Source organism: Crinia signifera, chromosome 5 (genome assembly GCF_055691185.1).
Source record: "Crinia signifera chromosome 5, ASM5569118v1, whole genome shotgun sequence".
In the NCBI taxonomy this organism is placed as follows: Eukaryota; Metazoa; Chordata; class Amphibia; order Anura; family Myobatrachidae; genus Crinia; species Crinia signifera.
The window spans coordinates 95,517,269-95,589,357 of record NC_139221.1 but is presented as its reverse complement, the minus strand read 5'-3'; the positions used below and the strand labels follow the sequence as shown (position 1 = coordinate 95,589,357).

Genomic DNA, 72,089 nt, shown 5'->3' with positions numbered 1-72,089 from the left:
ACCTTACTTAGGTCTAATGTTCTGTAATGACTTATACAGTATGTCCTACACTATGACACTATGCCCTTGCAAGTGAAAAGGTAATTTTCTCCTAAATGAATTCCCAGACGATTTGTGGAACACTACTTATACTCTGACTCCCAAAGAAGGACCAAAAGACCACTCCATCTCCCTTACAACAATCCAATATACATCACATGGGGATGACCTAGCCAAAGGGTACCTTATACCCCAGTAAACAGATGAAACATTCCACACCCAAGAAGAATCCTCCCCAAAAACTTTAATGAATGTCATCTAAACAATAGTAACAATTGAACACCTTAGCAAGGAAAAGGGGAAAGAGATGTTTGGGCAACCCAGGTGGAGGTGAATAACACCATCTAGCTAGCTGATCTGTCTGCCTCGCATATACGGGGCAATTCTAGCCAGTATCACCAGGGATATGGTCACTGAGTGACCATATCCCGGTGCATACAATGCAACTGATGCTGGGAGCATGGTCCCGCGACCAGCCCTTCAATGGTCCCTGGTCACATGCGCATGCTCCTGCAACCAGCGGCTTCACCTGGCAGAGTGTCTCATTTTCATCAGCGACCATCGCTGGTCACTGATGAAAAAGGGATACTCAGCAATTTGGTCGATATATCGCTCAGCGACCAATCACTCCGTATGTACAGAGCTTTAGATATTTGTATTTTGGCCAAAATCAAATTGGTTTTACAATCATGTCATGTAACAAAAGCCACATGTCAACAGACTTTATAACTAGCTTCTGATAGTTCTCCAATGCAAAAGCTAAGCTAAACAAAACAAGGCAAAACCATGTGCACTGCAGGTGGGGCAAATTCAATGAGCAGAAAGAGTTAGATTTAGGTAGAATGTGTTCAAATGGAAATCAAAATTGCAGTGTAAAAATAAAGCAGCCAGTATTTGCCCCAACTGCAGTGCACATAGGGAGTCTGATTGACTCGGTAAGCTGCGAAGTTTGCAGCTTCCTGAGTCCCTGTGATGCTGCCCTGCCGAATACCCCCTGCATATGTTAGAAAGACACATCGCATATGTTAGAAAGACACATCCCTTTGCATGTGCTTGCAGCAGGAGAAATCATGTGATGGTCGCTGACCATTGAATGATTTCCCCTGCCTTTGCAAATATAAGTCAGTTGAGACTGACGTATATTTGTGGCTGCTGGGGCAAAGACAGGGCAATTGGGTGACATCATGTGACGTCAGCCACCCGCCTCCAGCAGGCATCGGGCCCTTAAGAACACTCAGCATTTTCATGGGGATGCCCATAAAACAATGGGCGTTCCCATGGCCCAGCGCCGCCCCCACTCCCAACCACCCCTCACCGCTGCAAATGGCTATGGCGACTGTATAATTCACTGTCGGGGTTTGCACATTTGCAGAAATGCACATGCACAAACCCCCACCATCATGGGCCGAATTTGGTTCATTTTGAGAAAATTGGCCTGCGATTAGTTCTGAATCAGGCCCATGGATCAGCTTGACCTCTGAATCCATTGCAGTAAAACCTGCAGTGGAACACTGAGGTCATTATCCAGATCATGTATCACAAACTGGAAAGAGGAAGCTGGGCTTTATTTACTAACATGGAAGTTCTATTTAAGATGGGATGCTGCCCATTGCAACCAATCAGAATCTTCTTATTTATTAAGCATCTACTAGATAGATAGAGTCTGATATGTTGCCTATAGTAACATCCCATCTTCAATAGAAATAACATCTTAAATAAATCCTGCTGTCTCCTCATCCAGCCTTTATAAAAGGCAAAAAGCCCACCGTCACAGAAGAACTAACTGGCTACTAACTTTGATTGACTAAACCAACTAAAACCAAGCAATCCTTGACAATCAACAAAATAAAAGCTCAATCCAGTACTGCTACAAATAAAAAAAACAAAAAAAAACAAGGTGCTTATATTCTTTTAATCTAATGCAAGATCTCAAGTTTATTTACTTGAGCAATAAAGTCTCAAAAAGAATGAGGCATCCAGTAAAAATAGAACACCTGTGTGTGTCAAAGTATAAAGCAACATAATAACATTTTTTATAGCCTTTTACAGTCAGACAACAAGACTGAAAAGCCATATAAAAGGCAGCACATATTACTAGAACAAAACATTGCAAATGCCGGGTCGCACCCGAGATTTGGACACTAGTATGTCCCGAGAGTGACCTGGAATTTGCGATGACCAAGTAAACCCACAGTGACCAAGTAATAAGCCGGGTTGCGGAAATCAGAAAGAGGGCGGTGCAGAGCGGTGGCGCGTCATCACGGTGTGGGGGAGTAGGCAGCGCTTGGAGATGACACTGCCTACTCCCTATAGTGTGAACGCGACTTGGGTCGCTCGACCCTGGTTACCCTTTAACGCTGCCCAGCAACTCGGGCCTGACCTGGAATTAACCATTCCCCTGAGCCACAATGCCGGGTTGCTGGACCCGGGCTTTTTCAAAGGGTAAAAAATTAAAAAAGCTGCAACTTGCAATGATAATACATTTGTGTGGGGCCAACAAAAAATATAATTGAATAGACCCCTACACCTTATTTATTTATAACCAGTTATTTATATAGCAAACACATATTCTGCAGCACTTTACAGAGATTATTTAAACGTTTACATCAGTCTCTGCCCCAGTGGAGCTTACAATCTATATTCCCTACCACATGTACACACACAAACACACACACACACACACACAGTGGCATAACTACTAATTGTGCGCCCCCCCCGCTCCTGCCCCTCCCCCAAGTAAGGCTAACCTCCCCCCAACCCTACCTTACCCCTCCATGTGTGGCATCCCCCACCTGTCTTATCTGTGGTCCCGGCGCTGCTCATACTCCTCTCCTACTGGCTCCTGCTGCTATTGAAAACTGACCCTCACAAAATGGCTGCCCCTAATAGCAGACCATTTTTAAGGATGCTAGAGGAGACCGCCACTTCCTCTAACATCCTCAGAAACTGTCTGCTGTATGGAGGCAGACATTTTTTGAAGGTCAGTTTTCAATAGCAGCGGGAGCCAGGAGGAGAGCCGGAACCGCAGACAAGTAAATCTGCGGTCCCGGCCAGAGAGGCGGAAAGTCCCAGCAGCGGCGTAACAACAGCCCACAGACCTCTGGCGCCCACACTTTTTCTGTGCCTCAGCGGGGTCTGCTGTGCTATATTTACGCCACTGCACACACACAGTACCTGGAGGAAACCCATCTCATAGATAGATGCATTCTGGATGTATGCAACATACTGTAGGTCCAAAGTCATGCATTTTAAATAGTATTAATTATATGAAAGGATGGCAGGGAAATTATATGTTCCAATTACTGTTTTGAACCAGTTGTATTGCAGCTGTCTCTGTTTATATGATACATACATAAAAAAATGTCTTACATGTAAGCACATGGAAAATGCAGAGAAAGGTCAGGGACAAAACAATGGGTGAGGCTGTAATGAGGCGTGAAGGTGGCTGCTGTTTACAAAACGAGGAGTTCTATACAGATGTAGAATATGTAAAGATGTTATGAGTGAAGAAAAAGAACTCTTCCGGTAGTTAATAATTTATATACATGGTGCAAAATTGAACGGTAAAAGCTAAATTGTTTATATAAAAATAAACTAAATATAGAAAATAGAGAATAAAAACTCAGTGATATGCTAGTTCTGTAATTACAGCAGTGCGTAATTACTAGTGCACAGTACTGTATGTGGCTATAATTGTACAACAATTTAAGTGAATTCATCTGATTAAATGGTGGCCTCAGATTCTTAAAGATCCAACTAAAGCACATCATCCAATCGATATTCTATTAACAAACATTCAATGGTAGAATATTATAGACGCTAGTTCTAAATCCTTATGTACTTTCAACTGCTGTATGGAATTAAAGACCAGTGTACTGTGTAATGTCCAATAACATGAAAACAAATACCATTAGAAAGTAAAATATCACGGAACAGTATACAGGCTGTAGAATTTAGGTGTAGATCAGTGGCTCCTAATCGTTTTTGAATCACTGTACCCTATCAACATTGTATTCCCGGCACTACAAATACGTTTTTTTTATTCAGAGTTTTTTGGTAAATATTAAATTATGTAAATTGGCCCTACCTGTCATCCTTGTGTACAGTTATGTGTGGTGATACACAGTTCTAAAAAAACAGAAGGGTATACTTGAGATTATGTAACTCAGAGTATGCAGAGGGTGCTGTGTCAAGCTGCTCCAACTTAAAGGGGGTCACCCCTTGTGGTAGGTATAACAAAACAGAAAAATAATGTGGAGCGCTAGGTGGATCAATTGAATATTACAAAATGGATTTATTAAATTATTAAAAGGAAAAATAAAAAAAAACATCAATGACAATATTGAGGTTAAAATTGTAGCATGTGTATGAATATAGGATTTATACAATCTATGATATGGACAATGAAGGATTATACTGTAAATATCTGGAGAACTGATTAATTATCTTAATCCCGTAGAGATAATCTGCTCCTTGATCCAATGGGTTTGTGCCACTTAGTGCTGTGGGAAAGTCACATACCATGCCAGATTGGAAAATTGCGCTGGAGGATGATCTTATTCCCAAATATTTGCAAGGAGCAGATTATCTCCACGGGAGTAAGATAATTAATGGCTTATTATATGAAGAGGCAGGTAGGAACAGCAGCATCACCTCCGGCTGGTGTATAACATTATTCTATCTATAATCTTGTAGATACGCCCCTTCTTCAAGAGAACTCTTATCTTAGTAAATAAGTGAGCAAGCCTCTGCAGCCCATATGAAAGAACGAGGAAAGGCATGGGGAAACAAATGTGGAGTGACTGTACTCTGATGCCTGAACAGTGCAAAAAACACTAAATTCATTTATCTTATATTTTGACTAAAAAGTTATGTCCTAATGTTATACACTGTACAAATATATAATTTTAAGGGGCACATTCAATTAACCATGATTCCCTGTACTTTTAGTTTCAGGGTTAAGTTTCCAGAGCTACTTAAGTATGTCCAGCAGTAAGCCCTATGTCTTGTAGTAAGCCCATGGCTAATGCACGATAAGGCATAGATTCCAGGTTAAGCTCCTGGGCTTACTGCTGTGTATGCGCTGGGGCTGTACTTAATATGGATTTTGTACACACCCTCCTGGGAAGCGAGCAGAAATCACCATTAAGTGCACACTTGAGGCTTACCGTGGGCAGTAATTGATTAGCTCTGCGCACTTATCCAGGGAGCTGTAAGTTTAGCGGCTAATTGAATTGGCCCTTTGAGGAAAATAAATGCTATTCTAAACAATATATTACCTACTCCAAAAGTACCAATCCACCTTTATTAAAAACACTCAAATGAATCAGCTTTCTAAAATGCCTTACACCGTATAACAATACCTCAGATTTGACTATATATCCGCCAGGGTTTAGATTTTACATTAACTATGTATGTGATGGGAAAGATATATAACTTCATAATAGTAAACATTAATTGTCAGAACAGCTAGCAAATGTACATGTTAAAGGAGTTCTGTATGCCATACATTTTTGCTATTCCTTTATTAAATATTTATGATACATCTCAAGTTCATGAATATATATAGAATAATGTACTCATTTCTGTCAGTTACAAGGCCATTACAAGGCACTGAATCATTCCACCTGAATGATATAGTGCACAAAACTAAAAGTGACCAGACATTCTTATCATTATTTACAGTAAAACAAAGGGGATACAAATATGCATACAGTACTTGCAATGTACTGAACTACAATGGAAGAAATAGGTCAGAAGATTTGAATAGAAAGTCAACAGTCAACTAAGTAGTGTTGAAAGGACAAACAAACATTTGACAAAATATACCGGTAATTCTCCACAATACCAAAATAAAGACCAACAGTATGGAAAGTACCTTGCAGAAATTTATATATATCCAGTTTCAGATCCTGGGGATGGGGGGTGGTGGATAAGGGCGACATCCCCCAACCCCACCCTGTAACACTTCTATGCTGGCCACTATCAGAGCACACTGCCTATAGACTTCCTAGCCCCTCCTCAACCCACCACACAGCAGCAGTGTTTTATCTCTTCATGCCCTATGAGCTGGCAACAATACTGCCCCACAGCTGGTACCATGTACAATATGAATAAAACAAAGTGCAGGTATATTTATTGCAGTAGGTATGAGGATGCTGAGGCTGATATAAGCGATAATGGACCAGCACATCAGAAATTACACTCAGCCACACAGAGCACAGGGAGAAGACAAAGGATCCAGCAGTGAAGAAGAATAAAAGAATGTGAAAATAAAGAGAGAAATTAGGGCAGCAAAGGTGGTTTGTTTGTGTATTTATTAACAGTTTCTTACATAGCGCACACATATTCCGCAGCGCTTTACAGAGAATATTTGAACATTCACATCAGTCCCTGCCCCAGTGGTGCTTACAATCTATATTCCCTACCACATGTACAGGCACACACAGATATTATAGGGTTAATTACCCTACCAGTATAATTTTTGGATTGTGGAAGGAAACCAGAGTACCTGGAGGAAACACAAGCAAGCACGGGGAGAATATACAAACTCCGCACAGTTAGGGCCATGGTGGGAATCAAACCCATGACCTCAGTGCTGTGAGGCAGTAATGCTTACCATTACACCATCCGTGTGAAATGGCCACTAGTACTGCCTCACAGAATTGATGATTTAGGATTGATTCCCACCACAGCCCTAACTGTTTGGTTTGCATATTCTCCCCATGTTTGTCTGGAATTCCTCAGGATTCTCTCTTTCCTCCCACACTCCAAAAATATACTGCTAGGTTAATTGGCTAAAAAAAAAATGAACCCTAATATGTGTGTTTGTAAATGTGATAGGGAACATAGGGCCTGAAAGAATTGATCTGCAAAGTTGCAGGTGACTGCGAGTAGATAGCAGCCGCCTAGACAGAATGAAAACCCATCCTGTGTAAATTTACAAGAGGATTGCAAATGGAATTCATGAACCAATGGTCTGTGCAAATTTGAGTAGCTCTGACCCTTCCACAACTCTGCAACAAAGACTGGCTGATCAAGGCCAGCACTGACATAACAGAACCTCCCTTAAAATGCCTGAACATGGCTGCATCTGATGCTCCTAGAAAACGGACAGTTTCTACCCCCACATGCCGGCTTCCTATCAGTCAGCCTCTGGCTACATTGCATTTACAATCCATATGCAAGTGCATATGCATGTGCATGCATGTGCAGTCATGCGATAATCTCTCAATTATTTGCGATTTCGCTGATCAGCGATAAACTCTGAATTAGGCCCATAGATTGTAAACTCTACTGAGAGAGGAATTGATGCAAATGGCTGAAATGTCCTTTGTAAACCATTGCAGAATATAGGCGCTCGGGTGGATGTCAAATGAAAGTCCTTTTCTTATAGATAAAAACCCGCAAACACTTTATTCATCCATATACAGCAATTTCCATAAAATCGATTTTCAGCAATATTCAGTAAAAAATAAAAAGAGGATTATACTCCCAACGTCAGTCAATATGCCCGAACAGACACTTCACACTAAGAGAGCGGGGCAGGGATAAGTGAATTTTATGAAATACCTCTACTCCCGTCTCTGAATCCTCAGCTTAGGTGCTACATACAATCTGTCATAGCTGTACCACGTGGGGGTAGTCTCCTTGTCGCTGCAGCCGTGGATACGGCTTCCAGTGCACAAATAAACGTCCACCTCACAAGGTTCCTTTGGCGTGGGGATAGTGGGTAAGCATATGTTGTGGCGTGGGTATCCTTAGGGCTGCTCCGTATTGTGAAAAAAAAACAAAGTTGGTGACCACGTCCACCTGCTGGCCACCAACACGTTTCGATCTACTTGAGATCTTTATCAAGGCTCCTTGGGAGTATAATCCTCTTTTTATTTTTTTTACTGAATATTGCTGCAAATCGATTTTATGGAAATTGCTGTATATGGATGAATAAAGTATTTGCGCATTTTTATCTATAAGAAAAGGACTTTCATATGACATCCACCCGAGCGCCAATTATTCTAGACTCCTTATTCTTTTCTGTATCACATAGGGCCTTATTTTGGTTCATTCTTTCTGACAAAATCCTTCTTAGATGGACAAAACCATGTGCACTGCAGGGGGGGGGCAGATGTAAAATGTGCAGAGAGAATTAGATTTGGGTGAGTTATTTTGTTTCTGTGCAGGGTAAATACTGACTGCTTTATTTTTACACTGCAATATAGATCTCACTTTGAAGTAAAACCCCACCCAAATCTAATTCTCTCTGCACATGTTACATCTGCCCCACCTGCAGTGCACATGGTTTTGCCCATCTAAGAAGGATTTTGTCAGAAAGAATGAACCAAAATAAGGCCCTATGTTTTTGACTGGCTGATTGAACCAGTAAGGCAGTTCTGGAGCCTGGCTGCTGGGAGGGGAGCTTTTGAAAAAAATCACACACCATTCCTTTTAACCCTACATTGCAGAATATGTGTGCGCTATATAAATATTTTTCATAAATAAAATACTTTATGTATAATTAAACATAGGGGTAAAGGAAACATCAATAATTATCAAATGGTGACTGAGAATAACACTTTCCCGGAACACAATGTCCCCTAAACGTTACACAAATAGAGCTTTGTGGGAAGCTCTAGTAGATAGACACATACTGTGACTATGAATGTACACCAGCCGGCCTGCTGATCAGCACATACATAAAAGACACAGAGGGTGAAATGTAATAGGATGAGAGATTCAGAAAGTGAGAGATTTGGTAAGAAATCTCCAGTTTTTTTAAAGTGGCAATCATTCACACAGCAAAACCAGTGTGATTTTGCTGTGTCAATGGTTGCCACTTTAAAAAAACTGGAGATTTCTTACCAAATCTCTCACTTTCTGAATCTCTCATCCTATTACATTTCACCCAGAGAGACTTGGTTACAGAATCACCATTACTGCCAGTGTCAGATTATCAAAGGAGGGATTAACATACTGTACAGTTATCTCTAAGAAAAGGAGAGGAGAGAGAGGATTATTATATTAATAAGGTTCCGATACACAGTGCCATGTGTTGTAGGTGCGATTTGAACTTTACAATGAGAACTGTACATTCAGTGGCGTAACTATATATTTTGCGCCCCCCCGCCAAACTTTTTCGGCGCCCCCCTCTCTCTCTCCCTCCCCATACCCATACCTGACAGAGCCGCATCTGCGGTCACTGTCCCGTCCAGTCTCCCGGCGCCGGCTCCTGCTGATAATGAAAAGTGACTCTTAGAAAATGGCTGCCAAAACTGTCTGCAATACGGGGGCAGCCATTTTCTAAGTGTCAGTTTTCATTATCAGCAGGAGCCGGCGCCGGGAGCAAGTGACGGGACAGTGACCGCAGATGCGGCCGGGCAGCAGCGCAGCGGGTAACTATAGCACCGCAGCCCCCCCGGCGCCCATAGTTACTCTGCACCTCCCCGCCACAGCGGGGGCTGCGGAGGCATAGTTACGCCACTGTGTACATTTTTAATATCAGTGCTATGCAATGCTATGCAATGCCATTTGACCTACATACAATTTGGACTAAACTGCATTCTGTAATTAGTTCATGTCATATACAATGTACTACAACAGTGATGCGATGCGATGTAGTAGAAAAAGTATTGCCTGCACATACATTTTGTACTATGCAATATAAAGTATGCCGGCGTGCGCATTACATCGCAAGCCCCACATAAACACAGTGCAATTTGAACTAACTTAAAAGTTCAAAACGCATACAATGATCTCACCGTGTATGGGCCCCAACAGCTTGAAAGATGAGAAAAAGAAGGAGGATTTCTAAAGAGAACCCAGAGCAGGTGGAAAAATGTAAAGGGGCAAAACTGTGGAAGTGAGCGGTATGAGTGTCAGGGGCGAATTTGTGTGTCAGGCCATCCCTAGGCACAACATTTTTGGCTGCCCCCCCCCCCCCCCCATATGTATGTATACATGTATGTATATGTGCACCCACGTTGTATGTATGAATGTATATATATATACAGTGGTCGAAGTGGAAATTTTGAAGTGGGGGTATGGAAATTTTGAAGTGGGGGTATGGAAAAGTAAAGAGTGAATATAGTGCGCACCTTCGGACACCCCCCTGTCCATCAACGTCCCCTGCCAGACTGCCCCATTGTACAGGGCTATTACAAAAGCACAATATGTGCTGCTGAGTGATCAGAGAGCATCCTGAGGGGGAAAAAAAACTTTGGTACTTATGAGTTATCCGGGCGCCCGATTTCTAAATCGGGTCGGATCGGGCACATCGCATCGCATCGCATGCGACCATCGGATGCGATGCGATGCGATGACCCGATTTTTCCATAGGAATCAATGTTAAAATGGACAGTCCAGTTTAACATGGAATTCAATGGGAAAAAGGGGTCCTTTTCATACCCCTACTATCCAAGTGGGCATGGAGTTGGATATAAACCTGTGGCGAGCGTAGCGAGCCACCGAGCCCGAAGCGTGGCGAGCGTAGCGAGCCCCGCGAGGGGACATAGAATACCGTCCCCTCGCGGGGCTCGCTTCGCTCGCCACGCTTCGGGCTCGGTGGCTCGCTACGCTCGCCACAGGTTTATATCCAACTCCATGCCCACTTGGATAGTAGGGGTATGAAGAGGACCCCTTTTTCCCATTGAATTCCATGTTAAAATGGACTCTGTCCATTTTAACATTGATTCCTATGGAAAAATCGGGTCATCGCATCCGATGGTCGCATGCGATGCGATGCGATATCGCATCGCATCGCATCTGATTGTATGCCTTAACTTAAGGCATACAATCAAAAAATCGGGCGCCCAGATAACTCATAAGTACCAAAACTTTTTTTTTTTTATCTTCAGATTAAAGTGGGGGTATGCCATACCCCCGTATACCGCCCCACTTCGACCACTGTATATATATATATATATATATATACACACATACACATATACATACACACACACACAGCATAATAGAAAAAAAAATCACTTAGTCACCAACAACATACGTTGGAAACACACAATAAATAGCTCTGGTACACCCCTAAAGCACACACTTTTTGTAACATTCTAATTTATTAGCACTTTTTAATTGAAGGTATGCAAACGAACACAGATAAAGTTCTCCAGACACATTCTGTGCAGCATGAAGAGAGGAGGGAGGGCTCTTAACCTGAGTGCTCAGTTCAGGGAGACAGAGTTTCAGCTTGTCAGCGTGTGAGCAGGGAAGGCATACGGCCTGCCCTGTATGCACTGCTCATAAGGAGGGACGGGTCACAGTAACTTCACGCTGCAGTGCCGATGCTGCTGCCCAAAGTGGGACAGTTACAGCGGCAGCAGCAGCAGAACAGGCATAGCTGTGGGGAATGGGATGCAGAGAGGCTAGAGAATTCCTCCTTGCACTGCGGAGCGGCGGCAAGCGGCCGCTCTGTAAAAGGGTGACAGCAGGTGCCTGCCAGCTGCCGCCCATAACAGGTGCCGCCCCTAGGCCCGTGCCTCACGGGCCTAGTGACAAATCCAGCCCTGATGAGTGTCCTTATATTGAGGAGTAGCAGAGGAGTAGTGTGCAGTCAGGAATTGGTTCCCTCTGTGTCTGGCCTCTGGCTGTGTACTGTCTCTGAGGTTCCCTCTAACGCCTGAAGGATTAATGCTGCTGTTTCCTACACACTGTGTAAGTGCAGGGCAGGTGATCACTGATGTCTGTGGGCAGCGCAGCTAGCTCCCAGTGAATTCCTGGTCAGGCGAAAGGGAGATGCTGATGACGCTGCAGATGGAACCGGACGTGATGCAAAATTGTTTGCTCCCATGGCAATCGGAGATTTCTTACACCATCAGGAGACTTATTTTTCTTCTTCTGCCATTACCAATATTATTTTCGAGTACCCCCAACTGATCTGCAAAGTACCCCCATGGGTACTAGTAGCCCAGGTTGGGAACCACTGCTATAGATCTCTAAAATGTTTACAAAGCTCTCTGTTATTAATACCCCTTTCACACTCGCAGAGCCGGGTCATACCCGGGAATGTGTTCCCGGATGCTTCCCGGGACTCTACCCGGGAATGTACCCTTTCACACTGCACTCAGACCTGGGATCGACCCGGGACAGCCCCATTCACACTGATCTCGGGAAATCCCTGCAAATACATATGCATGTCATTAGAAATGGACTCCAGGGTTCTGAAAGTTGACATCAGCATTTGTGAGCCCAAGAAAGCTCCAATCAGCAGCTTTTTTAAAGTCCCGTGTACCCAATCCTGGGTACGGGACCATTTACACTGACCGCATCCCGGGTCGATTCCGGAATCTACCTATCACACTGAGCTAAATCCCGGGTTGATGCGCATTCATGTGTATCAACCCGGGATATGTGTTTGCAAGAGTGAAAGGGATATAACAGTTTCTTATATAGCGCATACATATTCCGCAGCGCTTTACAGAGAATAGCTGTTGAGGCGTATACACTATCTGTTCTGCTGTAATGATATCTGTCATTCTGTAATGATTATGAAATGATAGCCAAAGAAGTTTACTTCATTCTCTTTTGACATCATGTGATCTCATTGTGACATGGCAAAAGTACTTCAGAGCTATTACATATTTTCCTGTGGGGTTAAGAAATAAATTATAAAGTTGGCACACACACACGAGACAGAGAGAAGGAAAGAGAGAGAGAGAGCGAGAGAGAGAAGGAGAGAGCGAGAGAAAGAGAGAGAATGAGAGAGCGAGAGAGAGAGAATATACAGTAGGAGCACAGACAGTGCATGTCCGCTAGCACATAATAGCCTCTATAATAAATGTAAGTGAAAAGTAAGATTGGTTGAGACTTTCTTTAACAAAATGTAAATACGAAGGAGTGCAATTAAATATATTGCAAAGCTGAGCAACTGTATACAATAATATCAGGAACAGGAGTTAAGTAGGCCATGCCAAAAACCACAAAAAAACTGCATTTGCAATTAAAATAACACTTTCACCAGGCTGTCTGATTGCTTTTTGTTTATAAGTATTATATAGTGCCTTGTTCTGTATCCCCATTTTCCCAAGAGACAACATGTAATATAGCATCTACTCAAGCTGACAAGTTGAGATGAGACAAGCTGGCATATTGCGGTATTCTCTCCCAGGCCACCTTCTACTATACTGAAGCTCTCCTGCGGTGAGTTATCCAGGAAGTCAGCCAAGAAGGTTATGCATAGCGAGCATACAGTATTAAAAGCTCTCCTCTGGGTGAAAGGCAAAGGCAATATCTCATACCCTCCAAATGCACCGATTTAGCCGGTACAGTACCGTTTTGTAATGGTCTGTACAGGCTAACTGTACCGAATGTACCACTTTGTTGAGGGGGCTCCTGCGATTCAGGGAGTTATTTACCATATTTGCCGGTGTATAAGACGACTGGGCGTATAAGACGACCCTCCAACATTTCCACTCAAAATATAGAGTTAGTTATATAAGTGCACCCGGCGCATAAGACGACCCTCCCACTTGGAGGCATGTTTTTCAGGGGAAAGAAGTCTTATACGCCAGCAAATACAGTATTTATTAACAGTTTCTTATATAGCGCATACATATTCCGCAGCGCTTTACAGAGAGGGAGTTGTAGTTTCCTGGCTGGCGAGTGTGAGGGGAAGTGGCTGGCCAATACTACATCTCCCATAGTGCCCTGCGGGTGGAGACAGTGGGCCCGCCTCCCCCTGCTCATTGATTCCTCCCTGGCGTGGCAGAAGAACAGCTCTCCCGAGTCCCCTGTCACAGACACAGTGACACAGCCAGCAGCAGCATATCTATATGTATAACTGCAGGGGGTCACACAACGCAGCGCACTTTGGTACTTTTGGGAGGGTGGGGGGAGGAGGGAGGAGAGAGCAGCAGCCTCTCCTTGTTCTTTTCCATTTCTATTGAGTCTTCCATGTAGGCAGATCCTTCCCCCAGCACGAACCTACTGCACCTAATTACAGAAAAAGTGCAGCACAGCTCCAGGGCACAACGCATCACCCATAGCCTGCCCTGTAACTACTGCTGCATGGGGTGAAGGGCACCTTTGCTGGATGGAGACAGGATCCAGAGAGTGAAGTTGAGCAGGAGGACAGTGGTGGTGCAGTATAACTGTGTGTGTGAGCAGCAAGGTACTGCAAGCAGAAGTAGCTACTGATATATATATATATATATATATATATATATATATATATTTGTATATACACAGCTAGGGGCAGGTCCCTTTAAAAAAAAATGGGTACTTGTTTACTAGCACGGCGCCAGCAATTTTAATTGTATCCATCGGGTCCTAAAAAAATCGCGTCGATCGCATCACATGCAACCTAATCGCATGCGATGCGCTCGACGCAATTTTTACATTGGAACCAATGTAAAATGGTCCCTGAGACCCGATTTTACATTGGGCCCAATGTTAAATGCCCCCCAGACCCCAATTTTCATTGTATACCCATCCTGATGGGTGAAATGCCCCCCCCCCCCATTGTTAACGCCACCCCACGATGAACAGCAACCCAAAGCGTGGTGAGCGCATCGAGCCCGCGAGGGGCGGCGGTACGCGTCCTCCGACCTTTTTATACCCCCACTGTCTACGTCGGCGTGGAGTTGATTTTATATAGTGTGGCGAGCGCAGCGAGTCACCTAGCCTGAAGCGTGGCGAGCGCAGCGAGCCCCGTGAGGGGCTGCGTATAACTTCACAGGTATTACGCGCTCGCCACGCTTCGGGCTCGGTGGCTCACTGCGCTCGCCACACTATATAAAGTCAACTCCACGCCGACGTGGATAGTGGGGGTATGAAAAGGTCAGAGGACACGCTCGCCACGCTTCCGGTTCGCGTTCATCGTGGGGTGGCATTAACAATGGGGAGGGGGGGGCATTTGACATACAAATTACCCATCAGGGTGGGTATACAATAAAAAATCGGCTACATTGGCCCATTTAACATTGTTCCCTATGTAAAATCGGGTCCATCGCATTGGTCGCATTGTATGCCATTATAATGGCATACAATGGACCCGATTTTACATAGGAATTTAACATTCAGTACTTTTACCATATAGGCAATTGGCTTGCATAGAAATATAGATATTGTTTTATACCATCATTAATGTAATCTGATTTTAACCATGGTATATACCATAGTATATATTATGTATGTGTATATAAAAATAGGAATAGCTTAATAATTGGAATATCACAGTTTAATGTTTAGACATTGTAGTATAGCTTGTTTTTTAGTAAATAATATGAAGGACCACTTTGTAACATATCAAATGCAACTGAATTCATTTGGAGACAAAATGTCTAAGGCATGCTAATTAGCAGATAGAGATATGTTGATTCCCCCTGTTCCATACATCCTTATCAACCAAGTATAAACAAAGTAATGTACTTCACCCCCCAGGATGCAAATAACTGAACAATAAGACAAAAGGGTATTTAAGCATATACTATTTAGCACAGACTGTATATGTTTAGCAAATGCAAACTAGCTATTGTCCAGTTATTCTGCGGGGCAGAATACAACTGTTTAAACTGGTGTACTTCAAAAGGAATAAATCAAGGAAGGCCAGATTTTATGACACCTTGACCTCTGAGAACCAATATTTCCATGGGAACTAGGAAGCCTCAGTTAGGAAAAGTTTAGAATAAAAGAACTGCAGATATCAGCTACACACACTCTGATACACACACACAGACACTCACCCTATCCAGAGAGAGATCCAGAGGCAATGAGAGAAGACATCAGAAGCGAGAGGAACCAAGCAATGGGCTGAGTGAGAGGCTGACAGTAAACATGGTAGCTATGAATGTTCGTTTATGGGTATAGGTATAATTTATGTCAGTATCGTAGCAGTCTAATACCCCTTTTACACCAAAAACCCTGGTCGGACCCTGGTCTTTGAATGCTGGAGTATCCAGGATCTGACCCTGCTTTATACCCCATTTACACAGCACTTTGACCTGGGTCGGACCTGGGTCTGCACCATTTACACTGAACCTGGGTCAGCCCTGCCTTAAATAATATATATATATATATAAATATATATATATATATATATAATATAAATATATATATATATATTATATATAATATATATATATTATATTTATATATATATATATATATATATAATATTTAAGGCAGGGCTGACCCAGGTTCAGTGTTTTTTAGGGGGTAGATGAGGAGTGCTGTCCCCGGGTGCTGGGAGGAGGGGGGTCCCTGCGGCTGCTGAGGGGAGGGGGGTAACTGTCAGCCTGAGGTCGGAGCTCACTCAGCGGAGGAGATGATGTGCGCCGCTGCTGTACCACTCCCCGCAGCCGCGAAGTTCCTGCGGCGAATGTACAGTCAGTGGCGGGGGTCCCTCTGGCGCATGGGAACTAGTACTAGTTCCTATGCGCTGGAGGGACCGCCGACACTGACTGTCCATTCGCCGCAGGGACCGGCTGCCGGGATGGTACAGCAGCGGCGCGCATCATCCCCTCTGCTGAGCTCCGACCGCAGGCTGACAGGACAGGTACCCCCCCTCCCCTCAGCAGCCGCAGGGACCCCCCTCCTCCCACAGCAGCTGGGCACATCTTCCCCAGCGCTGCACGCTGTGGACCCGCTGCCGGTGCCTGCACCCGCAGCGGGAACATTTGCACCGCCATTTACACGGGTCCTATCCGGGTTCTACCCAGGTCAGGACCTGGGTAGAGGACCCGTGTAAATGGACACGGATATACCCCATTTACACCGCCGATGATCCGGGTCTGACCCGCAGCTGACCCGGATTTTTCGGCGGTGTAAAAGGGGTATTAGTCTGTGAATTGTTTAATGTTGGTTTATGTAATATAAGCAAGGAGGCGTATATAAATATCTATATATATATATATATATATTTATATAATAGCATATACATCAATTACTGTGTTAATGTATTCTATAATGGTTTGTTTTGCCTGTAAATAAATATCAGACTTTCTGAGCTAAAATTACAAGTCTTGAACTCTTCTATTTTGGGAATTATATTATGACTAGTACTCTGCATATTGTATTGTAAAGTCTATTAGAATATAATTGCAGATGTCAAATATATATGTTATATCAATACAAGATATAATAAATATATTTTATATAATATTTCAATCTCAATAACTATTATTGGGATAAGAGAAATATATGATTCCTAAAACTCAACAGTAAAATGCATTCAATGTTAAATCGCATCGGTCGCGTCGGTCGCATCGCATGCTATTATAATGGCATGCGATGGACGCGATTTTCTAATTGTCGGGAAAAGGCTAAAAATAGCCCAAAATCGCATCTGTCGGGTCCATCGCATACCTTAACTTAAGGTATGCGATGACCCACGATGGGCGCGTGCTAGGAAACAAGTACCCTCAAATGCTCAGCACACATTCGGAAAGTGGAAAGGGTGTGTGGCCATGCCTACTTTAGCTTTGGCCACGCCTACTTCCCGAATGTGTACCGATTTCTGCCCTCCAGATGTTTGAGGGTATGATATATGATAGGCAAAATCTGAAACAAAATACAGAGCCTGCAGACTGACTCTCTTTAATGCAAAAACTATACTACTATTTGCGAATGTAACAATCGGGGATTTGATTTGCATTCCCCCAAAGGAGTAAAAGAAATGCCGGGCCTCATTTACAATGCTACAAGGCTGAAGTGTAGCAATAAATCTGCTTTGTTTGTGCTGTATACCTCAATTTGGGCCAGATGTAGCTTGAAAGGTGAAAAAATGGAGAGCGATAAACCAGCAGCCAATCAGCTTGTAAATGCCATGTCACAGGCTGTGTTTGAAAAATGACAGATGGGAGCTGATTGGTTGGTGGTTTATCACTCTCCATTTTTATCAGTTTTCAAAGCTTAGTACATCTCGCCCAAAGAGTGCAGGTGCACCTAGATTTTCTCTAAATTCCTTGGGGTACATTTACTAAAGCATCTAAAAATGAAAAAAAGTTAATGTTGCCCATAGCAACCAATTAGATTCAGTCTATAATTTTCTAGCATGCAATAGGGAAATGATAGACATACTCTGATTGGTTGCTATGGGCACTATCCCTTATGTGAATTTTTAAAAAGCTTTAAGAAATTTACCCCCTTGAGTGTGTGGAGCAGCATTGGGAGAGAAATAGAACTTTGGAAAAAGGCACGCCGTGTTGTTCATCCCTCCAGTGTGCCAGAGCCCCATTTGCGGCAAAGGGATGTGTGAGTGACTCACATGTTCGCACGTTCTATTCTCAGTGAACAGCGCGCCGAGACAGAAAGCTATGGTGTGCCGGAGGGCTAAAAACCTGGTTCCATCTGTACAAGGAGGAGGTGGGGCTAAAATGACTCAATTTGCATTATTTCAGCTCTGCACCCTTCCTGAAGAACCAAGAATCATGGTAAATGAACGGCAGAGCAGGGGAGATGCGGGGGCATGCGGGAGGCTAGCCCAACTTTCCAGGGAGGGTAGACAAGTATGATGCAAGGTGCAGTTACAGATGGAGCCAGCCTGCGGAATCGCCAGATCCCATGAGCTGGCGCAGGCTGGCAGTCAGGTGCTCCATCTGGCGCTGACGCGCGAGCTCCTCACATGCATGCATGTACCTGTTAGCACGGCGGTGGGGAGCGGATTCCCTGCCCGTCTCTGCTTCAGTGAGCTGCTCCATCTGTATACATTGATAAAGACCATTGTAGCATACTTACTTTGCACAATGTAAAATAAAGCTTACCATATAAATGTACCAAATGTAATGAAGACTGTCACCTCATTCTAATGATTAGTTTAAGCCATCAATTAGGATAAACAGCTATACAGTAATTGTCGAAGAATTTCCTGCTAATCAAATTGAGCAGAGGAACAGGACATTATACAGAGCTGCAAAGTTCTGCTTTTGTTTCTTTCAAATGGATATTCTAACCCAGATTTGTAAATTCCCATTTTGCAGAAGTTATAGTCTAAAAATACAGCTGGGACCAAAACTGTCAATTTATTCTGTGCCGCTCAGTGGTGTTGTCAGGTAGGATTAGGACTGGAGCAGCAAAGCATTGCAAGGGTAATAAAATAATTTCAATTTAATGCAATTGATCTTGATTACCGTACCAGAAGAATAACTACTGGTTATTTATATTCATCCACTGGGTAGTGGCGAGCACATCTAATAATTACAGTGACAATTATGCTGTCTTATTTAAAGTCTACAGATAGTGGAGTGTGTGCTGATTCATCACAAGTAAATAAGGATCTGAATATTGAAATCAAGTTTGTAATAAAGATGCTGACTAATCTGCAATTAACATCTTAGATTGCCATGCATCTCATTAGATGGATTTAGAAGAAAAGTTTTGAAAGGTTATTTAGAAGGATATATTGTTTTTAGTCAAGCATCAAAATCATTCCTTACTAATGAAGTCCATTTTTTGGGATCCTCCTGTCACTCAGGCCCTTATTCTAGTTCACTCTTAAGGCCCCCATACACTAGCCGATTTTGGTCAGATTTCAGCCAGATCAGTCGGATCTGGCCGAAATCGGACCAAAATCGGCTAGTTTTGATGTCCCCTCAGATCCGATGCGCGGTCCCGTGCGCATCGGATCTGCGTCGGGTGGTCGGACCTGCTGCACGTCCGACCACCCGACTTGGGACCTAGTGGGGCGGCGCAACGGTGGAGGGAGCAGGGGGGGGATGGGGACGCTGCGGGGGACACAGGCGGCATAGAGCCGGGCAGGGGGAGCCGGCCGGGAGCTGTCAGTAATGAATAAAAAAAAAAAGCCCATACAATGAATGGGCGGCCTGTGATTGGCTGAGCGCTCTCTCAGCCAGTCAGCAATTGGCTGAGAGAGCGCTCAGCAGCCAATCACAGGCTGCCCATTCATTGTATGGGCTTTTTTTTTTTATTCATTACTGACAGCTCCCGGCCGGCTCCCCCTGCCCGGCTCTATGCCGCCTGTGTCCCCCGCAGCGTCCCCAGCCCCCCTGCTCCCTCTACCGCACAGACGCTGTCCCCCGCAGCGGGGGACACAGACGTGTCCCCCGCAGCGTCCCCAGCCCCCCCTGCTCCCTCTACCGCCTCGCAGCACAGACGCTGTCCCCCGCAGCGTCCCCAGCAGCGGGGGACACAGACGTGTCCCCCGCAGCGTCCCCAGCCCCCCCTGCTCCCTCTACCGCCTCGCAGCACAGACGTGTCCCCCGCAGCGTCCCCAGCCCCCCTGCTCCCACCTCTGTAGCCCCCCCCTGCTCCCCGGGTTTTTTACATGTGATAAATCGAGACGATTTATCACATGTAAAAAATGGCACATCAAGTGCCAATCTAATCAAGCTCCCCCGGGGAGCAGCCGGGGAAGCTCAGGGGGAAGTCAGGGGGAAGTCGCCCTAGTGTATGGGGGCCTATAGAGGCAAATTCCTTCTCAAATGGACAAAACCACATGCACTGCAGGTGGGGCAGATGTAACATGTGCAGAGAAAATAGATTTGGGTGGGGTTTTTCTTGAAAGGGAGATCTATATTGCAGTGTAAAAATAAAGCAGCCAGTATTTTCCCTGCACAGAAACAAAATAACTAACCCAAATCTAATTCTATCTGCACCTGTTACATCTGCCCCCCTGCAGTGCACATGGTTTTGTCCATCTGAGAAGGAATTTGCCTCTAAGAGTGAACTAGAATAAGGCCCTCAGAGCAGTGTTGAATAGATGCTGTGCGCATGGGAGACAGAGGAACTGGAAGCATATCAGCAGCTCCCAGAGAGCTGGACATGTCCCCACTATAACTAAAAGCGGAGGAGTGGCCCACAATCCTGACTTTCATGGGAAGCCATGCCCCCTTTTACCAAGGTCCCACCCCCTTTTCCAGGTCAGTCGCAGCCTACTCCCTTATATACAATGTTGGGAGGTATGCAATGGGGGCAATTCAGTTGTTTTGCCTGGAGCTCTGTGTAATGAGTGCATATTCAGTTGTTGCATCCACCATTAATGACATTTCTGCTGACAAACTTCTGATGTAAAAATATGCTGCATTGCGGGCAGTACTTTGATTGGGTTTATCCACTATACGTGGCTAATAATACCGGTGTATATGAATGTAAAAAGTGCAATAAATAATGGGCATCAGCTACAACGAAGTTGCTTTGGCGGGTGCCCATGAATTATTGCGGTTTTAAAGTCTTTGAATTCACTCTATATAATGGGTGGTAGAACGTTTACTGTACTACAAAGTACAGTATATAATGCAAAGAACAGGCAAAAAATAATGATAAACTGCAAATCGATCAGAATAGGACTACCTAAATAAACACTGTAGCATAAATGCAACTTACAGTGTATAGATGTAATAAAAGGTTACAAAGAGAACATGTAGGATATAGGAGACAAGGATGCAGATGTACTAAGTCTTATTGCAATTTTTCAAACACAGCCTGAAACATGGAGGTGACCAAACATTAGAGGTGGGATGGAGGGATTTTGGGAAGAACACATACATTACAATGTATGTGTTTACGCAGTTCGGCTGTGCCGCACTGTGTAACACCTGAAATGCAGTCGGCAGTAGCCAGATCCCATTTTGCAGGATCCAGCCACACTGCTTGGCTGCAATATGTGGCCGCTATATCAGACCCTCCAACTGTACCGAATTTGCCGGTACAGTACCGTTTTATAATAGTCTGTACCGGCAAATAACAATTGTACCGAATGTATCGGTTTAAAAAAAAAATGTTAGACAGCCTCTCCAGCCTGTGTCACTGTACTCAGTACTCATTCCCAAGAGTGCATTGCACGGGTCCCAGGCCAGCGTGCGGTGCGGGGCATCATGACGTCATTGCGGACCCGGCGCACTCAGCCAGGGCTGACCCAGCCACTTCCTCCCTTACTGTGTCAGTCACATTACCGGCTCAGTCCTGCCCCCAACCACCTCTTCTACACTTGTGTACTAACCCCGGAGTCTCACATTGCGGAGCTGGAACACTGCCCTGCGCTACCTGCCGTATGAGTCATTAAGCAGTAATGTAATTGCACGCCAAGGTGCAGATTACACAGCCCTAAGTAAGCACACTGCAGGGTGACAGGGTCAGGGGTGTGTGCATAATGCAGGGTGAGATGACAGAATGTGCAGCAGTAGGCAGGGTGACAGTGTGCAGCATTAATGCAGGGATTACACAGCGCTAGTGGGCAAACTGTAGAGGGTGACAGGGTCAGAATTTAGTATCTTGTGATACTCATCAGGATAGTATGGGTCTGGGTGCTGATTGTATACACCTGCCACATACTGTACATAATACTTACTGTAGATTATTAGTGCTCAAGGGGGAGGGCGGCAGTTAGGAGCAGGTCCCCACCCTCGATGGAGGTGAGCGGCAACTACCCACCTACCCGTGGAGCGACTCGGCCGCCGCCGCATCACCATCCCCCCGTGGAGTGACTCGTCAGCCCTCGTGGCATCACCCGCCACCCCCGCCCACTCCCCCCCCATTGAGCGACCCCCCCCCCGCCTGGGGTGCTGAGTGAGGAATTTGAAGTGAACATTGTAGGGAAAAAGAAGCTACGTATTGATTGGACATTGAAGAAGAACAATGAGACACAAAAACAATCTGGCAACAGCATTGAAGTTGGTTTCATGTGGGAAGAGTTTGATGAGATTTAAGATAGACAAGAACATGTGAGAGTCCTAGTGATATAGTAGGTTCAATATATAAAGTGTCTATGCTTTCTAGGTTTTCTTACACGCATGTAAGAAATTGTACTAATCTCAGCACAACAATTTGAATAATTATATAACAATAGTGAAGTATAACATTACTTTACTACAGTACATGGGGGGAAAATTACTAAGATGGGAGTTGTATTTCACATGGGATGTTGCTATGGGCAACCAATCAGAATATACTTCTTTTTTATTTAGTACCTTCTAGAAGATAATAGATGGTGTCTGATTGGTTGCCCACAGCAACATGCCATTTGAAATACAACTCTCATCTTAGTATATTTCCCCCATTGTGTGAAGGTTAGGTTGAACTTTCTTCACATTGAGAAGTATGATATTTAGCTGCTCAAACAGTGAGGCACTTTATAGGTCAAATCCTCAGACAAGAGCAAATAATCCCACTGCACACATGAAATAGGTTCTCTTTTCTCTTCTTGGATACAAGTAAATCTATTTTAAAAACAATAAATTTTTTCTAATTTGGATTTTACCAGGGCCGGCGCCACCACTAGGCAGCTCTAGGCATTTGCCTAGGGCGCCGGCACCTGGAGGGCGGCAGTTCGCCCCCCACCCCCAGCGAACTGTGTAAAAAAATTGCTGCCCCAGCGTCCCTGCAGTGCTGGGGCGGTCAGGGGTGTCCGTGCCGTAGGGGTACCTGCGGCGCCGTCATGTGTATAAAGCTGGCTGCGGCCGGCGGGGTCCCTGTAGTGAATAGCAAATAACTAGCGCTATGCGCGCGGCGGCGCGGGAAGCGCTAGTTATTTGCTATTCACTACAGGGACCCGCCGGCTGCAGCCAGCTTTATACACATGACGGCGCCGCAGGTACCCCTACGGCACGGACACCACCGACCGCCCCAGCACTGCAGGGATGCCGGGGCAGCAATTTTTTTACACAGGTACCACCCCCCCCTCCCTCCCCCCGGCACCGGGGCGCCCCCACCCCGACTCGCCTGGGGCGCTCCGGTGCCTTGCACCGGCCCTGGATTTTACATATCTTGTATAATGGTTTTAGAGTACATTAGATTACAGTTGTTTTGGGGGAGAAAACCTTTATCTGCTCTGTTTAGGTGCAATGTTTGCCCAGATAATGTAGGGCAGGCTCATAGTATACAAAATTGTAATATAATTAAAAAAAATGTATGAAATATTTAAAAATACTGTAAAATTATACATTTTATGCTGCAGCTTAACTGGGCAATGTCCAAATCATTGCACCACTCGTTATCCCCTAGGCCAGTAATGGCTAACTTTGACACTCCAGCTGTTGTTGAACTACAAATCCCAGCATGCCCTGCATCAGTCTTAAGCCGCCCATACACGGTCCGTTCGCCGGCGGTCCGTTTTGTACTTTGAGATGCGCGCTCCCACTCATCTCATCATACAGTACAAAAAGTATGTGCTGCACATACTTTTTGTACTTGCTTTACATCGCATCGCATTGCATGCACAATGCATGCACAAGGCATGCAATGCAATGTGATGTGTATCCGATAAACGGACCGTGTATGGGGACCTTTAGCATGACCAAATAGCAAAACTGTAGCAGGGCATACTGGGATGTGTAGTTCAACAACATCTGGAGTGTCAAGGTTAGCCATCACTGCCCTAGGCCCGTCACTCACTACATTTGCCCCAAACCATGTTCCATTCTACTATAGGAACTAAAGAGAGAAAATAGACTTTATTGAACCCAGAGGTAGAACTTGTGCGTAGTGTGCCCAGCCCCCCCCCCTCCCATTATATGATTATTGGATATTCATAAATGCGCTATGCATCCCAGTGACTGCAAAATGTAACAGAAAGAAACCATGCAAACAGGGTTGTAAGCTGAAATCTCAGTGCCTTTTACACTTGTGTTTTTAGGCCACCCTCCTAGCAGATGCAAGGTGGCTTTCCATTGGGTAGAAGTGTAACTACAGTTGATGATGTCCAGTATAAAAAAAGTAAATAATGTCTAAAATACTTATATTGGTACACATACTGTTCTCATGAAAAGCCACACTATACAGAACATAAAAAAAACATGCATACTGCCATGAAACACAGAAAATGCAATAAAAAAGTTAAAGTTTACAAACTCATTTGGGTAAATACAATTATGCCCCTTTCCCACTGCAGCCTTAAAACGGTATTTTGCCGATTTTTGAGGGCAAAATACCGTTTAAGGCTGCAGTGGGAAAGCGCCAGAGTTGAAATACCGTTTAAAGTTAAACGGTATTTCAACCCGTTTTCAGAGCAGGGTTTTGCACGGTAATCTACCGTTTAAGATGCAATGGGAATGCATCTTTAAACGGTAGAGATGATTGCTGATTTTTTTCAGCAATCATCTCCGTGTGTGTACGCTGCCGGGCTGAAAGATTAACCACTTTCAGCCCGGCGGTACACCCCGCTGCCACCCCCCGCCCCCCCCTCCCCTCTCCCCTCTCCTGTCATACTCACTTGTCCACGGCGCGCTGCCCCGCTGTGTCCGGCTGGCTGCTGCTGCGGCTGGATGCCGTTAGCGACGCTGGCCGGGTCCAGCCACATGCCCCGCCTCCCTCCGTCCTGCTCCACACGGAGCAGCACTGGCCACCAATGTCTGATGTTGTAAGCCAGTAATATATAGATTGCTGGCACATGCCAGCAATCTATATATTTCTGGATCCACTGGGCACCAATGAAAATCCTAAGCCAGTAATATATAGATTGCTGGCACATGCCAGCAATCTATATATTTCTGGATCCACTGGGCACCAATGAAAATCCTAAGCCAGTAATATATAGATTGCTGGCACATGCCAGCAATCTATATATTTCTGGATTCACTGGGCACCAATGAAAATCCTAAGCCAGTAATATATAGATTGCTGGCACATGCCAGCAATCTATATATTTCTGGATCCACTGGGCACCAATGAAAATCCTAAGCCAGTAATATATAGATTGCTGGCACATGCCAGCAATCTATATATTTCTGGATCCACTGGGCACCAATGAAAATCCTAAGCCAGTAATATATAGATTGCTGGCACATGCCAGCAATCTATATATTTCTGGAACCACTGGGCACCAATGAGAATCATAAGCCAGAAATATATAGATTGCTGGCACATGCCAGCAATCTATTTAGCACCACTGGGCACCAATGATGCTATGGGAATGCATCCTTACTGTTAACAGGCAACAATTCCACTGATTGGTTGTTGCCTGTGTAGTGTCATTTGTGCTGTAAAAACGTTTTGAAGAGCTAAAACGTTTTACCTGCAATGGGAATGGTACTTAAATGGCATTTGAAACTGTAATCTGCTGCAGTGGGAATGCTAAATACCATTTAAGATTACCTGTAAACTTAAACGGGTCTGCAGTGGGAAAGCAGCATTAGCTGCAAGGTAACCAGGAAAGAAACCTCATTCATTTTTACTCACACCCTATAGTCAGAAGTCAGAAAAAGAGCAAGATTTCCTCCATTATTTACCCGAAATGTGAGTGGCTACAGATATATAAACATACAGACATATAAGCATTATTCTCTGTAAAGTGCTGCATAATATGTATGCGCTATAGAAGAAACTGCTAATAAATAAATTAATAAATAATAAGCATGATCCGTTTTATAATACAATATTTACAGCTTGTTACCCCTGAACACCCATTTTCGGGAGCTAGCTGCACATATATACCTGATGCAATCCTTCCATTATTGCAGACAGCCACATCCCCATAGGTTTCTATGGGGCATACGATGATGCCAGATATCTATGGGCTACACATCGCAAACATCGCCAGTGGAGCGTTCATCCAGAAACATTGATGGAAAGGGCCACCGTGCATGTGTGGTCAGCGAGACCACTCATATGCCATACTCCCATTTCTACACTGAGCCCCTGTCCCTGCGGGGGCTCCACCATACATCTAGTCAATGGATTCAGAATGTGCAAAGAGATCTAAAGGTGCCCATACACTAGACCGAGGTATTGCATGCTAGCATCGGATGGGATACCCAGGAAAGTGGCCAGGGCAGGCGACAGGGGGGGTCAAAGGGAACACTTGTACCGGGCCACAAGCTTGTGAGGGGCCCCAAGGCTCTGAGGGGCTCAGGGGATGTAAGCATGGCTGTGGCAGTGCAGCCCTTGCAATAGTTTATAAAGGTGCTGCCTGCCCACCTGGCTTCCTGGAAGGAATCTTACATGGACCCCAATCCAGTTACCCCCGTGAGTCTGGTCACCTGTCCGGCTACCAGTGACATCACACAACACAGCTAACCATAGGATGAACCAATGCTGCGCCCTCCCATCTGCCCTGCACAATTATATTGCATAGTGAATATTAATTATCATTTTTTTCTAATAATAAAAACACATTCAATGTAATTAAAATCTGGGTGCGTCCTTGGGGTGGCCCCAGAGATATAAGTGTACCGGGCCCCAAGATTTCTGTTGCCGACCCTGAAAGTGGCATGGCATCTCCCCTGCACCTGGATCACATGCGATATATCATGTGTGTTACTTTTGCAAACGATATATATATCGCATTCCAGCCGAGGGTGGCAGATCTGAGAATCTTTACTGCAGTACTTTAGATCTCAGCACCGATCCAATGCACACGGGACTGTGCATTAGATCAGAATCGGAAACAAAACACATATAATTTTACCAGGTTTCTTAGTCTGTGTCACAAACCGCAGATCTTACCATCGGAAACATCGCTCATTACCATCTCGATGGTCGGTACTGCGTGAGAGGCCTGTCATCCGCATGACTTCTGATGTGTGGCGCGATGTCCCCTGTGTCCCCGCGGTCGGTTGCCATAGTTCCCTGCCAAGCGCACGCCGTTCCCGGGCAGCATGGGTGCCGCCATGACACTCTCTAGTCAGCTGATTCCCCAGACCAATCCCCGCTGTCCATCCACGTCACCTCTGACCCACACACCTGTACCTGGATCAAGGTGTGTGCTCCTTTCCCAGCATTGATTGGTGCTACAGCTGGCAGCCAATCACAGACAAGCAAGGGGGATAAAGCCGGCCTGCGGCCTTCCTTCCTTGTCTTGAACAATTGCTTACCTGCTCTCAGTATTCTCCTGTGACAGAGAAGTTCCAAGACTCCGAGATCTCCAGGCTCCCCTGTGATTCTCTCCAGCGTTACCTGCATCCGCTATATTTACCTGGGTTGTCCATCTCCAGAAGACTCCTGCTATTTCCACCTCTGCAGTCGAGTACAGGTGCCTCGCCATTACCACCATTGGCTCCCAAGCCTTTCAGAGACATTCTCCATCTTGTCCTGAACTAGCGACTGGCTCCGTCGACACCAGCGTCGACATTCAGCTGCTGTACTCTATAGAGACATTACCATCTACGTCCTATTGCTCCAGCATAGACCTGAGTCATTCACCAGCCGTCGGCACCATTGTCGGCACCACAGTCTACCTCAGTTGTCGACATCCTGTGCAATCCTCCGCAGTCTCCAGATTGCCTTCCCTTCTCCATTACTACCTCCAGTATCATCTCCCTTGCCTGCGTCCAGAGGACCAGGGCAGGGGGCCGCGACCTGCCTGTCAGACGCAGCTAAGTCCAAAGTTCCTTGCGGGGCTCCCTGGTGAATACCGCTGGCAGGTTAGACTCCGCGCCCCTGTTCCTGGTCTCCGTCAACTCTCTGGTTCGCTGTGCCCTGATCTCCCCGTGTATGTCCTACATCAAACCCTCTGCCTTTGGCTCTCCAGCGCCCTCCACTGGTCCACCACGGTCACAGCCGGGAACACAAAACCCGCCTGCGCTGACAGTTTGTTCAAGACCGATGGACTCGGCTCAAGACCCCAGTGTGGGACCAGCGGTCATTCAAAATGTTACCGCCCGAATAGAGACTCAAGAAGCCACACAGCAGCGAGTGATAAAATTCCTCCATGAGGTATCCAATCGATTGGACACATTGCAACAATCATTGCCGACTCCTGTGTCAACTGCCCAGGGGAATCTGTCTCCACCCGCTGCTCTACCTTCTCGTCTCCTGCTACCTGTCCCCAGCAAATATGACGGCGATCCAAAACTCTGCCGGGGGTTTATCAACCAGTGTCAGATCCAGTTTGAACTTCTTCCACACAATTTCCCTACCGCCAGAATTAAAATAGCCTACATGGTTTCTTTGCTAACTGGCTCCGCCCTCAATTGGGTATCACCGTTATGGGAGAGATCTGATCCCCTGTTGTCAGACTATGGCAAATTCTTACAGACTTTCCGCCGTATATTTGATGTACCTGGACGCTCTACTTCAGCATCCACAGATTTACTACGGGTCAAACAAGGGTCCCGATCCATGGGACAATATGTGATCCAGTTCCAGACTTTGGCCTCTGAGTTACAATGGAATAACGAAGCCCTGACAGCCGCATTCTGGCTAGGGGTATCAGACCGCATTAAAGACGAACTGGCCACCCGCGATCTTCCTGATTCCTTGGAAGACTTAATCTCCTTGTGTGTAAAGATTGATCTCCGCCTCAGAGAAAGAGGTCTAGAGAAACAAAAGAAGTTAATTCCCAAGTTTACTCCTCGAGTACACTCAGAGTCCCCTGCGAGTGAAGAACCAATGCAAATAGGTAGATCACGCCTGACTCCTGAGGAGCGTTCCCGTCGACAGCGCAACAAACTCTGCATTTACTGTGCTGCTCCCAGTCACTTCATCAATGATTGTCCCGAGCGGTCGGGAAACTCCAGGGCCTAACCTGTAACGGAGGAGTTAGGTTAGGTCATGTCTCAAAGTCTCCTCCCTGTACTGACTTTATCCTCCCAGTGTCCTTAGAGACCCCTGCTGGACTCAGATCAAGCTCCGCTTTGGTCGACTCCGGGTCGGCAGGAAATTTCATTTCTCAACATCTTGTTACCAAGTTACAAATTCCCGTGATGCCTCTACATCCTCATCTCATTGTCACAGCAGTGGATGGCAGTAAAATTCCGGGCAGTGAGGTACGTGCCTGTACCAAGCCGGTTCTGCTGAAAGTGGGCACATTACATCAAGAGCACATTACATTTTTTGTCATTCCTAAGGCATCTTATGATGTTGTATTGGGCCTTCCCTGGCTCAGGCTCCACAACCCCACCATCAACTGGTCGCTTTTACAATTAGAGCAATGGAGTCATCATTGTCATCAGCATTGCATCAATCCTGTGATACCTGTGCGCTCTGCTGTGGCCACCTCTGTACCTGGCCTCCCCGAAGTTTACAAAGACTTTGCTGACGTGTTCTGTGAACAATCAGCCGACACACTGCCGCCCCACCGTCAGTGGGATTGTCCAATTGACCTCCTTCCTGGAAAGACTCCTCCCAAGGGACGTACATACCCCCTGTCGGTCCCTGAGACTCAAGCCATGTCTACATATATTCGTGAGAACTTACAGAAAGGCTTCATCAGACCCTCAAAGTCCCCAGCGGGCGCAGGATTCTTTTTTGTAAAAAAAAAAGATGGTGGTCTGCGACCTTGTATTGATTACAGAGGGTTAAATAACATCACAGTCAAAAACAGCTATCCACTCCCCTTGATTACAGAATTATTCGATCGAGTGAAAGGTGCCACCGTCTTCACCAAGCTGGACCTCCGTGGGGCATACAACTTGATACGTATCCGCAAGGGTGATGAGTGGAAGACTGCATTCAATACGAGGGATGGTCACTACGAGTATTTAGTGATGCCCTTCGGCCTCTGCAATGCCCCAGCTGTCTTTCAACAATTTGTTAACGAGGTCTTTCGAGACATGCTGTACGTCTGTCTTGTGGTCTATTTGGACGACATTCTAATATTCTCCAGAGATCTACATTCACACCGTTCCCAAGTCAAAGAGGTCCTCCTCCGTCTCAGAAAAAATCGACTCTACGGCAAGATCTCCAAATGCACATTTGAGGTACCCTCAGTTCCATTTCTAGGATACCTAATTTCCGGGTCACAATTGAGCATGGACCCCGAGAAATTGGAAGCCATCACTGGGTGGTCTCAACCCACTACATTGAAAGCCGTACAACGCTTTATTGGCTTCGCCAACTATTACCGAAAATTCATCCGGGGTTTCTCCACTCTGATTGCTCCTATTACAGCTCTCACCCGCAAGGGTAGCAACCCGTCTGTCTGGTCCCCAGAGGCCTTGTCGGCATTCCAGTTGCTGAAACAGTCATTCATCTCTGCACCCATTCTGTCCCAGCCTGATATGGAACGACCTTTTTCCCTAGAAGTCGATGCCTCCAACAAAGGGGTAGGTGCAGTACTGTCTCAGACATCCGAGGATGGGAAACAGCATCCCTGTGGTTTTTTCTCACGCAAATTCTTACCAGCAGAGAGAAATTATTCCATAGGCGACCAGGAGTTACTGGCTATTAAATTAGCACTCGAGGAATGGAGGTATCTCCTGGAAGGCGCCAAATTTCCAGTCATCATATACACTGATCATAAAAATCTCCTGTACCTGCAGTCGGCTCAGTGTATGAATCCTCGTCAGGCCCGGTGGTCTTTATTCTTTTCCAGATTTTCTTTCAAGATCTTGTACCGTCCTGGTTCTCAAAATGTAAAGGCCGATGCCTTATCTCGCTCCATGGAAGAGGATCCTCTAGTACCCGAGAATCATCCCATCATTGACCCCATCGCATTTGCTCCCACGCAACTTTCTCCGGTACCTCCTCCTGGCAAAACTCTGGTACCCCCTGAGCTCCGCCAAAGACTGCTGTCCTGGGCTCACAAGTCCTTATTCTCCGGACACCCTGGCGTTCAGGGCACTTTTGAAATCCTCCAACGTTCTTACTGGTGGCCCCAGATGAGAAAAGACGTCAAAGACTTTGTGGCATCGTGTACTGTCTGTACCCAGCATAAAACCCCTCGTCAAATTCCTGCTGGAAAACTTTGCCCCTTATCTATTCCAACGCGTCCATGGACGCACATTTCAATGGACTTCATCACAGAGTTACCCAAGTCCCAAGAATACAACACCGTCTGGGTGGTAGTTGACCGTTTTTCGAAGATGGCCCGATTCATACCTCTCTCCGGGTTACCCTCCGCTCCTACTTTGGCCCAGTTATTCGTGCAGCACATCTTCAAAAGCCATGGCCTGCCTACAGAAATCGTCTCTGACCGAGGAGTGCAATTTGTGGCACGCTTTTGGAGAGCCCTGTCTTCTGCCCTTCAAATTAAATTGAAGTTTTCATCTGCTTATCATCCGCAGTCCAATGGCCAGACAGAAAGGGTCAATCAGGACCTCGAGACATTCCTACGGCTGTACATCTCATCTTCCCAGGATGATTGGTCCAAGCTACTCCATTGGGCTGAGTTTGCCCATAATTACAGGTACCATTCATCCACAGGTCACTCCCCCTTCTTCATTGTTTATGGCCAACATCCCAGGCCACCCACCTTCGAGGCATTAGCAACCATCGAAGTGCCAGCAGCTACCGCAGCCCTGAGACACTTTTCACAAATCTGGAAGAAAGTGCACTTCAATCTAAAGAAAGCTTCTGTTCGTTACAAGTTCTTTGCGGATCGTAAGAGACGTGCAGTACCAGAATTCCGTCCTGGTGACAAAGTATGGCTGTCTACCCGAAACATACGACTGAGGGTCCCCTCAATGAAATTTGCGCCTCGATTCATAGGTCCATATATTGTCGAACAGAAGATCAACCCGGTAGCATACAAAATAAAATTACCCAAGTCTTTACGCATTCCCAACTCCTTTCATGTCTCCTTGCTACGACCTCTAATTCTTAATCGCTTCCAGTCTTCATCCCCGGTATCACCGCAAGTCAGAACTGAGCGAGGAGTGGAGTTTGAGATAAAAAAGATCGTGGATTCTCGCCATCGTTATGGACGCCTTCAGTATCTCATTGACTGGAAGGGATATGGTCCTGAGGAGAGAAGTTGGACCAATGCTGAAGACGTTCATGCTCCTCGTCTAAGAGAAAAGTTCCATCAGGAACATCCTTCCAAGCCCAAAGGGTGTTCGGTGCCCACCCTAAAAGGAGGGGGTACTGTCACAAACCGCAGATCTTACCATCGGAAACATCGCTCATTACCATCTCGATGGTCGGTACTGCGTGAGAGGCCTGTCATCCGCATGACTTCTGATGTGTGGCGCGATGTCCCCTGTGTCCCCGCGGTCGGTTGCCATAGTTCCCTGCCAAGCGCACGCCGTTCCCGGGCAGCATGGGTGCCGCCATGACACTCTCTAGTCAGCTGATTCCCCAGACCAATCCCCGCTGTCCATCCACGTCACCTCTGACCCACACACCTGTACCTGGATCAAGGTGTGTGCTCCTTTCCCAGCATTGATTGGTGCTACAGCTGGCAGCCAATCACAGACAAGCAAGGGGGATAAAGCCGGCCTGCGGCCTTCCTTCCTTGTCTTGAACAATTGCTTACCTGCTCTCAGTATTCTCCTGTGACAGAGAAGTTCCAAGACTCCGAGATCTCCAGGCTCCCCTGTGATTCTCTCCAGCGTTACCTGCATCCGCTATATTTACCTGGGTTGTCCATCTCCAGAAGACTCCTGCTATTTCCACCTCTGCAGTCGAGTACAGGTGCCTCGCCATTACCACCATTGGCTCCCAAGCCTTTCAGAGACATTCTCCATCTTGTCCTGAACTAGCGACTGGCTCCGTCGACACCAGCGTCGACATTCAGCTGCTGTACTCTATAGAGACATTACCATCTACGTCCTATTGCTCCAGCATAGACCTGAGTCATTCACCAGCCGTCGGCACCATTGTCGGCACCACAGTCTACCTCAGTTGTCGACATCCTGTGCAATCCTCCGCAGTCTCCAGATTGCCTTCCCTTCTCCATTACTACCTCCAGTATCATCTCCCTTGCCTGCGTCCAGAGGACCAGGGCAGGGGGCCGCGACCTGCCTGTCAGACGCAGCTAAGTCCAAAGTTCCTTGCGGGGCTCCCTGGTGAATACCGCTGGCAGGTTAGACTCCGCGCCCCTGTTCCTGGTCTCCGTCAACTCTCTGGTTCGCTGTGCCCTGATCTCCCCGTGTATGTCCTACATCAAACCCTCTGCCTTTGGCTCTCCAGCGCCCTCCACTGGTCCACCACGGTCACAGCCGGGAACACAAAACCCGCCTGCGCTGACAGTCTGATCTGTCGATATCAGGTCAAAAGGGCCCAAATTCATTTCTAAAGTGCCCCAGTGCTCCACAGCACTGATCAATGTGTAAATTAAGTATGGCTAACTATAAATATTAATGTTTTTAGACACTCTGAATGTATGTCATGGGACCTAGGACTGTTGATTTGCGCTATTAAAAATGGGTGACAGACAGTGATAATAAACTCTGTGCTTATTGCTGTAACTTATTTTTGCTCATTTTGCGTGTATGATACCCCTTTCACATTGCACCTACTGTTATAACAGGGTTCATGACAGTTTCTTTTCGGTTCGACTCAGTAACCATGTGTGCCATGTGAAAGGGGTTACCGGGTCCCACAAACCGGAAGCAACACGGCAATACAAACCGGTAAAAAAGAAGGGTTCATACCGGTTCATTGCCATGTTGCTTTGCAGTGTGAACGGGTTAATCAGGTTTGATGCGACCCGTTTCCCATTCACACCAATGGAGGAGGCAGTACTTGGAGCAGAGCCAGCTCTAAGCGCTGCCTCCTCCCCCCCCCCATGAGACTCCGCCGCGCCCCTGGTTTGATATTAGCAAACTGGAAATATTGCCTGCCGGTTTGCTGAGTAGGCCTGAACAGACCCAAAATGCAGGGTCACACCGGGACTGAACCGTTTCAATGTCCTGGTGCGACCCTGCATTTTGCAGTCTGAAAGGGGTATTACTGTTATAATTGTCCAGTCTGCATGTGATATGACGTGTATTACTCATAGCGACATTTCTAAATTAATAAATCATCACAAGATTTTCTCAAAAACTCGTTTATTATAAAAACTAGTCAGTGTGAAGCATGTAATATTTTAAGTCTGGGTTTTTTATTTTTGCATGTGTTTTTGCTTACTTTTGTTATTTTATTGTTACCTTATACTAGAAATATAAACAAATGCATGTATTCATTTCTATCCCAACATCACAGCTCATCAATCCCATTCCATGCCTCACAACCATAATAACTGCAATGCATTGTGTACCTCCCCACAACTCCAGCCCCTGGCAAAGTGATAACAACACGATTTCTTGATTTCCTTTTCACTGAGCTGCAATATTATTATTGTAATTCCTGGATTTCGAGCATTTACCTCCAATACAGTACATAGATCAAGCAAAGAAAGCACTAGGATCCAGGGGAACTATAGTAAGTGAGCTGTCTCACAGGCTCCACCTACATTCCCATCACGGTGAAAGCTCTCACCCTTTGCTGCACTCCAGAATCATCCCCCTTTCCCCTTCCTTCCCCTGGTATTCGCCTCCCCTGTATGTCCCTGCGCCTGCTGAGCGCTGATCACTGCCTGAGAGATGGAGCATGCAGGAGGACAGAAGGCAGCCTCATCCTCCTAGCTGTACCCAGTCTGCCTGCCCGTGCTAGTACTGCAGCAGCAGCAGCAGCAGCAGCAGGAGAGGAGAGATTTCTGCATCCATCACTTACACTACAGACTGGAATCCTAATTCTTACTTCCTCTCCAGACTTCTGGCAGCAGCCTCCTCCTCTTGCACGGCTATGGCTTGCAGCTGTAAATTAGCAATAGCTAAGCTTCCCGCAAGCCTGGCACATTAGACCGATCAGTCACCAGAATACAAAGGTAAACTTTTGTAATTGTCTGAACCTATTCTGCTTACGTGCGAGAGAATAAAATGCTGGAAACATAATAAAACGATCGCTTTCTGTTCATCAACTGTGCGGATGTTTCCGCATGCAATGCTTTGGTATGGTGCTAGGCTTCCTGTCTATCTATGTTATTACTTATCCAGGTTACAGTGCATGTAATAATGGGAAAAAACACATAGTCGACTAATTACTTTTTCATGTGTTCGATTATTTGCACGTTTAAATATTTTTGTTTTATTCTGTATGTTGGTTGGCAGAAAATAATTACGATTAGACTCCATCTAGTGGTTCTTATTGTCTGAGTATTTGTTATTGACATTTCTAATGTGTAGTGTAGTGTGATTGTGTGATTTTTTTTTTTAAGTTAGCAATATTTTATTTTTACCTTTTATTTAGTCACTGGCACAGTTGTATTTAGTGAACATGTCACTGGCACAGTTGTATTTAGTGAACATGTTACTGGTACAGTTGTATTTAGTGAACATGTTACTGGTACAGTTGTATTTAGTGAACATGTCACTGGCACAGTTGTATTTAGTGAACATGTCACTGGAACAGTTGTATTTAGTAAACATGTCACTGGCACAGTTGTATTTAGTAAACATGTCACTGGCACAGTTGTATTTAGTGAACATGTCACTGGCACAGTTGTATTTAGTAAACATGTCACTGGCACAGTTGTATTTAGTAAACATGTCACTGGCACAGTTGTATTTAGTGAACATGTCACTGGCACAGTTGTATTTAGTGAACATGTCACTGGCACAGTTGTATTTAGTGAACATGTCTCTGGCACAGTTGTATTTAGTGAACATGTCTCTGGCACAGTTGTATTTAGTGAACATGTCACTGGCACAGTTGTATTTAGTGAACATGTCTCTGGCACAGTTGTATTTAGTGAACATGTCTCTGGCACAGTTGTATTTAGTGAACATGTCTCTGGCACAGTTGTATTTAGTGAACATGTCTCTGGCACAGTTGTATTTAGTGAACATGTCTCTGGCACAGTTGTATTTAGTGAACATGTCTCTGGCACAGTTGTATTTAGTGAACATGTCTCTGGCACAGTTGTTTTTAGTGAACATGTCTCTGGCACAGTTGTATTTAGTGAACATGTCACTGGCACAGTTGTATTTAGTGAACATGTCACTGGCACAGTTGTATTTAGTGAACATGTCTCTGGCACAGTTGTATTTAGTGAACATGTCTCTGGCACAGTTGTATTTAGTGAACATGTCTCTGGCACAGTTGTATTTAGTGAACATGTCTCTGGCACAGTTGTATTTAGTGAACATGTCACTGGCACAGTTGTATTTAGTGAACATGTCACTGGCACAGTTGTATTTAGTGAACATGTCACTGGCACAGTTGTATTTAGTAAACATGTCACTGGCACAGTAAAGAAATATTTGCCAAGTAGGTTTTTCTTAATAGGTTAAGTAAAGGAGGAATGAAAATATAGTGTATGCATTTGTAATACATCCCATTGGAAAGAAGTGCAAACACTGTAAAGCTGGGTGCACACTGGGCGATATATCGTTAACGGTATCGGTCAGTGTGTATGCACTGTGCAATTCTTCTGTGCACTGCCGATATAGTTATCAATATCGGCTGTGACGGGAATCACCCAGTGTGTACCCAGGCTAGTGTGAAACTTATCTGCCACAGTTCTGAATTTGATTTACATGTTGTAACATGATACAATTTGCCTTACTATGATGTTGCTATCTTTAGTTCACTTTACAACTTCCTATGTGTGGGTATTATAGTTAATTTAATTTTAAGATGCATTCTCAAACAATCAAACTTTGAACTATAAACTCCTATGGCCCTTGTTTTTATTGTTCATATTTAAGTCCATCATTTTGTATTTTGGAGAATATATCTCTTTATTGCTCCCAAAAAGTCAGTTTTGTTACTATAATTTTTCAATTACAGGTATAAACATTTACACTCTACATATTGTATTCTATTAATATGCATTTAAAGAGTAACATAATGGGAATACCAACCCACAATTCATTAGAATGCACCACACAAGTACTGTAATACTTCTTGCTCTACAGTATGTTTTGAACAGTTCAACAGCAAAGTCTCTTACCTGTACAGTGATGGAATGAGACATTGTCCTGCCCAATCAGTGCCTGTGTTATAAACTGACACAGCATTTTTGGAATGTGAACTGGTACTTGCTGTCTTTTTTAAGATATAGAGCACATCTGATCCTAGAGTGCATTGTGTGTGTATGAACTGGTATGTAAGTTAAGGGGCATACACACGTAGAGATCTGTAATTAAGCAATTTTGCTAAGCAATTTTGCTGGTGTCAAGATCTCCTATGCAGAGCACATACACACGCAGAGATTTGTGCTAAACAATTTTGCTAAGCAATTTTTCTTAGCAATTTTGCTTAAGCAAAAAAAGGCCAGGTAGTTGTTCAGAATGAGAGATTGCAATCAGTATCTCTCATTCTGTACACACACAGAGAGATTTGCAGTCATTTGCTAAGCAATCTAACTAGATTGGGACTGCATGCACTGATTTAGTTAGCAAGAGATATTTAATCTCTCGGAGCATACACACAGAGAGACCTGTGCTTACTTTCTAAGCAATCTAGTCAGATTGCTTAGAAAATAGCATAAATTTTCTCCGTGTGTACACCCCTTTACTGTATGACTATAGGTGTGTAAGGTAAATATCTTTACATTAAACATAATAACATTAACGTCACTTGGATTAGTTCCTTCTAAAGGTGCCCACAGACGCTACAATTATCGAATGCGTTTTGTACTTTTTAAGCACAAATTGCATCTTATGTACAATTATTGGATGGTGTTTATGTTCCCAGGAGTCCGATATTGTATGTCTAAAAAAGTACGTGCTGCACGTACTTTTTAGACTACATCTGAAATTTAACATTACAAACATGGGTTCATCACATGCATCCAAGTGCACATCTCATAGCAAGCTGGAAGAAAAATTGTATAGAACCATTGTACAGTCAAAAACGCATAGCACAGTACAATTGTAGCGTCTGTGGGCACCTTTAGCCTTTAAGCTGCCCATACACGCTGCTTTGTGGGCGTGCTGTACTAGCACGGATCAAATTGCATTGCATTGCATGTGCATCCGTTGTGCATGCAATGAGATGCAATGTGATGAAAACTAAGTACAAAAAGTATGTGCTTGCACATACTTTTTGTACTTAGGTTTCATCAAATTGCATCAAATTGCATGCACAACGGATGCACATGCAATGCAATGCAATTTGATCTGTGCTAGTACAGCACGGAAAGCACGCCCTCATAGCAGCGTGTATGGGCTGCTTTAGAATTATGTATCTATCCAATCTAGATATTAATTTATTTCATTTTATATAAACTGGGGTTTTGCTAATTATAAACAGATACAATGACCATTATTCATTACAAAATATAAGCTACTCTATAAAAAACAATCCTGGTTTCACGAATATCCCTGCTTGTGCACAGATTGAATAATACTATTATTCAATCATAATTGAATCAAAGTAAAGGTACTAATTAAGTCATATGTGAACTGTGTGGGGTCCTGAGGTCCAGTTTGAGAATCACTGCTGTAGAGTCACTTGTTATCATTCATCTGTAAGAGATCACACAATAAATATCATTTTCAGAAATATAAATATAATTTTCATAAAGATAATATTTAACAGTATTCATATTTTTACCATATATATATATATTTTTTTTTTTTACCATTTCTTTTTTTATTGTCAGAGGGGATAAAAGGAAATTATAATCACTTCATTAATAACCTGTTCCAGGCCCACAAGAAAATTGTTATCTTCGAACTGCACCCTTGGTTTTTATATTAATGACATTTCCTCTTTTATTATGTCGTACAAGTACAGCCTGAATAGGATCATTAGTTCATGTTCTTGCAGCCAGTGCTGTGCACGAACTTCAAACGATTCAGACTTCTCATATGTTTTCTAATGAACAGAGCAAAGTCTCTGAAACGTACTTGGCATGTTCAGATGCAGACAAGAAATGTTACCACTTTGTACTTTCTCCCCACTTGCAACATTAAAAAAGGTTGAAGCTAAACTTTATGTTTTTGATACAACAACAACTGTTTGTCCTGTTTGAATTTCAGTTTATATTACTATTATATTATGTTATAGGTCCTAACTACCCATGGCTGCCATTACTAATCTTGGGATCTTCAACCATATATTAAGGGCACCATAAACTACAACAATTTTGCACAATTTCATTCGATTATGACCTTTCAGTCGATACATTGTTTGTAAAGTGTCAAATTGTATGTGTTTTCGTTCCGATCAGATGCGCGGTCCTGTGAGTGCGGGATAGGAGCCCCTACATCGGTCGTACTGCACCAGCGATTTATTGCAGGAGGTTTGACTGTCTTTCCAGTCCTTCTAGCCCCCTAATCCAGACCATCAGATATATCTTATGGTACATTTGTATGCATGCGATTTATCTTGGATTGATCAACCTCATGAGATATATCTTATGGAAAAAAATGAAACCAAAGTACAAAATCGCATGGAATTACTCCAGGAAGGTTCAGGGGGAGTTCAAGGGAAATCGCATCCGATTCAGGGTCAGAAATATCGTTGTAGTGTCTGGGGCCCTTTAATGTTGCTCAAACATGTGATTCAAGTAGTTAAAGCCATAGGGAATTCACCCAGGCAAACAGGATGTGAAGTAGCACATATAGCTAAAACATAAACTAATGCAACACAAACCATAAACACAGATAGTTATATCTGCTCTGTACTTTCTGGACCTGTCCTCTGCGAGATCCTATATGGCATATCCATCAGGCTAGTGCAGAGCACAACACGTTTCACTTTATCCTGGTCTCACCCTTCACCCCTGTGCAGTTCCATGTTTCTTGGCCCTGCTTACTTCCCTAATGAAGGAGGGTTGCATTTACTTGAAAGAATCCAGGAACATTTCCTTAAATCTGGAAGGTTTCTGGACATATCCCAGTAGTAACGGCAATGTAGTTACTTCTATAGGTCGAATTGTACAGAGTCAAAATGTACGGAATATCAACATTTTGGATTATGAACATATGGGTGTTAGTGTTAAGCTGCAGTTAGGGTCAGAAGCATTATGATGAAGGTGCAGACCATGCCCTGATGTCGACCTCAGATGGAGTGGCATCCAAAATGGCTGCTTTCCGACAATGACAAGGAGTTGAGTGTCACTTTTTTACATTATCATGCAGCGGATGCAAATAGAACGTCGGTGTTCGGGATGCCGGGAATGAGAATACAGATGCCGGAATCTTATCACCGCTCACAATGCTGGTGCTGAAATGTATGCCGGGGCTGGTTAGGCTTAAGCCATATGGGGGGGGGGGGAGGGGAGGGGTTAGATTTAGACAATATAAGAGAGGTAAGGGTTAGGCACTAAGGTGGTATGGTTAGGGTTAGTCTACGGGGAGTGGGGGAGGGTGGTAAGAGTTAGGCACATCGTAATGCCGCTGTATGTTTTCTTATTGCCGGCATCCCGAGCGCAAGGATGCTGATCCAATGCCTTGTGCAGTGCCTGTAGCAGGGTAGGAGCCAGCAGGTCATGGAGAGTCTCTGGGAGCAGTTTAACATCTCCCGGAATGCTGAGAATACCCTTCAAGCATGTGTGTCAAATCATATGATTTATTGAACAGATGTGGTCGAAATCGAATTATTGTATACAATATCTTATAGATGTATGGACAACAAAAGGCTTATACTGGTGTCTTAATTGTGCCATTGGTTGTAGATAGAGTGAAATAGCACAGCTGAAATTCTAACAGTTTGCATGCATAATGTCAAATTTGTGAATATATGTGAGTGTGACCGTGTCAACATTTTGAACGTTAACATTAAATACTACTCCCACAGTAACTATAATCCAAAATAGTCAGACATAGAACAAAAAAGGTACTTGTTTAGTTTCACGGCGGCCAAAATATCGGATGCGATATCGGCCGATATATTGGCCGATCCGATGTGATCCGATGCGATTTTTTACCTGTTCATATCCCCGTTATCCACTATGCATGGAGTTGATTTTATATAGTGTGGCAAGCGCAGTAATCCGCTTCCCCTCGCAGGGCTCGCTATGCTGGCCGCGCTCAAGGTTTGGTGGCTCGCTGCGCTCGCCAAACTATATAAAATCAACTCCATGCGTAGTGAATAGTGGGGTTATGAACAGGTAAAAAATTGCATCGGATCGGCTGCCGTGAAACTAAACAAGCACCCCCAAAAAATTATGATAAAATTTATTTAATGTATATTTAAAAAAAAAATTTCCACAAATATCCTTGCATTGTGGGGATATTTCCTTTTACTCCCATATCATTATTATTTTCTATTATTATTATTATTATTATTATTATAATCCCCATCATTCTGTATCAATAGGGGAAAATTGGGCATAGTACACAAATTTTGATTTTCTTATATTTCGTTTTTCCCTTTAAAGTAGGCTCATCTTTCGTACATCTGACAAATGTTGGGTGTTCTTCCAGTAGAATATCTATCTCGAATTTTTGGCATAAGCACCTTGAGTCCTGTTGGAGAAAGTGCGCTATATAAATTATACTTAGTTACATTTGATCCCATGGGGGAAATTTACTAAAGGAAATTTGTAAAAAAATAGGTGTATTTGTATTTAGAAATACACTTATTTTTGACATTTACTATCCCAAAAATACGGCAATTCGTATTCGTATTGATAGCACATCAATACGAATACGAATTGCCGTATTTTCGGGATAGTAAATGTCAAAAATAAGTGTATTTCTAAATACAAATACACCTATTTTTTTTACAAATTTCCTTTAGTAAATTTCCCCCTATATCACCTTTCCCATAAAGTTCTATAGTGTGGTATTGGCATATATGTCTATAATATTTCATATTAACATATGTTTTTTTCAGTCGAGAGTTAAAATGCAGATAAACAGTTTACATTAGCATTCACTATTAACTTGGCCAAGGATAAAATAAGGATTAACTATTTTCTATAAAATGTAGGGAATATTGTGGAACAAATTTTTCCAGCACACATCCTGTCTATTTTGCACCCCCCCCCCCTTCCATTTCTCAGTTTTACATTTTCCTGATGTCTTTTTTTTTTTCATAAACTCTGTTTTGCTATTAGTTGGAACACATTTCAATTATGAATAATAGCATCTTTTTATTGTTTTCTAGGTAACGTGCATGATGCAACATCAGCACAAGCTTCTGTGATGCTACGCATGCAGATTAAAAAAAATATCTAGGGGTATATATTGTGAGTGCCGTTCATTTTTTGGAATAACATAATACAAAATAGTACATTTCAAGATAGAAAATAAAAGTTGGTTTTCCTCTATTAAATACCAATGAATAGTTTAATTATGGCAGCACTGTCCCAGTGACTATAATCACAAAATAGTGACCCTAGCTTGCATTTATGGGCCTCATTTAGAGGCAGCAGCGTACCATGGTTAGATGCCAAGGGAGCAAATGCATTATTTCGGCCTGCATGGAAAATGTTGCATGCTTGTGCGTGTACTGTGTATAAATACTGGTCAGCAATACTCTGTATGCCACAATTTAGAATTGGTATGATGTTACCCTTTCCTATCTGCAAATTTTGCTGCATATTTTAAATATTCTTCTGTACATAGATTTACTTCTAACTTTAGATAAGAGCAGATGACAATATGGGGGAAATTTACTAAAGGAAATTTGTAAAAAATAGGTGTATTTGTATTTAAAAATACACTTATTTTTGACATTTACTATCCCGAAAATACGGCATTTCGTATTCGTATTGATAGCACATCAATACGAATACGAAATGCCGTATTTTCGGGATAGTAAATGTCAAAAATAAGTGTATTTCTGAATACAAAGACACATATTTTTTACAAATTTCCTTTAGTAAATTTCCCCCTATATATTGCAAAGTTATTGGGGCTGATTCAGCCCCATTTGCTGCATTGCGAATTCTCAGACCAAGTGATTATTGGAGGCCTGCGCATGTACATGGTCCAGAGTGCGCATTTGTAGGTGACACCCTGGCATTTTCTCGGCATGCTGCCTTAAAATGCAGGCGGGCCCGAACGTAATCACAGCTGTGCACAGGGGTGCGGCTCCAAAGATTCACAGTCTTTTTGCCTGCCTTGCTATATTTATTTGTTCTACAAAAACGGGGACTATTTATAAACTTTATAATTTCCCCCTATCTAATTTCTTGTTCCCTGCATATGACAGCAATAAAAAAAATAATCCATAGTCATTTTTCAAGACTCTCATGTTGGCACTACGGTTTCGGTGAGAGTCTTCCACAAAGAGTGTGTAGTAAGTACAGTAAAAGAGCGTTCTCTTTCCCTTTATACTGGGTCTATCCTGGTTTCCTTACTGCGCCAGTGCAGAAATCACTTAGCGATAGAAGAAAGCAAAGGAGCACAGAGCCAGCTGTTTTACATTAACATTAAAAAGTTTAATCTTCGTTAAAGTGCTGGTGCGTTAACGCGTTATTAATGCTTTAACGTGCCCAGCACTAGTTAATATACAAACTAGATCTTGTTTCTTCTTCATGGACTACATTAGATTTATATGCTATTAATATGTAAGCTCTTGCAGGCAGGGCACACCTCTTTCCTTTCATACTCCAGTGATCACCAGTGATCATGTCTCCTTGCTCTAGTTCTGTCTCCTGGCCCCAAAATTGGGTGAATAATCTCTGATTACTGCACTGATTCCCACCCATGACTCCTACTAGCTTCAATGAGTTACCCAACCTATACCCCATTTATCTATCTATTTATCTATCTATCTATCTATCTATCTATCTATCTATCTATCTATCTATCTATCTATCTATCTATCATACCCAACCTGTAATGTGTTATTAATGGTTTGTACTTAGTATGCCATTCTGTATTTTACTTATGGTCTGATACCCTGTTGGTGTTACTTTCAAAAAGGTACTGTGCCTTATAAATGATAGATAACAGCAGTCAACAGTAGAGTCAAAGTGGGGTATCCAATTAGCAGCAAAACATATCATAATCGGAGCACAAAAGTTTTTTGCATTTTTTCTCCAAATTTTAAAAAAAAGTATGTTGGGAAAACCTATGTGGACACCCAGAAAACACGGTTTCAGTGAAATGTTTTCACTGAAATATGTTTTCACGGCTTCAGCCCCACCTGCAGTGCAGAACGGTTTTGCCCATTTTGAGAACATATTGTTCCGCAATCAGGTCTGAATTAGGCCCAATATATGTTACCAAAGGACGAAAAAGTGTTCATCAACATTGTTCCAGTGTGTACCGGTTATCTGGACTGATGGTGGTATTGAAACAACTGCCCTTCGCTCCAGTGTGTACCTATTTTACAATATTTTAAGGGGATTTAAGACATTCTGTCACTATTGTCTATATGGAAAGATGTAAGTTCAGTTGAAAGATGAAGAATGGATGAACTAAAGAGGGAACAACCAGCATATGAAATACAAATTTCATTTAATTTGAGAGAATCAGTGTGAAATGCACTTGCAGTTGTGTAGTTGTTAAACTGCAACTACATATACACATACGGAAATGCTAGTTTTTGCATTTTTTATGTACTGTATCACGTTCATTTATTATTAGGGGCCCAATAGAGTATTCAGCAAACAATATACAATAATATACAGTACAAAGAAAGATCAATTATTTAGCTGCACATAGGCTGTACATAAGAAAGAATAAAGCAGTGGTTGTGCATATTATACTGTATCTAAGCACATCTATCTGCACAGATCCCACTGTCCCATTACTTTATCACCTGACATTTCTAAATTCAGCATGCAGGGCAGAGGACGGTTTCAGACACAGTTCATTCTTCGTTATTCTCCCCTTTCTGAAAGCCAAGATAGCTTACACAGCATGTGGTTTGAACAACTTCGTTGATGAGAACCACATCTAAAAAAACGTTCCTTTGTCTAACAGTTTGACATATAAATCAGTATCAAAGTCGCAGGATGCATCTGATGAGTATGTGTAGTCAAAAGTTTGGCTAACATTCAAACTTGTTTTGATCTTTAAAAAATTGAAAGTTAAGTCTAGATACAATATATGTACCTAACCGCTGATATATTTCATAAAAAGCCACTAAACCAGGTGTTCCCAATCTCTTTTGAATCATGGCACCCTAGAGTATCAGAATTTTTCCACGGCACCCCAGGTGTAGAAAAATAAATATAAAATTATGTAGATTGTGTTAATATGTGATTCTTCGGTTCAGTTATGTGGTAAAGGGCAGGATTTGCTTCTGATTGTACACATTGTATGATTGGCAGCCACCAGCACTGGTTTTGGACATAAATAATTGATAATAAATAATTTGAATTGCTCCTGGACCACCAACCAGTGGCACCCCTGCAAGAGTCCTGAGGCACCCCAAGGAGCCATGGCACACAGTTTGGGAACCACTGCACTAAACTCTAGACTTTATTAATCATACTAGCTAGTAATAATACCAAAATATTGTTACATTTACAGGACAACTAAGTATAAACAATTAATTGTACATGACCTTCTGCAATTCTTACTAATTAGGTAACTCACACCCCTTTCACACATAAAACCAAATTACAAGGATATACTGTAGCATTTCTACCTGGTAAATTTTCCGTTCAACACGGGTCCTTTTTCTGTATGAAAGGGTAGACCCAGGTCATTAATCCCAGGTCTCTAACACAATAATTTACCAGGGTTTAGGATTCTGGATTTTCGACCTGGGTTGACCCTTTCACACAAAATATACCCTTGTTATTCAGCAAATTATTAGGTAGGAATTTCTCATCCCAGTACATTACTTTCTGTGTGAAGGGGGTCAGGCATAGACCATCAAAATTACCTGACAATGAAAATTCCAGATTTTTCAGACATTTCTATCAATGGTTGATGTATCATGCGGTAAAAAGACCTGAGAACTTTTCCATACTAACCATTCAGAGCAGGGGCGTAACTAGAACGTTGTGGGCCCCATAGCAAAATCTTGAAAGGCCCTCCTACTACCATTGTCAGTACAATGCCCCTTAGGGTAGCAGAAGAAAGAGTAAGAAGAGTGACAGGCAAAGAGGGTGTCAGGAAAGGGAGGGAGAAAAATAGAGGCATTAGATAGGTAGAGATGGGTGGTCAGGGTGAGAGAGGGCTTCATGGAGAAAGAGAAAGAGGAGTGAGGTTTCAGAGAGAGAAAGGGGGAGGAGCAACAGGGAGAAAGGGAGGGATGTGAGCAGGAGTGAGAAAAAATATCAGCGAGGGAAGGGGAAAAAAGAGGTTACCAAGAGAGTGAGAGTGTCAGATCAAAGGGGAGAGACAGGGAGAAAGAGGAAGAATGAAAGAAAGGGGGCCATGAAGAGAAATGGGGATAGAAAATGAAAGACAGCGGGTGTCATGGTGAGAAAGAGAGAGGGGGTGTCAGAGAAAGTAAAGGTCAGAGACAGGGAGTAAGAGAGGGAATGAGAGAGAGGGGAGACAGGAAGAAAAAAGGGGAAAACAAGTGCAAAGAGTGTCAGGGAGAGATAGAAAATGAGTGTCAGAACAGAGACAAAACAGGGAGTAAGTCCTGGTGTCAGGAAGAGAGAGAATGGGAGATAGAGAATGTCAGAGAGAGAGAGAGAGGGTGTCAGGGAGCAAAAGAGGGAGAGACAGAGTGAGAGAGAGTGGGTGCCTAAGTGAAACGGGGGAAGGGGGGTGTGTTAGGGAGGGATGGAGAAAGTATGTGCTTAACATAAACTTTTTATTATTTTCAATTTTCCTCGCCCATTGCCATTCAATTGTGACCTCGCCCATTGCAAACAAGGCCATTCCACCTACCCTTGACGTCACCCACACACCCTTTTCTTGACTCACTCCAATCCTACGCACCAGATGTCTCTATTACTGGTGATACCCCTGTAATGTTTGTCACTGGACACTTTATTTTTTTATTCCAGAGCCCATATAAATTCTGTGAATAAACCCAGAGACGTATTCAGGTTACACATTATAATGTATTTCATATGAACTGATTGGCAATTACCTACTACTTGGAGAATCATACACATTTTTTGTTCATACAGAGAATACAAGCAGTTGGATGTAAAATTGGGAAAGAATAGTGATCCTTGCCCTGGGAAGCCCCACAGCGATAGCAGCAGGGATATCATGATTTATTTTTGGCTTTATGTATTCCTAAGTGAAATCAATACCTCAGAGATTTCATTATTGCCACACACTCAATATATCTAACATAATAAGGATTTTTAACTCTTGCAGTGTACTAGAAATATAACCTGCATAGCTGATATAAATATGTACTCTATATATGTGTAAGTAATTACATTTTAATGCTTCATGAGTAATATTAATAAACAACAATTACTTCTATCAAATTCTTAAACAATTTGTGGTAACTATCCAATAAACATTAGAATAGTTGTTTTTAGCTCATTATTTCCAGTACAAATCCGCTACTGTAACTTGAACTTTATAAGAAACAGCCGGTGACATTTCCTTTTGACATTTTCCATCTGACAAGTTGTCCACTATGAGAAAGAAAATGTCTTCCTTGTGGACGTTCACATTTTGGAAATGGTGAGAACAACAGTACTAATATCTTTTAAACCATTGTTTTTACACATTGGTACAATTCAGTTATGCACCTTTTTTTTCTTCACATATCGACACTTTAGAGCAAGTGAAGTTAAATGACTAAATTGAGATCACATTATGTTTATTACGTATAAATGTGAATAAGAATTAAAATTCTTGTAAATATTATTAACAATATACTGTACCATGAAAAGGGGCATACTGTACTGCAGGGGTGGGGAACCTTTTTGTGGCCAAGGGCCGTTTGTATTGGGGGAAAATGCTTCGGGGGCCATATATAAAAAAAACACCTACAATTGCCCTGCGGCAGCAGTCCCACGCTCCGGCGGCTTCCACAGTTTAAGAGTCGCCGGTCTGTGTGGTCTGGCGGCTGTGCGGGGAGTGAAGTACAGGCTCTAGCTCTCGCGAGATTTCCCCTGTACTTCACTCCCTGTACAACTGCCGGGCGGGTGGGCGGGCCACACAGACCGGGGGCCGTAACAGCCCGTGGTTCGGAGGTTCCCCACCACTGCTGTACTGTATTGCAAGTTTTGTCATTGAAGCATGTGAAAATGTCTGTTCTTGCATATTTTTTTTTTTTAATATATAAATTTTTTTATTTAAAAAAAACGTACAGCAGACATGTTTGTATATCGTACATATCTGCACATAAAACAAAGACATATAACCTATCACATCTTAACACTTACTTCTAGACATCATTTTCTCTCACATAGCACATAAAACATATACCATATCATATCCTATCATTCCTCCCTAGACATCGTTATCTCTCACCTAACTGATTATCTAGCATTCTTCCTACATTCATACATTTATACACGTGCCAGCATTAAATTTGGTGTTTTGCAGGCCTGGGTTTCCCTAGCTTATTCTAAGAAGCAGATTCAATTTATTCACATTCCGGTACCTTTATTATTTAATTGTGCCTCCCAGAAGGCGTCCCCTTTCCGCTCAATATAGTGTTTCCATACGTCCCATTTTTTCAGTAGTCTGATATTTTCTATCACATCATTTGTTTCCATTCTGTAAGCGTAATTTATTTTGTTTATTATCATTGCTATATCTGGGATTTGGTCTTGTCTCCAGTACTGTGCTATTGCCGTTTTTGTTGCTATGAAGACTTGGTTTAGGAAATATACATTTGTTTGCTTTGTATCTATCGGGTTAACATGTAGTAATACCCTCTGGGGGGTCATGTCCACTACCTCATCTAACACCTGTGTTATCAATTTCCCTACCTCTCCCCAGACTTCCTTTACTTTATTACAAGTCCAGAAGATATGCATTAAATCTGCATTCCCTTCCCCACATCTCCAGCAAACCTTTATCTGTGATGGGCAAATTTTATTTATTTTGTCTGGAGTGTAATAAGCTCTGTGTATTAGTTTCATATATCTTTCTATGTGTGAAATGGATTTGGTCATCTTATGAACTGTCATAAAGGTCCTCTCCCACTGCTCTTCGTCTATCTCCATGTCTAGGTCTCTCTCCCATTTAAGCTGTCCCTTCGTTTTTTTTTCCGTATCCTTGCTTATCAAATTTTTATACCAAAAGGTAATGCCCCCTGTCTGGTATCCTCCCCGTATTCTGTTTATTACATTATTTGATAATTGCTTTGAAACTTCTGTTATTTTATGTTTATTTATCCAACTTCTTATTTGTAAGTATTTATAGAAATCTGTGGTTGGTAGTTCGATCTTTTGTTGGAGCTGCTTGAATGTAATTACTCCATGTTCTCCCATTAGGTTTTCTAAGGTTTTTATACCCTTGGAGATCCATATCTCAGCTTGAAGTCTGGGATCAGCTTCATTACTGTTTGGGTTTCCAGAAATTTTAAGGGTGCTATCAATTCTTCTTTTGTATTTAGGAATAGGTCCCAGACTTTAAGTGTATCCTTACATGCTTTGGGGCTATCCTTGGATGTTGTCCTCATATTTGGTGGTAACCATATTAGGTCTTTTATACCTAGCTCTCCCATAATTCCATCCTCTAGTTTTACCCAAGGTTTCTCTTCTCTGGCCCTGATGCCTTCTGGGATCTGATTTAAAATACAAGCATGCTGATACCGCTGTAAGTCTGGAAAACCTATTCCTCCTCTTCTTTTTGATCTCATCAGATGTTTTTTTGCTATTTTTGCCTTTTTATCATTCCAGATATATCTATTCATAGCTGTATTGAACTTATTTATCCAATATTTTGGGAGCAATCTAGGTATTGCCCTAAACAGGTATAATATTTTTGGTAGAAAGAACATCTTCAACGTGGCTATTCTGCCCATCCATGATATTTCTCTATAGATCCAATCCTTTAATTTTTTTTCCATTTGTTTTAGTAATGGAGAGTAATTGCATTCAATCAAGATCAAGATCTCTAATTCTGTTGACTCAATATTTATTGGTAGTATTTCTGTTTTATTTCTATTTAGCTTATAGTATGAGATTTTTGCATATTGATCTATTATTTGCATTAAAATGGGTATTGAAGTTTGGGGATTTTTAAGTAGTAAAAGTACATAATCTGCGAATAGTAGTGTCTTATGTTGCATTTTGTTAATCTCCGGGGCCTCGATTGATTGGGTGCTTCGAATTATTTCTGCGAATGGCTCTATCGACAAAATGAATATGATTGGTGATAATGGGCAACCTTGGCGGGTCCCATTGGTAATGGTAAATTTGGGGGATATGCAGGAATTACACATAACGTGTGCTCCCGGGGCTGAATATAGGCCCAATACTGCTTTCAGAATTTTTCCTATCATTCCAAATTTTTTTAGAACCTCTTCCATGTAACCCCAAAGAAGCCTATCGAAAGCTTTTTGGGCATCTAGTGACATTACCAATAAAGGTTTTTCTTTCTTAATGTGATATTCCATCACAGCTATTGCTCTCCTAATATTTTCTGTACCCTGTCTGTTCTTTACAAACCCAACTTGATCAGGATTGATCAAGTCCGGCAAGCATTGTTTCAGGCGGTTTGCTATAATTTTTGCATAGATTTTTATGTCTGTATTTAACAGAGCTATTAATCTATAATTTTGTACATATTTTGGATCCTTTCCCTCTTTAGGTATTGTCACTAATCTAGCCTCTAGCATTTCTGCTGGAAATTTCTCCTCCTTTATGGCCTCTACAAATGAGTGTATTAATATTGGACCTATTTGTCTCTGGAATGTTTTATAGAATTCATTGCTGAATCCATCGGGTCCTGTGGCTTTTTTTTTTTTTTTTGCGTTTTAATTGCTTCCCTCATTTCTTGGTCTAATAGTGGTTTGTTTAATTTTATTATCTGCTCCGTATTTAATATCACTAGCAATCAACAAATAGGAAGAAGGATATAGTGGGGATATATCAGTGACAGCGCTTGCAGGAATCAGTTTTGTGTCTGACGCCCGGGATCAGCAGTGCTGTTTCATGGCTGCACTTCGGACTTCAGGGCAGCTTCTGTCACAGTTGCCCACTCTCCTGTATTCTGCGGGAGACACCTAATTTTTTAGTAAACCTCCCCCCTGGAATTAAATAGCGCTGAATCCAGTGTTTGCGGGAAAGGCTTGGTGGAATATGATACACAGCCTTAAAAAATATTTCTTATTGCTGCAACAAGGAACGTTCCTAGAGGTTTCTAGAGGTGCCCTGATCCCTAGATCTGCCCCTGATTATACTTGTGTGTGGGTAGATTGCGTCCTTCTGTCATTTTAAGCTAAAATATACGCTGAGCATTGCAACATAACTTTTTTTTAAATATCACAGTGTCATGGCTGCTTGGCTACCAAATAATACCTTGTAACGAAGTCTCTTGCCATCATCAACATAAACATAAACCCACTCTATAGACATTATATGAAGTGTTATAATAGACATTTTAAAAGACATTGGGCCAGATGTACTAAGCTTGGAAAGTGATAAGCTTCATACACACGGAGCCATATATTGCTCAGCGACCAAATTGCTGAGTGTCCCATTTTCATAAGCAACCGGTGATGGTCGCTGCTGAAAATGAGACACTGCCGGGGGAAGCTGCTGGCCGCTGGTCACCCCCTACACATGGGATATGGTCGCTCAGCTACCATATCCCTTGGGATTCTGACTAGAATCTCCCTGTGTGTACAGGGTACGGGACTTTAAACAACCAGCCAATCAGCACCTGCCATGTTACAGGCCCATTCTCATTCTCTCTCTCTCTCTCTCTCTCTATATATATATATATATATATATATATATATATATATATAGTAGCAGGGTAAGGGCACTCCAATGAAGGTAGGTACGGTGCCGGGGTGCTGCACTAAAGAAAACAGGTAGATGCAGGTCAGATAGTGGCACACGCTCGGACTTGCAAACAAAGAGTTGACAGACACACAGATCTGTATCAACGTTTCCGGGGTTTATTCCGTTGTCAAGATAAGAACAATTAACAATTGGTGACATACTCACATATATACCTGGACGCTGGGGCTGGTGTCCGTCAGACTCCTCCTGCTGCTCGTTCATCGCCGCACAGCACTTCCTGTCGGGCGTCCTCTCTGGAGTGGTGACGTCAAGTGACTACATCCGGGATTCCCCCAGCTTTGTGCGTTGCTTGGCAACTACAGCGGGGGAGAGATCACTGTAGCCAGACCCGGGACCTGACAAATAACCTAAAAAACAGTTAGGTCTCGGGTCTGGCTACAGTGATCTCTCCCCCGCTGTAGTTGCCAAGCAATGCACAAAGCTGGGGGAATCCCGGATGTAGTCACTTGACGTCACCACTCCAGAGAGGACGCCCGACAGGAAGTGCTGTGCGGCGATGAACGAGCAGCAGGAGGAGTCTGACGGACACCAGCCCCAGCGTCCAGGTATATATGTGAGTATGTCACCAATTGTTAATTGTTCTTATCTTGACAACGGAATAAACCCCGGAAACGTTGATACAGATCTGTGTGTCTGTCAACTCTTTGTTTGCAAGTCCGCTGTAGTTGCCAATCCCGGATGTGGTCACTTGACGTCACCACTCCAGAGAGGACGCCCGACAGGAAGTGCTGTGCGGCGATGAACGAGCGGCAGGAGGAGACTGAGGGACACCAGCCCCGGCTTGTACTCTTTTGGCCAACCCCTCTTTTATATATTTAACATTGCAGCCCACAGTTCATCTATATCTCTAACAGAGGTCTATTGAAGATATTTCTGCTATAATAAGTGTGAACTGCACTGCTGCTGCTCTAGCAAAGTAAATAGACATCTGGGAGTACATTTACTAACGCTTCTACAAATGAAAATGTGTGTTTCCCATAGCAACCAATCAGTATCTATCATTTTATATGTATCAATAGAGAAATGACAGTTAGAATTTGATTGGTTGTATCCTGCAACACTATCAATTTTTATTAGAAGCATTAGTAAATATAGTCCATGTGAATATAGTCCATCTGTCTTGGGTTGTATTATTGTGGAGTAGAATTTAAGAGGCTCTATTTGCTCTATGGAATGCAGGTTGAACTGCAGTGGTATAGGCTAAAATGTGCAACATCTTTATTAAATAGGTTGTGTATTCTTCCAATGGAACATAAATGAATACATTTTGTGACTATCAGCAATGTGATATTTCTCTGAACTTTTAAAGCTTGTATACTTATTGTCAGAGCACTACATGATGGGAATTTGTTTTTCTTCGCAGGAATTCACACTCTCACACAGCTGAAAATGGGAAATGGAAACACAAATAATTGAAAAGCAGATGGTTGATTTCTGAAATTGTCCTTCCTTCATCAACAAAACAGCAAAGAAGAGAAGCATTTGGTTAATTGTCATGCCAAATCTACAAAAAATGTATAACATTGTTTTGATAAATCAGACATTTTAATTACTGACAACTGGAAAATGAATTAATGGCACAGAAAAAAAAATCCAGAACATTTTCGCATATGCTTTATTTGGCAATAACTGAAGAAATGCATCATAAACCAGCATGCAAATGTTGCAGGCGAGTTCAGTAATTAGTTAAGAAAACAAGTAAGAATGCTGTTCACCAAGCTCCAGGTTTTTTCTTTAGCTTTATTTATAAAGTATCCATAGAAATCACAGACAAGCTGTTTGAAATATATTACAATGTCACTTTTTACGTTCCAATAGCACAGATAATTATAATATAGTAGGAAATATCATGAACTGTAATTTGTACCCAATATTTTCAGATCTTTTTGAAGTCCCCACACTTCATATTCACCAATGTATGCTAAAAGCAAGTATCTAAATGTACGCATGTGGTTTAAAAGAATAGATGAAAAATGAAAGAAATCTGTTATTGATTCTTAGCCTAATGGATCATGGCTCCAAATGTAGCAGGACACTCTGTTTTTGCAATTATTTTAATTTTTCTATCACTGTGCTATGTCCGTTGTAACAATTATACTAATGAATGGATGTTACTGAAAGGAGATGTCAATCAGTATAACATATTGTCTCATGGTGGCGCTAGTATCAAGCAGAAAAACAATCCCTCTTATCCACGGCTATATTTTGATACTGCTGATGTTCAAGGACTTAAGCAAAAGTCCCACACCACCCATTTACACTTATTTAGGGCAATTAGAAATGTAGTAAGTAATATGCTGGCTAATCCAACTTTTTACTTGCCTCCTCCAAAGCATGCTGATTTTGTAGCCAAGTGGAATGAGATTTATGGAAATAATTTGCCACCGTTGGCACTATATTGTCTTCTTTCTCCAGATGATAAAACTGCATTTACTTTTGCTCTGGAATATATGGACAGAATGGTTAATTACAAAGACTGGCTGGTCCAAAGTGCCCCAGGTGATGAGGTACCACTTGCACATTCTCTAACAGGTTTTGCCACCTCTTATGACTTTTTATATTGGTCTCTTGACCATGATAGAAGACAAAAGTATTTGAAAAAAATTGAGACTGTTAGTACTGACCTGTATGAATATTCCAAAGTCCGGTCATGGGGAAAACAATTCCTTCACAACCACCAAACCACTAACATGCTTGCATTGCTCATTGGCACTCTAGTTGTTGAAGAATCAACCAAGGCAAAATCAACCCAGACAAATATGTGGAAAGAAACAGTTATTGATGTTATGGAAAAAACAATGTTTCTTCTTAATCATGTAGTAGATGGATCTCTTGATGAAGGTGTCGCGTATGGTAGCTATACATCAAAATCAATTACACAATATGTTTTCTTAGCAAAACGCCATCTTGGTATTAATCATTTTGAAAACAATTGGCTAAAAATGCACTTTTGGTTTTATTTTTCTACTCTGTTACCTGGTTTCCAGAGAACTGTTGGAATAGCAGATTCTAATTATAACTGGTTTTATGGTCCAGAAAGTCAGTTGGTGTTTTTGGATACATTTATTCTTAAGAATGGGTCTGGAAACTGGTTGGCACGGCAAATCCGAAAACACAGACCTAAAGACGGACCCATGGTACAATCCACAGCACAAAGGTGGAGTACACTTCATACAGAATATTTGTGGTATAATGCAGAACTTCCCTCACAGCCTCCACCTGGTCATGAAACACCAAAAATGCATGTGTTTCCAAACTGGGGAGTCGTAACATATGGGGCTGGCATGCCTAATACCCAGACTAACACATTTCTTTCTTTCAAATCCGGAAAGCTTGGTGGTCGTGCAGTGTATGACATTGTTCACTTTCAACCATATTCTTGGGTAGATGGCTGGAGAAGTTTCAACCCTGGGCATGAACATCCAGATCAAAATTCTTTCACATTTGCACCAAATGGTCAAGTTTTTGTTTCTGAGGCTCTCTATGGACCAAAATTTAGTCATTTAAATAATATTTTAGTTTTTGCTCCATCACCTTCCAGTCAGTGCAATCAACCATGGGAAGGCCAACTTGGTGAATGTTCCCAGTGGCTAAAATGGACAACAAATGAATCTGGAGATGCAGCTGGGGAGATTATAACAGCAAGTCAACAAGGAGAGACAATGTTTGTAAGTGGGGAAGCAGTGGCTGCCTACTCTTCCTACATGAAATTAAAAAGTGTTTATCGTTGCTTGCTGCTTTTAAATCACCAGACATTACTTGTGGTTGATCATATTGAGAAGAATGAAGATTCTCCAATTTCCTTAGTTAGTGCCTTTTTCCATAATCTAGATATCGATTTTAAGTATGTTCCATTTAGGTTTCTTAATAAATTCAATGGTGCTATGATGGACATATGGGATGCACATTATAAAATGATTTGGATAGACCAAAATGGTAATAGCCCTTTAGCTAAGATACAGGAAGCCGAGCAGACTGCTGAATTCAAAAAGCGCTGGACACAGTTTGTAAATGTTACCTTTCAGTTAAACCAAAAGGTTTCTAGAATAGCTTACTTATTCCATGGACCATATGTTAATGTGTCAAATCTAAAATTCTTAGACAGTAGCAAATATGGAGTTAAACTCTCTATTGAAATTAATAATACAGTAAACGTAGTGTCTATGGTAACAGACTACAATGATCTTGAAGTCAGATTTAATTTTCTTGGTTTTGGAGGTTATGCAAAACTAGAAGACCAGGATAAAGTAGTGCGATTCGGCTTGGGTATTGAGCCTGTTAAGAAAAATAAATTGAATATGAATGTGTTTAATTTTGGTCTCAATGTGAATTTGATATTAGGCTTAATATTATGTATAAGCTTGGGGATTTTAGCATTTCATTGGAGATTCTACATTCCCTTTGGTAAGTTAATGCGCTGGATGCTAGTATTGATTATAGCACTGTGGTTTTTTGAATTAGTAGATGTATGGTCAACATGTACTCAACCTATTTGTGCAAAGTGGAACAGTGAGGGAGCTGACTCAGAGATAATTAAGAAATCTGAAATGCGTTCCGATCTGCCTGTTGTAGTCATTACATCTCTTCCAGGTTCAGGAGCTGAGATATTGAGGCAACTCTTTTTTAATAGTTCAGATTTTATTTACATTAAAGTCCCTACAGTTTACATTGACATCCCTGAAGCAGAATACAAAATCGATTCCTTTGTGGATGCATGTGAATGGACTCGATCTGATGTGGATGATGGGCATTTCCAACTAATTCAAGGTTGGCTTCAGTCATTGCTACAGAATACAAAACTCCACTTACAGAATATTGATTTGCAAGAACCCAGCAAACCCAAGGTTTTTCACCATGCCGCAATTAGCAAAGAAAAGAAACGAAGATATAAGAGAAGAGACATTTTCTCAGAGCAAAGGATTAAAGTTAAAGCATATTATGATAGGGATGCTGAATATGTTAAACAACTTCGCAAACATTTGGTGTTATTTCCCAAGGCTCAGCCCGTCCTTGGTTTAAGTAGTGGAAGCTGGACTTTAAAGTTGCCATTCATTCAAAAGACTATTGGACCACAGTTAAGGGCAGTATTTATTGTTCGAGACCCTCGTGCTTGGGTTTATTCCATTTTATTTAAAAGTAATCCAAGTTTGTACTCCTTAAGAAATATTCCTCAGCGTTTATCAGCAATGTTCAGAAATGACGAAAAACAGAAATGTAAATCAAATTCTGGCTTTGCGTTGGAATATGACTCATTAAAAGAAGAGATTTCCAACACTAAATCAAATGCTTTATCAAAACTCGCTTATCTATGGTTAGCCAATGTAGCAGCCGCACTGAGAATAAATAATGATTTGCCATCAAAAAATTATCTTTTGATTAAATTTGAGGACATTGTTAACTTTCCAGAAGAGACAGCTGAGAGTATGTACAGATTTTTTGGTATTCCTGTTTCACCTGCAAGTTTAAATCAAATAATGTTTGCAAGTTCCACAAACCTTTTTTATCTACCACATGAAGGAGAAATTTCACCCTCAAACATAAATGCATGGAAGCAGAATATGCCTAGAGCAGACATTGGATTAATTGAGGATATCTGTTGGAAACTAATGGATAAACTCGGATATGCAAGAATTAGAGATTGATGGGTTCATTTAAAACCACTAAATAGACTAAGCCAAAAATGATCATTATGAATGATTTTATGCGTGGTCCCTCCTATGTGCTGCAGGACAGCAGTCATTTGCACTATCTATCTCAATATGATTTATGAATCACAAACAGAATAAATAAATATATATTGTTTATTCTTGTATATTGTCTATATAGCTTTTTTTACAGAGATTATTTTATGCATTGTACTTTTCAAAAATTCAAAAATGTAAGAAAATACACCTTGAAGTTCTAAATAATTGCTAAAAAATGCGAATAAAGTACCCAAAAAATCATGAGGATCATACTGATGTTATTCTAGGAAGAGATCATTTTCAAATCCCCAAGAATGCAATAGATCAGTGGTTCCCAAACTGTGTGCCTAGGCACCCTGGGGTGCCTCAGGACACTTGCAGGGGTGCCTTGGGTTGTGGACCAGGATCAATTCATATTATTTATGGTCAATGTACTACCCAAAACCAGTGCTGGTTGCTGCCAATCATAACATACGTGGACAAACAGATGCAAATCCTGACCCTCACCAGATAACTGTGACATATAAACACAATGCACTTAATTAAATTTTTTTTTCTTTTTAATTTAAGAAGCATTTGGCCTAGGGGTGCCTTGAAAATATTTTGATGCTCTACGGCAGGCATGTCCAAAGTCAAGCCCGGGGGCCAATTGTGGCCCATGCTGTCATTTCAAGTGGCCCGCAGCCTCCAGCTGGAAGCAGGCAGAGCATCAGATGTGGAAAGCACAGCACAGGAAACTAAAGGTGGGGCCCCGGTGAGCGTGCCTTTACCTTGCTGCCTGCTGCAGTGAGGAGGTGCCGGCCGCCACAGTCAGATGTGTTTGGCGTCCTACCCCTGCTGCTGCAATCGTATATCACCCTACTCCACAATCACAGTGACAGCAGTGTTTGGGGAGGGGGGCAGCTAGGGGGAAGCTTGCTCCCATAACATGCAGAGCGGAGGAGGGCAGCAGCGGGAGTACAAGCATCTCCTGTCCTTGCAGTGCCAGCTTTGCCTCTCCTTCCTCTGACTCACACAATGGGCTGGGAAACATACAGAGAAGGGAGGGGGCAGAGTGGGGGACATACAGTGAAGGAGGGTGAGGCTGGGGGACATACAGTGAATGAAGGCAGTGATGGCCATTCAGAGAAGGGGGAGCAGGGGCAGGCTGGGGGACATACAGTAAATGAGGGCAGAGTGGGGTACATAGTGAATGGGGGTCATACCGTGAATGGGAGTCATCTAGTGCAGAAGGGTTAGGCTTGGGGACATACAATGAATGGAGGCACTGATGGACATTAGGAGAAGGGGGGCAGGCTGGGGGACAGAGTGAATGGGTGCAGAGTGGGGAACATACAGTGAATGGGGAACATACAGTAAAGGAGGGGCAGGCTGCGGGACATACAGTGAATGGGTGCAGGCTGGGGAAATACAGTGAAGGGCAGGCTGGGGGACATAGAGTGGGGGAACATTCTGATTTGATTAATGATTCAAAGAATGTCAGGCTGAATGGTCGCCCCCACACATTTACACTTCACCAAATCTGGCCCTCGTCGCAAAAAGTTTGGACACCCCTGCTCTAGGGTGCCGTGATTCAAAAAAGGTTGGGAACCACTGCAATAGATGAAAACAAAAACCTCACCTAATTGAGCAGACAATCATGAAAGTGCAATAAAAATATTTCCTATATAATCAACTGACATTTATGATTAGATTAGGTTTAAATTAGATATATTATACAAATGTAATACACAAAAAAATACACTATGCACAGAAAGCTAGCATATATATATATATATATATATATATATATATATATATATATATGTTTAGTGTCCATTTGTGTGTCTCCGAAACACTGCCAACTGTTGGCAGTGAGGGAAATTACATCTCTTTCTCTCACACATCTACAAACATAAAGGCAATCACAAGATAGCAGACTAGCTTTAGAAACATTAGCTTTGAGCGGGCTTACTGGTCATCTATATATAAAGTGGGGCAAAAAAAGTATTTGGACAGCCACCGATTGTGCAAGTTGACCCACTTAAAAAGATGAGAGAGGTCTGTAATTTCCATCATAGTTACAATTAAATGGGTGTGGTACAGGGGTCCGACAGTCGGGATCCCGACAGTCATCCCGATGTCCGTATCCCGACTAGCCGGACCAGGCAGCATGGTGAGCGCAACTAAGCCACTTGTGGGCTCACTGCACTCGCCACACTATTCTATTCTCCCTCTATGGGGGTCGTTGACCGTCGGGAATCCGGCTGTCTGTGTTTTGACAGTCGGGATCCCGACGTCGGGTGAATGTCTGTTGGGATCCCAACTGTCGGGACCCAGTCCGGCACCCAATTAAACTGTGAGAGACAGAATGTGGAAAAAAACAGGAAATCACATTGTATGATTTGTAAACAATTTATTTGTATATTCTTACAATATTCTTAAGTAACCGGTGTATGAGAGCTAGAAATCTTGCTGGCTGGTAGGTGTCCAAATATTTATTTTCTGCAAGAATATACAAATAAATTGTTTTAAAATCATACAATGTGATTTGTTGTCCCCCCCCCCCCCCTCCTCCCCAATTCCATCTCTCACAATTGAAGTGTACCTATTATGGAAATTACAGACCTCTCTTATCTTTTTAAGTGGGTCAAGTTACACAATCAATGGCTATCCAAATACTTTGGATATTTGTGTGTCTCATAAACACTGTCAGTTGGCAGTGAGTGAAACTTCATCTCTTTCTCACACATGCACAAACACCAAGGCAATCACAAGGTAGCAGACCAGCTTTCGGGTGAAACTTCATCTAGCTTTCGAAGTATTTGCTTTGAGTGGGCTTACACTGCCATCTGTTGGCAGCAAGTTAAACTACAGTACACCTACTAGCTTTCGAAGCATTTGTTTTGTTACTATAACAAGTGTTTTCATAATTTGTTATTTTAAGTATACAGATACACATTGATTGATGATATATGGTTTAGCTTGAGGTGTATGAGCCAATTGCTCATTTAGGACATTTTTGTTTTAAGGCCCCCATACACTATACGATTTTGGGATGATTTCATCTGATTTCGGCACTTTGGGCCGATAACCGGATGAAATCGCCCCAAAATCGCAGGTGTGTGATATATGATCCGATCCGATGCGCGGTCCCGTGCGCATCGGAACGGATCAGGGAGGTCGGACGGTCAGCACATAAGATCATCCGACCTCCCTGTATGCTATGCATATGCCTGCCCACCTGTCAGGCATATGCATGCAGACACCGGGGGGCGGGGGAGCACGGCGGGCAGACACACTGACCTGGCCGGCTGTGATAACAAATAGCAGCGGCAGTAGTGGGGGCGGGCGGCAGCAGTAGTGGGGGCGGGCGGCAGCTCACAAATAAGTTCCCGGCGGGTGCCGGGTGCGGCGAGTGATGCTGACCTGGCCGGCATGCTGTGGTCACAAATAGCAGCGCTGCCGCTGCGGGACGGGACGCACAGTGGCGGCTATTAGATTTTCAAAATACCTGTCAAATGACCGACCGTTCTGTGATTGGCTGAGAGCTCTCTCAGCCAATCACAGAACGGCCGGTCATTTGACAGGTATTTTGAAAATCTAATAGCCGCCACTGTGCGTCCCGTCCCGCAGCGCTGCTATTTGTGACCACAGCATGCCGGCCAGGCACTACTGCCGCCGCCCGCCCCCACTACTGCCGCTGCCCGCCCCCACTACTGCCGCTGCCCGCCCCAACTACTGCCGCTGCCCGCCCCACTGCTCCTCACGCCCTGCAGCTCCCCATTTGTTTTACATGTGATAAATCGCAAGCGATTTATCACATGTAAAAACTGGCTCATCAAGTGCCAAATTTTATGTGAGCCTCCCGGGGAGCTGCCGGGCGGCTCCCAGGAGAATTGGGTCCGACTTGTCCTAAGGACAAGTCGGCCTAATGTATGGGGGCCTGTCACGGACCCACCGGTCGCCTGCTCCGATACGTCAATCTGAGCAGCTCCGGCCGTGACTGGGGTTCACTTAGGACACTCGGGTCCTTTCCTTGAGGTACACTGCCACCAGCCAAAACCTGATTTTAGCGCTTGAAACTGCGCAAGGGGCGGCTTGGCTCGCACCTGACCGCACAATACAATATACAAATGGTAACACGCTGGAGCGTTCTCTTCTGAGGCTAATGAGTCTTAAGAACACAGAACCAGGACTGAGAATATGTATCATTTATTCCTAGAAATACTACAGAGCTTTAGAAAATAGTTACAAGATTTTACAATGATTTTAAAAGTACACACGAGTTTTAAATGCAATTTCAGAAATAAAATAAAAGGAAAAAAAATGACAGAACCTATCTTACACTTAAATACAGATCCTGACGTGGGGGGGTTCTCCACAAGAAATCTCTCGTCGCCTACAGCCTGTTTGCTAGACCCCCAGGTAGTGACACTGACTATAGGGAGAAGGGTCTTAGTTATACCTTGCAGACTCCCTCATCCCTCCCACCCTTGGGATTTTTAACCATTCCCTTGCTGAGCCTAGTGAAGTTCCCTAGATATAGGATCTTTCCCATAAAGAATTTGTCCCTGCTTTGAAGTAGATTTTATACATTCCTCAAGTGATAAGAGGTAATTTAGTGCAGGGCCAGAGCACCTTTTGGCCTGTTGGCTGGACACTATTGCTCTCCCCCCCAATCTGGTTTATGAGGGGTCTCAGATCTTATCTTACATCCTGACTCCAGAGGAGTCCACAGATGGCTACACTCCCTGGGTCACCAATAGTCCACACACATAATACATGACATGTTCTGATCTCCCACATAATAATCACAGGCGGCATGCTTTTACCAAACATACCAGACATACATTGATTGAACAGATAATCATAACAGGAGGCATACGTTAATTTGATCGATCACCTGATCTGATCGTTACACCTCCCCCTTTTAAAATGGCGCACAGAGGCGGTGACCCACGTCACCGTCTCATCAGTGCGCTATTAACTACATCACCTGGACAGGTAGCAGTGGTCTCTGTGCTGAGACAGACTGCCACTGATTCTGTGGGATCTGTACTAACACTTCCCTATACTTGACGTCTGTCATGGCACCACCTGACGCCATAGCCGTGGCTAGGGTGGGCAATGGGCATAGTCCCTGTCCCTCTCGCAGGAGATTGCAAACTAAAAGCACACAGGTGTCCTTGAACCCATAGTCTGTGAGCACACTTATATAGTGGGAGCTGTGCCCTTCCCGGCTGGTATTGACACAGCCCACCACAGCTGTGCGTCGGACTCCTGGACACGGATTCTCCCCTGCAGCTGGCAGTTTGGCCTTACTCACTGAGATCAGTACCAGACCATTCCGCCACACCCCAAATGGCCATCCCCCTGGGACTCGTAACTCGGCACGTTTAACTATACCACAGGTGTGGGGCATTCTCCCAGCACTATATACAGACTTAAACATGTCTTCCCAGCACCTCTCCTGAGCTGACTGACCCCCCCTCCCCTTCACTGGGGGGAAGGTCCACTCACTCAACACCTCACACCTCATCCTTTTGTGAGGAGATTCGCCCTCTGTGTCTGTGTGTTTGAATTGTGAAGGGGGGCACGTTTCTGCAAGGGGGAATACCAGCAGGTCATTGTCCCCTGTCTTGGGAACATCCAAGCTCAGCCTTTCTGAGGTTAATGGAGCTGAGTTTACCTGTGCTTCGCGGGCCCTCCCACCCTTCTGGTTGCACACAGCAGCTTCCCTACTAGCCACTGGCTCTATTCCTGAAACAACCCTCTCACTGTACCCAGGGGTATCTTTCCCACTTCCCAGGTATGGGGCAGCCTTTGCAGGGTTGATTCTCAGTTCTGCGTGGAAAGCCAAGCTTTCCATGGCAGTCCAGGACACCTTCCTGAGCCTGACCTTCCCTCCCAGACCCGCAGGTTCTGTGGCTGGGGTGGTGCCACTGAGGTTCTCAGGAGAGGCATCCGTTATCCAGTGATGCTGGAAAAATGCACTCTCTGGAGGATTCTCAGTGTCTGGAGGTAACCCCTGCTGTGTTCCTGTATCTGTGTTTGTGTGGCTACAGTAAGGAGGGGGGTTTGGGGGGAAAGCTGCAGTAAGGGACACTCTCTCCCTATCTGACAGGTCTACAGTGCACACAGGACCCACCGGGTCACTTATTATACCTGGTACCACATTTCCCACAGTAGCGCAAGACATCACATTATCAACAGTAACATCAATATCATAACCTGGGGAGACATCCTGCAATACCTGCAAATTAACCTGTGCATCTTTCACAACACATGGGGCCCATCCTGCTGGCTTACAATTGCACCGTGGCAAAACATCTATATCTGGATCCCATGGTCTCTGAGCAGGAATGGGGTTATCTGAGCATGTTGTCACCAGTAACTTATTGGCAGGTACATGCTCTGCCTGCATCCAACTCAGATCTGTCCCATTTGTGCAGTTAGCGACCCCTGGCCCGATGTCACAACCAGACATCACTGGAAGAACAGGGTTAACGTCTAGCACAGCAACCATAATGACATCACCATCAGCACTCCTACCACTGATGAGTGAGGGTGTCTCATTCCCAACTAGCTTAGGGCATTCATTTAACCCCACAAACTGGCAAGGATTACCCACTATACCTGTCTCTAACTCACCCTCCACCTCCACCGAAGGTACGGCACTATCACAGATCATCCCAGGGGCTTCACACAAAATAACAACATTGCAATGTTCAGCATGGTTACATACTACCTGAGATGCATCATATGGTTCAGAAGGGTTAGCGACATTGACAGATATGTGTGGAGTTAATAAAAGTCCCACATCAGTAGTCCCACACATACTTGTGTGCATACAGTCAGAAAGTCCCATTCCTATTTCCGACATAGTCTCTTCCCTGCATACTTTCACTATGCAGTCAGAATACTCACTGGGCTCTTCTGATGCTGTAGGGGATTGGTACTCTGCAGTCTCCCTGACTGCCACACATCCTACAGTCTCCCTGGTGCTAGCAGAGATGTCACCTCTCTGAGCACCGGCTGTAGTGTCCAGGGCCAGCTCATTACTCACAACCAAGCTGACACTCACTTGGCTTCCTCTGTCTGCTTCCAAGACAGGGAACTGTGCATGACACGGTCCAGTGAAATTCGCGTCAGCGGTGATTTGGGACCTCTGTCCCTTGTTAGGCTCCCCATGATTGATAACAGAGTCCACATCATGATCCAACACATTGTTTACTTCCGCAGACAGTAAAAGTTCAGTACGAAGCCCATCTCCTGCTAACTCAGTAGCCACGGCAGATAAAGTCTCACGTAAAGGTTCGCCATCATGATGCCCTGTATCATCCTCTACTGGTTCACCAACAGCGATCAGCCCTCCGAGCCTCACCAGTTCCAACTGGTACTCACGCTCGGCCTGACGCTCTGCAGCCTCACTTACGGCTTTGCGCTCCTCAGCCTCTTGTACGGCTTTGCGCTCCTCAGCCTCTCGTACGGCTTTGCACTCAGCAACCTCAGCCTCTCGACTGGCTTTGCGCTCCGCAGCCTCTCTGTCGACAATGGCTTGGCAGTGCTGCACCAGCTGAAAAGCGAATACGGGGTTCACATTCTTAATTTGCCTGATAACAGCTAGGTCGCTCGGCAGTGTAGACTTGCTGGGTCCAGCAGAAGTGTTTGACCCTGGCGCGGAATCGTTTGTACTGTCCAGTGCTGACTGAGCCCCTGGGGTAGGATTGTCCATGGACTGGTTTCCTCCAGCAGCTAGAGTCCGATCGGCATCCACTAGTGCCTGAATCATACGTTTTCTACTCTGGCCAGACCAAGGGATATTCCTCTGCACACACACGACCGCCAGGTCATCTCTCCTCATCTGCTGGTAATCAGCCATCCGGAGTCTCACACTTGTCAAATAAAATGATAGGAAAGAAAAACAAGAGAAGGGAGGGAACAGAAATTGCATCCACTGTGTGACTTTTAAAACTATAGTAAAGCTCTGAGTTCTGATTCTGGTGATGTGGGTATTTCTCACAAAATTCTACCCACACTCACTTAAGTTCTTAAAGAGAAAAATGAATTCTCCACCCCACCGCTTGCCGCCAAATGTCACGGACCCACCGGTCGCCTGCTCCAATACGTCAATCTGAGCAGCTCCGGCCGTGACTGGGGTTCACTTAGGACACTCGGGTCCTTTCCTTGAGGTACACTGCCACCAGCCAAAACCTGATTTTAGCGCTTGAACCTGCGCAAGGGGCGGCTTGGCTCGCACCTGACCGCACAATACAATATACAAATGGTAACACGCTGGAGAGTTCTCTTCTGAGGCTAATGAGTCTTAAGAACACAGAACCAGGACTGAGAATATGTATCATTTATTCCTAGAAATACTACAGAGCTTTAGAAAATAGTTACAAGATTTTACAATGATTTTAAAAGTACACACGAGTTTTAAATGCAATTTCAGAAATAAAATAAAAGGAAAAAAAATGACAGAACCTATCTTACACTTAAATACAGATCCTGACGTGGGGGGGTTCTCCACAAGAAATCTCTCGTCGCCTACAGCCTGTTTGCTAGACCCCCAGGTAGTGACACTGACTATAGGGAGAAGGGTCTTAGTTATACCTTGCAGACTCCCTCATCCCTCCCACCCTTGGGATTTTTAACCATTCCCTTGCTGAGCCTAGTGAAGTTCCCTAGATAAGATCTTTCCCATAAAGAATTTGTCCCTGCTTTGAAGTAGATTTTATACATTCCTCAAGTGATAAGAGGCAATTTAGTGCAGGGCCAGAGCACCTTTTGGCCTGTTGGCTGGACACTATTGCTCTCCCCCCCAATCTGGTTTATGATGGGGTCTCAGATCTTATCTTACATCCTGACTCCAGAGGAGTCCACAGATGGCTACACTCCCTGGGTCACCAATAGTCCACACACATAATACATGACATGTTCTGATCTCCCACATAATAATCACAGGCGGCATGCTTTTACCAAACATACCAGACATACATTGATTGAACAGATAATCATAACAGGAGGCATACGTTAATTTGATCGATCACCTGATCTGATCGTTACAGGGCCTTTAAAGTGAAAGGAGATAAAGCACCAGCCAGTCAACTCCCAATTGTATTTTTCAAACACAATTCATTGTGGCTGGTGCTTTATCTCCTTTCACTTTATCTCCAGCTTATCTCTTCTCCAGGCTTAATACAGTACATCTGCCCCTTTGTTTGCTACGGTTTGTGTTTTTTTTTTCTTTAAAAATTTTCTAATTTACTATTTTGCTCTTATGCAATGAACCACTTAAAAGGAATGAAAAAAATATTTTCAGCTATTTTCAAAACATTTGAAGAGGTGAGTAGATGACGGTTTTATATACCATATATACTCGAGTATAAGCCTACTTTTTACGAAAAAATTTTATGCTGAAAAAGCCCCCCTCGGCTTATACTCGAGTGAGGGTCCCACTTAAGTCAATAAGTTTTCCCAGTTTTTTGTTGTAAAATTAGGTTCCTCGGCTTATATTTGCGTCGACTTATACATGAGTATATACGGTAACTAATTTTCAGATTTTTTTCTTTTTATCTCTATGGATGATGTTATTAACTAGGAATTATACTCATATTTTACATGTTGGTAGTTTATGTACTGATACATTTTGTAGATAAAAGTGCTATGTCCAATTCTTAAATTCTAATAAATTATGTATAATTATGAAGTTTTGAGGAGCGATGATGTGAAAATAGCTGGCCGGAAAATAGCTCAGAGCATACACACAGAGTGATTTTCACCCGTTCCAGCTATTTTCACAGGGGGTGAACCACTTTCCATAGAAGGGGCCTATGGAAAGTGGTTCACTCGGCTGTTAAAACAGCCCGACTGACGGCAGTAGCCGGCGATGATGTGGAAGTGTGCATCAGCTAGCTGAAAGTAGGTCAAAACAACAAAAGTGATTTTTTTTTTTGTCACAAAGAGAGACTTACCCCCCCCACACACACTAAGTGATAGTTTAAATGATATCGCTCATTGTTCCCCTTCTGAGCCATATCATTTAAAATATTGCTTAGTGTGTATGCTATATATCAGCAATGTATCACGCTATTGTGATTCGTTATCGATGCTCTACGTTGTTCTGCATGTTCATGCATTTCTGCTGCTTACCCCACCGACAACAGCAAGTGTATATGCACTTGCCGATGCTGAGCCCCGGCCGCCAATATCGCTGGGTACACACATTGCAAAGTGTGTATCCAGTTAAAGGTTGGTTTCGTGCAACTTAACAAAAGCCAAATTTTAGTGCACATTGCATGAGATAATGAAACTGGAGCAGAGTACGGCCAACGTAAGATGCATCTGTGTGATGCTTGCTTCCCATGCAAGACAGAACTATGAGGCTGATTCTGTTTGACTAGATAAGCTGCGAGCATTGCAGCTTACTGAGGGCCGGATGTGCTAAAGGAAAAATGCGAAAACCCCATTTTCGGGGTTTACCACATTTTAAAATGTAATAAGTCCCGTCTGACGCGTTTTCACCGCTTGGCAATACCCTATAACAGCCTATGGGCTTCTTGACGCTGCCCACCTCTGACGCTGACCGCACTCCCGGCCATACCTCCTCCCCCTAGAAAACACACGGGAGGGCCTTCCAGCTTCAGGGGGTAAAGAGGCAATGGACTTCTACTTCCCGGCCAGAGAGAGCCCAGGGATGTGACGGAGACCCCCGCACACCACATCACAGCTATTGCAGGGGTTAGCACATATATGATCAACATCGGTGAGAGGGACAGCAATGTATTTAAATACATCCTGCCCAGAGTGCCAATGTGTAATGAACACACATCGCCTGGCATGCTGCCGCTGAAGGAGAAATCATTTGATTTGACCTGCCTTTGAAAAAAAAAGTCAGTGGAGACTGACATTTATTTGCAGCTCTCGGGACTGGGCAGACGGCTGACATCATATGATGTCAGCTGCCTGCTCCGGCACACTTCATCCTGCCTGCATTCCCATGGGAATGTCCAGCATTTTCATGGGGACATCCATGTCCTCCCCCAGCCCACCTTGCTCCCTGCAAATGGCTCAGTGACTATGCAAGTTGCCGAAGGCGTTTGCAAAGGCGACCTGATCATGCACATAAAAGACCATGCACAGTCCCCCAACCATCAGAACGGCTCCGATTTCGCCACATTTCGAGGGGATTAGAATAACCTCCTATATGTGAGTGGCTCTACTTTCAAAATAGTGGCAAAAGAGGGTGGTTTATGGTGATAGCTGGAAAAAAATACTTTTATGTCTTGCTAAAGTACATGAAGCAAAATTACTGTAGAGTATACTTCACAACTAGATATATAATAATCTGTATCACTATCTTGGTATGAAAGCAGAAACCCTTTCCATAAGATTTCAATCAAGCTAGCCTTTTTTCTACAATGTACATAACCTTTTCTTGGACTCTTCTAAAGATTTGTGTCCCTCTATAGTATCTTCATTACAAGTAAAGCATGTGCAATATCATTACATGGGCCCCTGTACAATAGTGCGCTTGGAACACTATTATATTCTCCCACCATGCCGTGGTGGATGGTAGGGTATGAAATATTGCCTGTCGACACATAAAAAAAATTAAAACCCCAATAGGCTTTCTTAGCCTTGGTGTACTCTGGTAGCTACAGTAGGTGACATTAGTTTCTAGTTCTGTCATTCTAATAGGAATGAAGTGAGTTAATGTATGGTGGTGGCTGCTGTGACCCAAAATTACAGTACCTCCTTTTTCTGGGGCAAGACTTTCCTTTTTTCTAGGAAGTTAACAATGATCTGATCTGGTTGTACAAGTCAGCAACTGACCCACCAACTGAATTCAACCTTAAAGGAACGGTCCAACTTCCACTGGATTTGGAAAGGGAGTAAGCAGAACTGTCATTTATAGATTCTGTATACAGATCCACAGCTGCTACTCATCCCAAGCCTTGTCCAAGAAGATGGAAGAAACTAGCCTGGGCCAGAGACTGTTGTGGAAACTTTAGGGCGACTAAATGATACTGAGAACTGGTCCACAATTTCAGGTAGTTGTCAGTTTCTTCTGAAAGACTGAAAGCCTTCTCTCGACTATCGTGGGGCATTTACTAAGATTGAATGGGTACGAATGCCCCATTGAAAGTAAAATATGACCGTTGAATGTGTACGGCTGAGTTACTGTCAGACGGATTTTGCTGAATTGCTGTTTTTATTAATGCCCTGATTGGAGTCACGGGGAGACCCGGCATATGGGGGGAAGGAAGCCCATGTATACATGGGCTTCCTTAGCTCTTATGGACCGGGTTTGCAGTTTTGTTTTTTTTAACCCGTGGATGCCTACTGTGACAGAAGAGGATCTACGCCGGTTGGATGGCGAGTATAATTTTTGTCCATAGGTACTGTACCCTTTTGAACTTTTTACTAGACAAGTGGACCAAACCCATGGGATCAATATATGTAAGTAAGTATGTGTACAGAATGTAATAATGATATACTTTATTATGTGTTTGGGTCTCTTATTTATTGGTTCTGTAGTGGAACTACCGCTGCGGGCCATTAATGGACTGCGGAACTTGTGGTTCTCTAAGTCCCTGCATGCGGGTGACTTACTGGGTCTTGAAGTTCTACTAAAATACCCATTACTTATGTTTATTTATTTTTAAACCATTTGTTTTTACACCATCAGCCCAGCGTCCACCACCCAGGGGTGCAGAGGACAGCCACAATCTTCAGCCAGGGCCGAGGGTGCCCTGGAGGGGAGGACCCCTTTATTGGGGGGGTCTCTACTCCCCCAGGGAACCAGCCCATGCTGACCAGCCACAGAAGTAATGCTTTGGCCGCGGGACCTTATATAATAAGTGTCACTCAACTGCAGCATTACTCTGGTGGCTGGTTGAGCCCGGTGCTGGTTGCCAAAATACGGGGGACACCTACTGCTTTTGTCCCTGTATTTTGGGAACCAGGACTGGCCCAAGAGCCCAGTGCTGGTTATAGAAATACAGGAGGACCCCAGGTAATTTTTTCCACCTGTTTTTACTCCAACCAGCACCGGCTCAAAGAGCCCAGGGCTGTTTAAGCTTGTGGATGGGGGGAATACAGTTTGTTTTATTTATTTCTCCTTTTTTCACATAGATGCATTGCACGGATCAGTTCAGCCTTGTCTGTATTTGGCTCCCAGGAAGCTCGGCAGCCAAATAAGAATCACTTCACCAACGGAATCCAGAGAATATTGTAGTTTAGTACATTAGTCGTATTTTCAATGTAACGTGTATGACCGGGATCTTGGCTGATCCCGGTCATCCACGTTTGTAACGTGAATAGGCCATGATCGGCAAGGTTAGTAAATTTCTCCCATCATAGTCTTATGGTAGAGGGAAGGTTAAATCTCAACCTGGCATACACACACAGCACACACATGTGTTTTACCGGGGTCTGACTAATTGTGGAGGTTTCAATCATGTGTCTGGTGTTGGGGTCAGGGTGACCGATGCTGGGTAAACCAGCCTGTCACTAGGTAGGTGACCAGTGTATAGTCAGTGACATTGTCAATCAAATGTTTAGCTAATGTGACTGCTGAAACCATAATTGGCACTGTTTTGTGCCATTCTGACTACTTTTTTCCATTTATAGTTCTAAGGAGATTGCCATCAGGAGAGAACCAGAATCCCTGCAGTGAAAATTCATTTTAGCTCCTATGTAGGGTCACAATGTGATTACATGTATTCTCATTATTTGAAATACAAAACACTTTATGTGAAGCTATGCAGATACCTAAACAGTAACTTCTACTTACAGAATACAGTCAGAGCACAGTTTTAATTTTTCAGTCTACTAATTTTAGTAGTTAACAAGCTAATAGATAGCTACAACATCGGGGGGAAGAGTGCAAATAAGTAAATAGTGTATTTCAGTACATTAAAAAAAAAACCTCATAAAATTATTATTTAAGCAGAGCAGATATTAAGTTTTCCCCAGTGCATAGAATGCTTTCTGTATTACTGTATGACGGATTTAATCATCATTAAATTGCAATGTTTTCAAGCTGAAAAACCAATTATTGCTAATAT

At 43.4% G+C, this 72,089-nt stretch overlaps 1 protein-coding gene across 1 annotated transcript; it reads left to right on the top strand.

Moving 5' to 3' along the window:
- The first annotated feature begins 34,869 nt into the window (after positions 1-34,869).
- Positions 34,870-58,158, top strand: DSEL (dermatan sulfate epimerase like). Its single transcript, XM_083187713.1, has 2 exons — positions 34,870-35,401; positions 53,712-58,158. The coding sequence occupies exon 2, from the start codon at positions 54,361-54,363 to the stop codon at positions 57,988-57,990; it is 3,630 nt and encodes a 1,209-aa protein (XP_083043839.1). The 5' UTR covers positions 34,870-35,401; positions 53,712-54,360; the 3' UTR covers positions 57,991-58,158.
- The last annotated feature ends 13,931 nt before the right edge of the window (positions 58,159-72,089 follow it).

What these genes read in the sequence shown, in the direction of transcription:
- DSEL (XM_083187713.1), top strand. Translation starts at nt 54,361, where the DNA reads ATGGCTCCAAATGTAGCAGGACACTCTGTTTTTGCAATTATTTTAATT.